Here is a 72,089-nt window from a genome sequence, read left to right on the forward strand (position 1 = left end):
ATGGAAGGGAATGTGGAATGGAATGGAATGTGGAAAAGAATGCAATGGAAAATTATGGAATGTGGAAAGGAATGGAATGGAATATGTAATGGAATGGGGAATGGAATATAGAATGGAACGTGGAATGGAATTTGGAATGGAAAGTGGAATGGAAAGTGGAATGGAATGTTGAATGCAGTGGAATGCAATGGGGAATGGAATGGAATGAAATAGTGAACGGAAAGTAATGAAATGTGGAATGGAACGGAATGCTATGGAATGTGGAAAGGAAAGGAATGGAATGGAATGGAATGTGAAATGGAATGGAATGGAAATTAGAATGGAATGGAATAGAATGTGGAATGGAATGAAATGAAATATGGAATGGAATGGAATGTGTAATGTAATGGAATGGAAGGTGGAATGGAATTTTGAATGGAATGTGGAACGGAACGTGGAATGAAATGGAATGTGTAATAGAATGGAATGGAAAAGAATGGAATGTGTAATGGAATGTGGAATGGAACGTGGAATGGAAAGAAATGGAGGGTGGAATCGAATGTGGAATGGAATGGAAAGGAACATTGAATGGAATGGAATGGAACGTGGAATGGATAGTGTAATGGAACGTGGAATGCAACGTGGAATGGAATGGAATGTGGAATGGAATGCAATGGAATGGAATGTGGAATGGGATGCAATTGAATGTGGAATGAAAAGGAATGGAGTGGAATGGAATTTCAAATGGAATGGAGTGAAATTTGGAATGTAACATGTAATGGAACGTAGAATGGAACGTGGAATCGAAAGTGGAATGGAATGGAATGGAATGTGGAAGGAAAGGAATGGAATGGAATGGAATACGGAATGGAATGAGGTATGAAACTTGGAATGGAATGGAATGTGGAATGGAATGGAAGGGAATGAGGAATGGAATGTGGAATGGAAAGTCGAATGGAATGGAAAGTGGAATGGAATAGAATTGAATGTGCAATGGAATGTGGAATGGAATGGAATGGAATTTGGAATGGAATGTGGAATGGAATGGAATGGAATGTGAAATGGAATGGAATGGAATGTGAAATGGAATGCAATAGAAACTGGGATAGAATGTGGAATGGAATGGAAGGGGATGGAGTGGAATGGGAAATGGAATTTAATGTAATGGAATGTGAAATGGAAATAGAATGGAATGTTTAATGGAATGGAATGGAATGTGGAATCGAAAGGGAAGGAATGTGGAATGGAATGGAATGGAACGTGGAATTGAATGTGGAATGTAATGGAGTGGAATGGAATTCAGAATCGAATGTAATGAAATGTAGAATGAAATGGAATGGAATGGAATGGAAAGTGGAATGTAATGGAATGGAATGTGAAATGGGATGCAATTGAATGTGGAATGGAATTGAATTTAATGGAAAGAAATATGAAATGGAATTCAATGAAATTTGGAATGGAACGTGGAATGGAACATCGAATGGAACGTAGAATGGAAGGTGGAATGGAATGGAATGGAATGTGGAAAAGTATGGAATGGAATGGAATTTAATGCGAAATGGAATATGATAAGGGATGTGAAATGAAAGGGAATGTGGAATGGAATGGAAGGGAATGAGGAGTGGAATGTGGAATGGAATGGAATGTGGAAAAGAATGCAATGGAAAGTTATGCAATGTGGAAAGGAATGGAATAGAATATGTAATGGAATGGGGAATGGAATATAGAATGGAACGTGGAATGGAATGTGGAATGGAAAGTGGAATGGATTGTGTAATGGAATGGAATGGGCTGTGGAATGTAATGTGGAATGCAGTGGAATGGAAAGGGGAATGGAATGGAATGAAATAGTGAATAGAAATTAATGAATTGTGGAATGGAATGGAATGCTATGGAATGTGGAAAGGAATGGAATAGAATGGAATGGAATGTAATGGAAATTAGAATGGAATGGAATGGAACGTGGAATGGAATGAAATGAAATATGAAATGGAATGGAATGGAATGGAACGTGGAACGGAATGGAATGGAACGGAATGGAATGTGGAACGGAATGGAATGGAATTCAGAATCGAATGTAATGAAATGTGGAATGCAATGGAATGGAATGGAACGTTTACTGGAATGGAATGGAATGTGGAATAGAATGGAATGGAATGTGGAATGGAATATTGAATACAATGGAATGGAATGTGGAATGGAATATGTTATGGAATATGGAATGGTATGGAAAGGAATGTGGAATGAAATGTGGAGGGCAAAGTCGAATGGAACGGAATGTAAAGTGGAATGGAGTGTGGAATGGAATGTGTAATGGATTGGAATGGAACGTGGAATGGAACATGGAATGGAACGTGGAATGGAATGTGGAATGGAACATGGAATGGAAAGTGGAATGGAATCTAATGGAATCGAATGGAATGTGGAATGGGAGGGAGAGCAATGTGGAATGGAATGTGGAATGCAATGGAATGCAATGGAATGTGGAAAGGAATGGAACGGAATGTGGAAGGGAAAGAATAGAAGCTGCAATGGAACGGAATGGTATGGAAAGTGGAATGGAAAGGAATGGAATGTGTAATGCAATGGAATGGAATGGAAACTGGGAAAGAGGAATGGAATGGAATGTGGAATGGAATGGAATGGAATGTGGAATTGAATGGAATGGAATGTGGATTGGAATACAATGGAATGTGGAATGGAATGGAATAGAATGTGAAATGGTATGTGGAATGGAATGTGAAACGTAATGAAAAGGAAAGTGGAATGGAATGGAATGGAACACAGAATGCAATGGAAAGGAACGTGGAATGGAACGTGGAATGGAATGTGGAAGGAATGTGTAATGGAATGGAATGGAATGTCGAATGCAATGTGGAATGGATTGTGGAATGGATCGTGGAATGGAACGAGGAAATGAATGGAATGGAACGTGTAATGGAATGTGGAAATGAATGGGGAATGGAATGTGGAATGGAATGTGGAATGGAATGGAATGGAATCGGGAATGGAATGTGGAATGGAATGTGGAATGGAATGGAATGGAATCTGGAATGGAATGTGGAGGTGAAGGGATTGGAAAGGAATGGAATGTGGAATAGAATGTGGATGGGAATGGAATGGTATGTGGAGTGGAATGCGAAGTCAAATGGACTGGAATGTGGAATGGAATGCAACGGAATGTGGAATGGAAGGGAATGGAATATGGAAGGGATTGCTGATTGGAATGTGGAATGGAATGTGGAATGGAATGGAATGGAATGTGGAATGAAATGGAATGGAATGAAATGCGAAATGCAATGAGAAATGGAATGTGAAGTGGAATGTGGAATGGAATGTGGAATTGAAACAAACGGAACGTGGAATGCAAAGGAGTGGAACGTGGAATGGAATGGAATGGAACGTCAAATGGAAAGTGGAATGGAACGTGGAATGGAATGTGGAATGGAACGTGGAATGGAATATGGAATGGAATGTAATGGAAAGTGGAATGGAATGTGGAAGTGTGTGCAATGGAATGGAATAGAATGGAAAGAGGAATGGAAAGGAAGGGAATGTGCAATGGAATGCGGAATGGAATGGAATGGAATGTTGAATGGAGAGGAATGGAATGTGGAACGAATGGAACGGAATGGAATGGAATCCGAAATGGAATCCGAAGTGGAATTTGGAATGGAATGTGGAATGGAACGTGGAAAAGAATGAAACGTAACGTGCAATTGAATGGAATGGAACGTGGAATGGTATGGAATGGAATGTGGAAAGGAACGTGGAATGGAATGTGGAATTGAATGTGGAATGGAATGCAATGGAAGGTGGAATGGAATGGAATGGAATGTGGAATGGAATGTGGAATGGAATGGAATTGAATGTTGAATGGAACGTGGAATGGAATGTGGAATTGAACAGAATGGAATAGGGAATGGAATGTGGAATGGTATGTGGAATGGGACATGGAATGGGACGCGGAATGGAACCTGGAAAGGAACGAAATGGAACGTGGAGTGTCATGTGGAATGGAATGGAATGGAATGAGAAATGGAATGTGCAATGTAATGTGAAATGGAACGTGGAAAGGAATGTGGAATTGAATAAAATGGAATGTGGAATGTAATGCAATGGAAGTTATTGGAACCTGGAATGGAAATTGGAATGGAATTCCGAATGGAATGGAATGGAATATGGAACGGAATGTGGAACGTATTGGAATGGTATGTAAAATGGAATGCAATGGAATGTGGAATGGAATGGAATGGAATGTGGAATGGACTGTGGAATGGAATGTGGAATGGAATGGAATAGAATGGAATGGAATATGGAATGGAATATGGAATGGAATTTGGAATGGAATATGGAATGGAATGGAATAGAATGTGGAATGGAATGTGGAATGGAATGTGGAATGGAATGGAATGGAATGTGGTATGGAATGGAGCGGAATGTGGAATTGTAAGTATAATGGAATGGAATGGAATGTGGAATGCAAAGTGGAATGGAATGTGCAATGTAATGTTGAACGGATTGTAGAATGGAATGCAGTGGAATGTTGAATGGAACGTGGAATATGATGTACTGGAATCTGGAATGGAAAGTGGAATGGAAAGCGGAATGGAACGTGGAATGGAAAGTGGAATGGAACGTGGAATGGACAGTGCAATGGAAAGTAGAATGGAACGTGGAATGGAATGAAATGGAACATGGAATGGAACATGGAATAGATTATGGAATGGAATCTGGAATGGAATGCGGAATGGAATGTGCAATGGAATGTGGAGTGGAACGTAGAATGGAATGTAATGGAACGTGCAATGGAACGTGGAATTGAATGGAATGGAACTTGGAACGGAACGTTGAATGCAATGTAGTATGGAATGTGGAACGGCAAGTGGAATGCAATGGAACAGAACTTGGAATGAAACGTGGAATGGAATGGAATGGAACGTGGAACGGAATGTGAAATGGAATGTGGAATGTAAAGTGGAATGCAACGTGGAATGGAATAGAATGGAAAGTCGAATGGAATGGAATGGAATTTGGAAAGGAATGTGGAATGGAAAGTTTAATGGAAAGTGGAATCAAATGTGGAATGGAAAGGAATGGAATATGGAATAGAAAGGAATGGAATTTGGAATGGAAAGGAAGAGAATGTGGAATAGAATGGAATAGAATGTGGAATGGAATGGAATGCAATGTGGAATAGACTGGAATGGAATTGTATGGAATGTGGAAAGGAATAGAATGCAATATGTATTGGAATGTAGAATGGAACATAAAATGGAACGTGGAATGGACAGTGGAATGGAATGGAAAGGGATGTGGAATGGAAAGTGGAATGCAATGGAAAGGAATGGGGAATGGAATGCAGAACAGAAAGTAATGAAATGTGGAATGGAATGGAATGGAATGCTATGGAATGTGGGAAGGAATGGAATGGAATGGAATGTGGAAAGGAATGGAATGGAACTTGGAATGGAATGGAATGGAATGTGGAATGGAATGGAATGCAATGGAATGGAACGCGGAATGGAATGGAATGAAATGTGGAATAAAATGGAATGGAATGGAACGTGGAATTGAATGGAATGGAAAATGGTATAGATTGGAATGGAATGTGGAATGGAATGTGGCATGCAATGGAATGGAATATGGAATGGAATATGAAATGGAATGTGGAATGGAATGGAATGGAATGTAGTAAGGAATGGAATGGAAAGAGGAAGGGAATGTGGAATGTAATGGAATGTGGAATGGAATGGAATGGAATGGAATGTGGAATGGAATGAAATATGGAATGGAATAGAATGTGGAATGGAAAGTGGAATGCAATGGAAAGGAATGGGGAATGGAATGCAGAACAGAAAGTAATGAAATGTGGAATGGAATGGAATGGAATGCTATGGAATGTGGGAAGGAATGGAATGGAATGGAATGTGGAAAGGAATGGAATGGAACTTGGAATGGAATGGAATGGAATGTGGAATGGAATGGAATGCAATGGAATGGAACGCGGAATGGAATGGAATGAAATGTGGAATAAAATGGAATGGAATGGAACGTGGAATTGAATGGAATGGAAAATGGTATAGATTGGAATGGAATGTGGAATGGAATGTGGCATGCAATGGAATGGAATATGGAATGGAATATGAAATGGAATGTGGAATGGAATGGAATGGAATGTAGTAAGGAATGGAATGGAAAGAGGAAGGGAATGTGGAATGTAATGGAATGTGGAATGGAATGGAATGGAATGGAATGTGGAATGGAATGAAATATGGAATGGAATAGAATGTGGAATGGAAAGTGGAATTAAATGTAATGGAACGTGGAATGGAATGGAACGTGGAAAGGATTGGAACATGGAATGGAAAGGAATGCGGAATGGAATGGAATCGGGAATGGAATGGAATGGAATGGAATGTTGAAAGAAGTGGAATAGAGTGGAAAGTTCAATGGAATGGAATGTGGAATGGATTGGAAAGGAATGGAATGGAATGGAACGTGGAATGGAATGGAATGGAACTTGGAAATTAATGAAATGGAACGTGGAATGGAATGGAATGGAAGGTGGAATGGAAGGGAATGGAACGTTTAAAGGAATGGGATGGAATGGAATGTCGAATGGAATGGAAAGTGGAATGGAATGGAATGGAACGTGGAATGGAATGAAATGGAACTTGAAATTGAATTGAATGGCAGGTGGAATGGAATGAAATGCAATGGAATGGAATGTGCAATGGAACGTGGAATGCAACGTGGAAAGGAATGGAATGGAAAGCAATGGAATATAGAATGGAATGGAATGGAAAGGAATGTGAAATTGAATGGAATGTAGTATGGAATGGAATGCAATGCAATGGATTGGAATGTGGAACGAAACGGAATTGAATGTGGAATGGAATGGAATTGAATGTGGAATAGAATGGAATGAAATGCAATGTGGAATGTAATGGAATACAACTTGGAATAAATGAAATGGAATGTGGAATGTAATGGAGTGAAATGGAAGGTGGAATGAAATCGAGTTGAATGTGGAATGGAATTTAAAGGAATGTGGAATGGAATGGAATGGAATGTGGAATGGAATTTGGATTTGAATGGAAAGGAAAGGAGGGGAATGTGGAATAGAATGGAATGTGGAATCTAATGGAATGTGGAATGGAATGAAATGGAATGGAATGTGGATTTGAATGGAATGGAATGTGGAATGGAATGGAACAGAATGTGAAATGGAATGGAATGGAATTTGGAATGGAATTTGGACTGGAATGGAATGCAAAGTGGAATAGAATACAATTGAACAGTATGTAATGTGGAACGGAATGGAAGGAAATATGCAATGCAATGTGGAATGGAACGTGGAATGGAACGTGGAATGAAATGTGGAATGGAATGGAAAGGGATGGTGAATGGAATGTGGAATGCAATGGAATGGAATGCGGAATGGAATGGAATGGAATGGAATGCAGTGCAACGTGAAAAGGAATGGAATGGAATGCATTGTGGAATTGAATGGAATGGAATGTGGAAAGGAATGGAATGCAATGTGGAATGGAATGGAATGGAAAGCGGAATGGATTGAGGAATGGAATGGAATGTAATGGAAAGGAATGGAATGTGGAATGGAAAGGAATTCAATGTGGAATGTAATGGAATGGAAAGTGGAATGGATTGGAATGGAATGCAATTAGGAATGGAATAGTTTGCACTGTGGAATGGAATGGAATGCAATGGGGAATGAAATGGAATGGAGTGGGGAATGGAATGGAATTGAATGTGGAGTGGAATGGACTGGAATGTGGAAAAGAAAGTGGAATGGAATGGAAAGGAATGGAATGGAATGTGGAATTGAATGGAACGGAATATAGAATGGAATGGAATTGAATGAGGAATGGAATGGAAATTAATGGAATGATATGTGGAATGGAATGCAGTGGAATGTGGAATGGAATGTGGAACGGAATGGAATTGAATGTGGAATGGAATGTGGAATGGAATGGAATTAAATGTGGAAAGGAATGTGGAATGCAATGGAAATGACTATGGAATGGAATGTGGAATGAAATGGAATGGAATTCAGTGGAATGGAGTGGAATTTGGAATGGAATGGAAAGGAATGCAAAGGAATGTGGAATGGAAAGGAATGCAAAGGAATGTGGAATGGAATGGAAAGTGGAATGGAATGTAAAGGAATGTGGAATGGAATGTGGAATGGAATGGAATGTGGAGTGGAATGGAAAGTGGAATGGAATGTAAAGGAATGTGCCTTGGAATGTGGAATGGATCATGGAATGGAATGTGCCAAGCAATGTGAAATGGAACGTGGAATAGAATGGAATGGAAAGTGGAATGGAACGTGGAATGCAATGGAATGGAACGCGGTATTGAATGTGGAATGGAAAGTGGAATGCAATGGAATGGATCATGGAATGGAACGTGGAATGGAATGGAAAGGAACCTAGAATGGAATGTGGAATGGAAAGTTTAATGGAACGTGGAATGGAATGTGGAATGTAATGGAACAGAACGTAGTATGGAATGTGGAATGCAACGTGGAATGGAATGTGGAATGGAATGTGGAAAGGAAATTTATGGAATGTGAAATGGAATGGAATGGAATGGAATGTGGAATGGAATTTAATGGAATGCAGAATGGAATGTCGAATGGAATGGCATGGAATGTGGAGTGGAATTGAATGGAATGTGGAGTGGAATGTTGAATTAAATGTGGAATGCAATGTGGAATGGAACGTGGAATAGAATGTGGAACGGAAGAGAATGGAATGTGGAATGGAATGGAATGGAATTGAATGGAACGGAATATGGAATGGAATGGGGTGGAATGTGGAAAGGAATGGAATGTAATGTGGAATGGATTATAATAGAATGTGGAATGGAATGTGGAATGTAACGTGGAACGGAATTGAATGGAACGTGGAATGTTACGTGGAATGGAATGGAATGCAACGTGGAATGGAAAGTGGAATGGAATGGAATGCGGAATGGAATGTGTAATGGAATGTGGAATGGAATGGAATGGAATGTGGAATGCAATGTGGAATGGAATGTGGAATGGAATGGAATAGAATGTGGAAGGGAGTGGAATGCAATGTGGAATGGAACGGAATAGAATGGAACGTGGAGTGGAATGGAATGGAACCGGGAATGCAACGTGGAATGTAATGTGGAGTGGAATGTGGAATGGAATGTGGAATAGAATGAAATGGAATGAAATGGAGTGTGGAATGGAATGGAATGTGGAATGGAATGGAATGGAATGTGGAATGGACTGGAATGTGGAATGAAAAGCAATGTAATGTGGAATGGAATGGAATGCAATGTGGAATGGAATGTGAAATGGAATGTATAATGGAATGTGGAATGGAATGAAATGGAAAGTGGAATGCAATGGAATGGAACGTGGAATGGAAAGGAATGGGATTTCGAATGGAATGTAGAATGGGACGTGGAATGGAATGTGCAATGTTATGCGGAATGGAAAGTGGAATGGAATGGAATGGATCGTGGAATGGATAGTGGAAAGGAATGGGATGTAACATGTGTTGGAATGAGGCTTGGAATGTGGAATGGAACATGGAATGGACCGTGGAATGGAATGGAATGGAACGTGGAATGGAAAGTGGAATGGAACGTGGACAGGAACGTGGAATGTAACGTAGAATGGAATGCAATGGAATGTGTAATGACATGGAATGGAATGTGGAATGGAATGTGGAACGGAATGTGGAACGGAATGTGGAACGGAATGTGGAATGGAAAGTAGAATGGAATGTGGAAAGGAATGTGGAATGGAATGGAATGGAATGTGAAATGGAATGGAATGGAATGTGGAATGAAATGTGGAATGGAAAGTGAAATAGAATGTGGAACAGAATGTGAAATGCAAGGTGGAATGGAATGTGGAACGGAGTGAATTGGAACGTGGAATGGAATGGAATGGAATGGAACGTGGAATGGAACGTAGAAGGGAACATGGAATCAAACGTGGAATGGAATGTTGTATGAAATGTGGAATGGAATGGAATGGAATGTGGAATGGAATGTGGAAGGTAGTGGAATGGAATGTGGAATGGAATGCAATGGAATGAGAGCGGAATGTGGAATGGAATGGAATGAAATGAGGAATGAAATGTTGAAAGGAATGTGGAATGGAATGTGGAATGCAAAGTGGAATGGAACAGAATGGAATGAGGAATGGAATGTGGAACGGAATGTGGAATAGAACATGGAATGGAATCGGGAATGGAATCTAGAGTGGAATGGAATGGAATGTCATATGAAATGGAATGGAATTGAATGTGATATGGAATGGCATGGAATGTAGAATGGAATGTGCACTGGAATGTGAAATAGAATGGAATGGAATGTGGAATGGAATGGAATGTGGAATGGAATGGAATGGAATGTGGAATGGAATGTGGAATGGAATGTGGAACGGAATGCAATGGAAAGTGGAATGGAATGTGATGTCGAAAGAAATGGAGTGGAATGTGGCATGGAATGGAATGGAATGAGGAATGGAAGGTGGAGTGGAATAAAATGGAATGTGGATTGGAATATGGAATGGAATGGAGTGAAATGGAATGTGGAATGAAATGCAATGGAACATGGAATGGATTGGAATGGAATGTTCAATGGAATGGAAAGGAATGAGGAATGGAATGAAAAGGAATGTGGAGTGCAATGGAATGGAATGTGGAATGGAATGGAATGGAATGCGGAATGGAATGGGATGGAATGGAATGGAATGTGGAATGAAATGTGGAATTGATGGAATGGAATGTGAAATGGAATGGAAAGGAATGCAGAATTTAATGTGCAATGGAATGGAATGTGGAATGAAATGTGGAATTGATGGAATGGAAAGTGAAATGTAATGGAATGGAATGTGGAATGGAGTGTGCAATGGAATTGAATGGACTGGAATGTGGAATGGAATGTGGAATGGAATGGAATAGAACGTGGAATGGAATGGAATAGAACGTGGAATGGAATGTGTAATGCAATGTGGAATGGATGGTGGAATGGAATGGAATGTGATGGTATGTGGAAAGGAATGTTGAATTCAATGGAATCAAATGTGGAATAGAATGTTGAATAGAGTCAAATGGAATGTGGAATGGAATGGAATGGAATGTGGAATCTATTTAATGGAATGTGGAAGGGAATGTGGAATGGAATGGAATGGAACGTGGATTGGAATGTGGAATGGAATGTGGAATGGAATGGTATGTGGAATTGAATGTAATAGAATGCAAAAAATGAAAGTAATCGAATGTGGAATGGAACGAAATAGAAAGTGGAATGAAGTGCATTAGAATGGAATGTGGACTGGAATGCAATGGAATGCAGTGGAATGGAATTTGGAATGGAATGGAATGTGGAATGGAATAGAACGTGGAATGGAAAGAAATGGAATGGAATAGTATGTGGATTGGAATGACATGGAATGGAATGAAATGGAATGGAATATGGAAAGGAATTTAAAGGAATGTGGAATGGAATGGAATGGAATGTGAAATGGAATTGAATGGAAAGTGGAATGGAATAGAATGTGGAATGGAATGGAATGGAATGGAATGGAATTGAATGTAGAAAGCAATGGAATGGAATGTGGAATGGAATACAATGTGGAATGGAATGAAGTGGAATGAAATGTGGAATGAAGTGGAATGGAAAGTGGAACGGAATGGAATGGAATATGGAATGGAATGGAATGGAATATGGAATGGAATGGAATGGAAAGGAATGTGGAATTCAATGTGGAATGGAATGGAATGGAATGGAATGGAAAGTGGTATGCACTGGAATATAATGTGGACTGGATTATGGAATGGAATGTGGACTGCTATTTGGAATGGAATGGATTGGAATGTGTAATATAATGGGATGGAATGTGGATTGGAAATTGGAATGGAATGGAAAGGCATGTGAAATGGTATGTGAAACGGAAAGTGGAATGGAACGTGGAATGGAAAGTGGAAATCAAAGTGGAATGGATTAGAATGGAACGTGGAATGCAATGGAATGAAAAGTGGAATGGAATGCAATGGAATGTCCAAAGGAATGTGGAATGGAATGGAATTGAATGCGGAATGGAATGTGGAATGGAATGGAAAGGAATGTGAAATGGAAAGAAATGGAATGTGGAATGGAATGTGGAATGGAATGGAATGGAATTGAATGTGAAGTGGAATGAAATGTGCAATGAAATGGAATGGAGTGGAATGTAGATTGGAATGGGGAAGGGAATGGAATGGAATTTTGAATGGAATGGAAAGGGATGTGGAATGGAATGGAATGTGGAATGGAATGGAATGGAATGTGAAATGGAATGGAATGGAATGTAGAATGGAATTAAATGGAACGTGAAATTCAATGGAAAGGAATGGAATGGAACGTAGATTTGAACGGAATTGAACGGGGAATGGAATGTGGAATGGAATGCGGAATGGAATAGAAAGGAATGTGGAATGGAATGGAATGGAAAGTGGAATAGAATGGAATGGAAGGGAATGTGGAATGGAATGCGGAACAGAATATGGAATGGAATGGACTGGCATGTGGAATGGAATTGAACTTGGAATGGAAATTAATGGAATGTGGATTGGAATCGAATGGAATGGAATGTGGAATGGAATGCAATGGAATGGAACGTGGAATGGAATGGAATGGAATGGAATGGAATGTGGAATGGAATGGAATGGAATAGGGAATGCAATGGAGTGGAATGGAAGGTGGAATTAAATGGAATGTAATGGAATGTGGAATGCAATGGAATGGAATGGAACGTGGAATTGAATGGAATGGAATGGAAACTTGAATGCAATGGAATGGCATGTTGAATGCAAGGGAATGGAATAGAACATGGAATTGAAAGGGACTCAATGGGAAATGGATTGTGGAATGGAATGTTGAATGGAATGCAATGGAATGTGGAAAGAAATATAATCGAAAGTGGAATTGAATGTGGAATGGAATGGATTGGAATGTGGAATGCAATATGGAATGGAATGGAATAGAATGTGTAAGGGAGTGTGGAAAGGAATGTGGAATGGAATGGAATGGAATGGAATGTGGAGTGGTACATGGAGTGGAATGGAATGGAATGTGGAATGGAAAGTGGAATGGAATGGAATGTGGAAGGCAATGTGGAATGGAATGAGGAATGGAATGGAAAGGAATGTGGAAGGGAATGTGGAATGGATTGTGGAATGGAAAGTGGAATGGAACGGAATGGAATGCCGAATGAAATGTGGAAGGGAATGTGGAATGGAATGTGGAATCTAATGTGGAACGGAATGGAATGGAATGTGGAATGGAATGTGGAATGGAATGTGGAATGGAACGGATTGGAAGGTGGAACACAATGTGGAATGGAGTGTGGAATGGAACTTGGAATGGAATGCAAACAAATGTGGAATGGAACATGGAGTGGAATGGAATGGAACATGGAATGGAATGTAGAATGGAATGCGGAATGGAAAGGAATGCAATTAGGAAGGGAATGTGGAATGGAATGGGGAGTGCAATGTGGAATGGAATGTGGAATGGAACGGATTGGAAAGTGGAATGGAATGTGGAATGGAGTGTGGAATGGTACTTGGAATGTAATGCAATCTAATGTGGAATGGAACGTGGAGTGGAATGGAATGGAACGTGTAATGGAATGTGGAATGGAATGCGGAATGGAAAGGAATGCAATTAGGAAGGGAATGTGGAATTGAATGTGGAATGCAATGTGGAATGGAATGTGGAATAGATCGGATTGGAAAGTGGAATCGAATGTGGAATGGAGTGTGGAATGGAACTTGGAATGAAATGCAATCGAATGTGGAATGGAACGTGGAATGGAATGGAATGGAATGTGGAATGGAATGTGGAATGGAACTTGGAATGGAATGGAAAGGAAAGAGGAATGGAACTTGGAAAGAATGGAAGAGGACGTGGATTGGAACGTGGACTGGAATGTGGAAGGGAACGTGGAATGGAACGTGGAAAGGAGTGGAATGGAAAGTTGAATGGAATGGAATGGAACTTGGAATGCCATGTGGAATGGAAAGTGCAATGGAATGTGGTATGGAATGGAATGGAACTTTGAATGGAATGGAATGGAGTGGAATATGGAATGGAATGGAATGAAATGGAATGGAATGCGGAGTGCAATGCAATAATAGGTGGAATGAAATGGAATGGAATGGAATGGAATGTTTAATGGAATGGAATGGAATGCAATGGAATGTGGAATTGAATAGAATGGAATGTGGAATGGAATGGATGGGAATGTGGAATGGAAATGAATGGAACGTGGAGTGGAATGACGAATGGAATGTGGAATGAATTTTGTAATGGAATGGAATGGAACGTAGAACAGCATGGAAAGGAATGGAATGTGGAATGGAATGGAATGGAATGTGGAAGAGAATCTGGAAAGGAATGCAAAGGAATGAGAATGGAATGTGGAATGGAATGGAATGAAATGTTTAATGCAATATTGAATGGAATGTGGAATGGAATGTGGAATGCAATGTGGAATGGAACGTAATGGAATGAGGAATGGAATGTGGAAGGGAATGTGGAATGGAATGTGGAGTGGAAAGGAATGGATTGGAATGGAATATGAAATGGAATGGAATGGAATGTGAAATGGAATGGCATGGAACGTGAAATGGAATGTGGACTGGAATGTGAAATGGAATGGCATGGAATGTGGACTGGAATGGAATGGAATGTGGAATGAAATGTGGAATGGAATGGAATGGAAATAGGAATGGACTGTGTTATCGAACGGAATGGAGTGCAATGTGGAATGGAATGGAATGTAAAGATGAATGGAATAAAATGGAATGTGGAATGGAATTTGGAATGGAATGGAATGCAATGTGGAAAGGAATGGAATGGAATGGAATGTGGAATGGGATGGAAAGGAATGTGGAGTGCAATAGAATGGAATGTGGAAAGGAATGGATTGGAATGTGGAATGGAATGGAATGGAATGGAATGTGGAATGGAATGTGGAATGGAATGTGGAATTGATGGACTGGAATGTGAAATGGAATGGAATGGAATGTGGAATGGAATGGAATGGAATGGAATGCGGAACGGAATGGAATGGAATAGAAAGTGAAATGGAATTTGGAATTCAATGTGGAATGGAATGAAAAGGAATGTGGGATGGAATAGAGTGCTATGTGGTATGGAGAGTGGAACGGAGTGGTACATGGAATGGAATTTGAAATGGAATGTGTATTGGAATGTGGAACAGAATGTGTAATGGAATGTTGAATGGAATGTGGAAAGGAATGTTGAATGGAATCTGGAATGAAATGTACTATGGAATGTGGAATGGAACGGCACGGAATGTAGAATGTAATGTAATGGAATGTGGAATGGAATGTGGAATTCAACGTACAAAGGAAAGTGGAAGGGAATGTAATGCAATGTGGAATGGAATCAGGAATGGAACGGAATGGAATGAAGAATGGAATAGAATAGAACATGGAATGGTAAGTGGAATTAAACATGGAATGGAAAGTGGAATGCAATGTGTCATGGAATGTGGAATGGAATGGAATGGAATGTGAAATTGAATGGAATGGAATGTGGAATGGAATGTGGAATGGAATGGAATGGAATGTGGAATGGAATGTGGAATGGAAAGTGGAATGGAATGTGGAATGGAATGTTGAGTGGAGTGTGGAATGTAATGCGAAATGGATCACAATGGAAAGTCGAATGGAATGTGAAATGGAAAGTGGAATGGAACTTGAAATGGAATGCAATGGAATGTGGAATGGAAGGTGGAATGGAATGGAATGGAACATGGAATGTTACATGGAATGCCACGTGGATTTTAAAGGAATGCAACGTGGTAGGTAATGTAGAATGGAATGTAGAAAGGAATGGAATGTGGAATGGAATGGAATGGCATGTGGAATGGAATGGAAGGGAATGGTAAGTGAAATGGAATGTGGAATGGAATGTGGATTGGAATGGAATGGAACTTTTAATGGAATGGAATGGAACATGGAATGGAATGTGGAATGCCAAGTAGAATGGAAGGTCAAATGGAACGTCGAATGTAATGGAATGGAATGTGCAATGGAATGGAATGTGCAATGGAATGGAATGGAATGTGGAATGTAATGTGGAATGATATGGAAAGGAATGCGGAATGGAATGTGGAATGGAAAGTGCAATGCAATGTGGAATGGAAAGAAGAATGGAATGGAGTGAAATGTCGAATGGAATGTGGAATGGAATGGAATGAAATGAGGAATGCAATGTGGAATGGAAAGGAATGTAATGTTGAATGGATTGAAAGGGAATGTGGAATGGAAGGTGGAATGGAATGAGGAATAGAATGCTATGACATGTGGAATGGAAAGGAATGTAATGTTGCATGGATTGAAAGGGAATGTGGAATGGAAGGTGGAATGGAATGAGGAATAGAATGCTATGACATGTGGAATGGAATGATAAGGAATGTGAATGAAATGGTATGGAAGGTGGAATAGAATGTGGAATGGAATGTGCAATAGAATGCGGAACGGAATGTGGAATGAAATGGAATGGAAAACGGAAAGGAAAGTGAAACAGAATTGAATGGAATGACGAAGGAATGGAATGTCGAATGGAATGGAATGGAATGTGGAATGGGATGTGGAATGGAATGGAATGTGGAATGGAATGGAATATGAATTGGAATGAAATGAAATGTGGAATGGAATGGAATGGAATGGAATGTGGAATGCAATGGCATGGCATGTGGAAAGGAACGTGGAAAGGAATGGAATTTAATGTTGAATGGAACGTGGAATGGAAAGTGGTATGGAAGGTGGAATGAAAGGGATTGTGGAATGGAATGTGGAATGGAACGCGGAATGGAACGGAAAGTGGAATAAATTGTGGAAAAGAATGGAATGGAATGGAAAGGAATGTAGAATGGAATGGAATGGAATGTGGAATGAAATATGGAATAGAATGGGTTGCATTGTGGAATTTAATGTGGTATAGAATGGAACGGAATCTGCAGTGGAATGCAATGGAATGGAATGTGGAATGGAATGCGGAATGATATGGAATTGAAAGTGGAATGGAAAGTGAAACGGAATTGAATGGAATGTGGAATAGAATAGAATGGAATGTGGAATGGAATGCAATGGAATCTGGAATGGAATGTGGAATGGAATGCGGAATCTAATGGAACGCAATTTGGAATGGAAGGGGGAATGGAATACGGAATGGAATGGAATGGAACGTGGAATGGAATGGAATGGATTGTGGAATGGAATGCAGAATGGAATGGAACGGAATGTGGAATGCAACATGGAATGGAATATGGAATGGAATGCAATGGAAAGTTGAATGGAATGCAAAGGTAAGTGAAATGGAATGGAAAGGAATGTGAAATGGAATGGGGAATGGAATGGAATGGAACGTTGAATGGAATGGAATGGAATGTGGATTGGAATGGACTGGAATGTGGAAGGGAATGTGGAGTGGAATGGAATGGAATGTGGAATAGAAAGTGGAATCCAATGGAATGGAATGTGGATTGGAATGGAATGGAAGGTGGAATTGAATGGGGAAGCGAATGGCATGGAATGTGGAAAGGAATGCGGAATAGAATGGAATGGAATGTGGAATGGAATTCGGAGTGGAATTGAATGGAATGTGGAATGGAATGGGGAATACAATGGAATGGAAAGTGGAAGGGAATGGAATGGAATGTGGAATGGAATGCGGAACGGAATGTAATCAAGAATAGACTATGGAATGGAAAGAGAAATGGAACTGAATGTAATGTGGAATGGAATGGGGAATGGAATGGAGTGGAATGAGGAACGGAATGGAATGGAATGTCGAAAGGAATGTGGAATGTAATGGAATGTGCAACGGAATGCGGAATGTTATGGAATTGAATGTTGAATGAAATGGATTGTGGAAAGGAATGCGGAATGGAATGGAAAGGAAAGTGGAAAGAACAGGGAATGAAAAGGAATGGAATTTGGAATTTAATGCGGAATGGAATGCAATGGAAAGAGGAATGGAATGTGGAATGAAGTGTAATGGAATGTAGAATGGAATGGTGAATGGATTGGATTGGAATGTGGAATGGAATGGAATGGAATGGGATGTGGAATGCAATGGAATGGAATGAAATGTGGAATCGAATGGATCGCAATGTGGAATGGAATGTAATGGAAGGCAGAATGGAATGGAATGTGGAACGGAAAATAGATTTGAACATGAAATAGAATGGAATGTGGAATCGATTGTGAAATGGAATGGAATGGAATGGAATGTGGAATGGAATGGAATGCAATGTGGAATGGCATGGAATGGAATGTGGAATGGAATACAATGGAATGTGGAATGGACTGGAGAATGGAATGGAGTGAATGGAAGGGAATGTGCAATGGAATGGAATGTAATATGGAATTTAATTTGGAATGCAATGGAATGGAACATGCAATGGAAAGTGGAATGGAACGTGGCTTGGAACGTGCAATGGTACGTGGAATTCAATGGAATGCAACATGGAATGGAACGCGGAATGGAATGTAATGGAATGTGGAATGGAACGTGGCATTCAACGTTTAATGGAACGTGGAATGGTATGCAATGGAATGTGGAATTGAATGGATGGCAATGTGGAATGGAATGGAACGGAATCTAGAATGGAATGCAATGGAAGCTGGAATGGAATGGAAATCAATTGAATGTCGACTGGAATGGAAAGGAATGGAATGGAAGGTGGATTGGAAAGGAATGGAATGCGCAATAGAATGTGCAATGGAATGGAATAGAATGTGGAATGACGTGGAATAGAATGTGGAATGTAAAGGAATGGAATGTGGAATGGAATGTCAAATGAAATTGAACAGAATCTGGACTGGAATGGAATGGAATGCGGATTGGCATGGAATGGAAAGTGGAATGGAATGGAACGGAATGTGGAATGGAATGTGGAATGGAACTGAATGAAATGTGGATTAGAATCGAATGGAATGTGGAATGGAACCGAATGGAATGTGAAATGGAATGGAATGCAATGTGGAATGAATGGAATGTTGAATGGCATGGAATGGAAAGTGGAATAGAATGGAATGTGGAATGGCATGTTATGGAATGTGGAATGGATGGGAATGGAATATGGAAAGGAATGAGGAATGGAATGCAATTAAATGTGCAATGAAATGGAAGGGAATATGGAATTTAAATAGAAATGCATTGAAATGCACCTTGGAAAGGAACATGGAATGTAACGTGGCATGGAACGTTGAACAGTAAGGGGAATGGATGGAATGCAACATGGAATGTAATGTGGACTGGAATGGAATGGAATGTGGAATGCAAGGTGGAATGGCATGGAATGGAATGTTTAATTCAATGGAATGTGGAATGGAAGGGAAAGCAGTGTGGACTGAAATGGAATGGATTGTGGAATGGAATGTGGAATGGAATGGAACGGAATGTGGAATGGAATGTGGAATAGAATGGAATGGATTTGGAATAGAATGGAATTTAATGTGGAATGGAATGGAATTTAATGCAGAAAGGAATGGAATGGAATGCAACGTGGAATTTAATGGAATCTGGATTGGAATGGAATGGAATGGAATGTGGAATGGAATGGAATGAAAACTGGAATGGAACGTGGAATGGAATGGAATGGAAGGTGGAATGGAATGGAAAGAAATGGAATGTTTAACGGAATGTGGAAAGGAAAGGAAAGTAGAGTGGAATGTGGAATGGTATGGAATGGAATGTGGAATGGGAAGTGGAATGGGAAGTGGAATGGAAGGTGGAATGGAATGGAATGCAAGGTGGAATGGAATGGAATGGAATGTGGAATGGAATGAAACGGAAAGCAGAATCGAATTTAAAGGAATGGAATGGAAAGGAATGTGGATTGGAATGGAATGGAATGTGGATTGGAATGCAATGGAATGTGGAATGGAATGGAATCGAATCTGGAATGGAATGAAATGGATTGTGGATTGGAATGCAATGGAATAAGGAATGGAATGGAATGGAATGTGCATTGGAATGGAATGGAATGTGGAATGTGGAATGGAAGGTGGAATGGTATGGAATGCAATGTGGTATGGAATGTGAAATGGAATGGAATTTGGAATGGAATGGAAAGGAATGTGGAATGGAATGGAATGGAATGTGGAATGGAATGGAATGGAATGTGGAATTGAATGGAATGGAATGTGGAATGGAATACAATGGAATTTAGAATGGAATGAGGAAGGGAATGGAATGGAATGGAATGTGAATGGAATGAGGAATGGAATGTGGAATAGAATGAAATGGAATGGAATGGAATGTGTAATGGAATGCAATTGAATATGGAAAGGAATTTAAAATGGAATGGAATTGGATGGAATGGAATTTGGAATGCAATGCAATGCAATGTAGAATGGAGTGTAATGCAATCTGGAATGGAATGGAATGGAGTGTGGAATGGTATGTGGCAAGGAATGGAATGCAATGTGGAATGGAACGTGGAACGGGTTGGAATGGAATGTGGAATAAAACGTGGAATGGAATGTGGAACGGAAAGTAAAATGGAATGGAATGGAACCTGGAATAGATTGTAATGCAATGTGGAATGGAATGGAATGGAATGTGGAATGGAATGTGGAATGGAACGTGGAATGGAATGTGGAATGGAATATGGAAAGGAAAGTTGGATTGAATGGAATGTAGAATTGAATAGGGAATGGAATGGAACAGAATGCAACGCGGAATGGAATGGAATGGAAGGTGGAATGGAATGGAATGTGAAATGAAATTTGGAATGGAATGGAATAGAATGCAATGTGGAATGTAACGGAATGGAATGTGTAATGGAATGGAATGGAATGTTTAGTGGAATGCAATGGAATGGAATGGAAGACAATGTGAAATGGATTGAAATTGAAGGTGGGATGGAATGTGAAATGGAATGGAATGGAATGTGGAATGAAATGTGGAATGCAAAGGAAAGGTATGTGGAACGGAAAGTGAAATGGAACTGAATGGAAAGTGGAATGGAACATATAATATAATGGAATGGACTCTGGAATGAATAGAACGGAATTTTAAATGGAATGTGGAATAGAATGGAATGCAATGTGGAATGTAGTGAAATGGATTGTGGAATGGAATGGAATGGAATATGAATTGGAATGGAATGGAATGTGTACAGGAATGGAATGGAATGTGGAATGGAATGCAATGGAATGTGGAATGGAATATGGAATTGAATCGAATGGAATCGAATGGAATATGTAATGGAATGGAATGGAAAGTGGAATGGAATGGAATGGAATGTGGGATGGAATGAAATGGAATATGGATTGGAATGGAATGGAATTGAATGTGGATTTGAATGGAATGGAATGTGGATCAGAATGGAAAGTAATGTGGAATGGAATGGAAACTGGAATGGAATGAAATAGAATGTGAAATGGAATGGAATGGAATGTGGAATGGAATGGAATGGAAGGTGGAATGGAATGAAATGGAATGTTGTATGGCATGGAATGGAATGTGGAATGGAACGTGGATTGGAAAGGAATGCAATGTCGAATGGAATGTGGAATGGAAAATGGAATGGAATGGAATGGTATGTGGAATGGAATTGAAAGGAATGTGGAATGGAAAGGAATGGAATGTGGAATGGAATGTGGAATGTACGTAATGCAAAGTGGAATGCAATGTGGAATGGAATGTGGAATGAAATGGAATGGAATGGAATGTGGAATGGAATGGAATGGAATGTGGAACGGAATGGAATGGAATGTGGATTGGAATGGAATGGAAAGTGGTATGGAATGGAATGGAATTTATAATGGAATGCTGATTGCTATGAAATGCAATGTGGAATGGAATGGAATGGGGAATGGAATGGAATGGAATGTGGAATGGAATGGAAAGGAAATGAATGTGGAATGGAATGTGGAATGGAATGGAATGGAAAGTGGAATGGAACGTGGAATGGAATGGAATGGAAGGTGGAATGGAATGGAATGAAATGGACGGTTTAACGGAATGTGGAATGGAATGGAATGTAGAGTGGAATGTGGAATGCTTTGGAATGGAATGTGGAATGGGAAGAGGAATGGAACGTGGAATGGAATGGAAGGTGGAATGGAATGGAATGGAGTGTGGAATGGAATGTTTAATGGAATGAAACGGAATGTAGAATGAAATTTAATGGAATGGAATGGAATGGAATTTAGAGTGGAATGTGAATGCTTTGGAATGGAATGTGGAATGGGAAGAGGAATGGAACAAGGAATGGAATGGAAGGTGGAATGGAATGGAATGGAGAGTGGAATGGAATGTGGAATGGAATGAAACGGAATGTAGAATGGAATTTAATGGAATGGAATGGAATGGAATGTGGAATGGAATGCAATGGAATGTGAGATGGAATGGAATGGAATCTGGAATGGAATGAAATGTATTGTGGATTGGAATGCAATTGAATGTGGAATGGAATGGAATGGAAGGTGCATTAGAATGTAATTGAATGTGGTAAAGAAAGGACTGGAATGTGAAACAAAAGGTGGAATGGAATGGAATGCAATGTGGAATGGAATATGAAATGGAATGGAATTTCGAATGGAATCGAAAGGAATGTGGAATAGAATGGAATGGAATATGGAATGGAATGGAATAGAATGTGGAATGGAATACAATGGAATGTGGAATGAAATACAATGGAATTTGGAATGGAATGTGGAATGGAATGAAGTGGAATGTCATGTGGAATGGAATCAGGAATAGAATGTGGAATAGAATGAAATGGAATGGAATGGAATGGAATGTGTAATACAATGCAATTGAATATGGAAAGGAATTTAGAATGGAATGGAATAGGATGGAATGGAATTTGGAATGCAATGTAATGGAATGTAGAATGGAGTGTAATGCAATGTGGAATGGAATGGAATGGAGTCTGGAATGGTATGTGGAAAGGAATGGAATGCAATGTGGAATGGAACGTGGAATAGGATGGAATGGAAAGTGGAATGGAATGGAATGGAATGTGGAATGCAATGTAAAATGGAATGGAATGGAACGTGGAATAGATAGTAACGCAATGTGGAATGGAATGGAATGGAATGTGGAATGGAATGTGGAATGGAACGTGGAATGGAATGTGGAATGGAAAGTGGAATGGAATGGAATGTGGAATTGAATATGGAACGGAATGGAATGGAATGGAATGCAACATGGAATGGAATGGAGTGGAATGTGGAATGGAATGGAATGTGGAATAGAATTTGGAATGGAATGGAATAGAAAGCATTGTGGAACGTAACGGAATGGAATGTGGAATGGAAAGGAATGGAATGTTTAATGGAATGGAATGGAATGCAAGGCAATGTGGAATGGACTGAAATTGAAGGTGGAATGGAATGTGAAATGGAATGGAATGGAATGCAAGGCAATGTGGAATGGAATGAAATTGAAGGTGGAATGGAATGTGAAATGGAATGGAATGGAATGTGGAATGGAATGTGGAATACAAAGGAAAGGAATGTGGAACGGAATATGGAATGGAACTGAATAGAAAGTCGAATGGAACATATAATGGAATGGAATGGACTCTGGAATGAATAGAACGGAATATTGAATGGAATGTGGAATAGAATGGAATGCAATGTGGAATGGAGTGGAAAGGAATGTGGACTGGAATGGAATGGAATATGAAATGGAATGGAATGGAATGTGTATTGGAATGGAATAGAATGTGGAATGGAATGCAATGGAATGTGGAATGGAATGTGGAATTGAATAGAATGGAATCGAAATGAATATGTAATGGAATGGAATGGAATGGAATGTGAAATGGAATGGAATGGAATGTTGAATGGAATGAAATGGAATATGGATTGGAATGGAATGGAATTGAATGCGGATTTGAATGGAATGGAATGTGGGTTGGAATGGAAAATAATGTGGAATGGAATGGAATGCAATGTGGAATGGAATGAAATGTAATGCTGTATGGCACGAAATGGAATGTGGAATGGAATGTGGACTGGAATGGAATGCAATGTCGAAGGGAATGTGGAATGGAATGTGGAAGGAATTGAATGGTATGAGGAATGGAATTGAAAGGAAATTGGAATGGAAAGGAATGGAATGTGGAATGGAATGTGGAATGTATGTAATGCAATGTGGAATGCAATGTGAAATGGAATGTGGAATGGAATGGAATGGAATGTGGAATGGAATGGAATGGAACGTGGAATGGAATGGAATGGAATGTGGAATGGAATGGAATGCAATGTGGATTGGAATGGAAAGAAATGTGGTATGGAATGGAATGGAATGTGGAATGGAATGTTGATTGCTATGCAATGCAATGTGTAATGGAATGTGTTATGGAATGGAATGTGGAGTGGAATGTAATGGAATGTGGAATGGAATGTAATGGAAATGAATGTGCAAAGGAATGTGGAATGGAATGGAATGGAAAGTGAAATGGAATGGAATTTGAATTGGAACGTTTAATTGAGTTGAATCCAAATGGAAGGGAATATGGAATTTAAATTGGAATGCAATGAAATGCAACGCGGAAAGGAACATGGAATGTAACGTGGCATGGAACGTTGAATGGTATGGTGAATGTAATGGAATGCAACATGGAATGGAATGTGGACCGGAATGGAAAGGAATGTGGAATGGAAGGTGGAATGGCATGGAATGGAAGGTGGAATTCAATAGAACGTGGAATGGAATGGAATGCAATGTGGAATGAAAGGTGATGGATTGTGGAATGGAATGTGGAATGGAATGGAACAGAAATTGGAATGGAATGTGGAATAGAATGGAATGGATTTGGAATGGAATGGATTTAAATGTGGAATGGAATGCAATGGAATGTGCAATGGAATGGAATGTGGAATAGAAAGGAATGGATTTGGAATGGAATGGATTTAAATGTGGAATGGAATGCAATGGAATGTGGAATGGAATGGAATGGAATTTGAAATGGAATGGAATGGAATGTGGAATGGAATTTAATGGAATGTGGATTGGAATGGAATGGAATGGAATGTGGAATGGAATGGAATGGAAAGTGGAATGGAACGTGGAATGGAATGGAAGGGAAGGTGGAATAGAATGGAATGAAATGGACGGTTTAACGGAATGTGGAATGGAATGGAATGTAGAGTGGAATGTGGAATGCTGTGGAATGGAATGTGGAATGGGAAGAGGAATTCAACGTGGAATGGAATGGAATGGAATGGAATTTAGATTGGAATGTGGAATGCTATGGAATGGAATGTGGAATGGGAAGAGGAATGGAACGTGGAATGGAATGGAAGGTGGAATGGAATGGAATGGAGTGTGGAATGGAATGTGGAATGGAATGAAATGGAATGTAGAATGGAATTTAATGGAAGGGAATGGAATGGAATGTGGATTGGAATGGAATGGAATGTGGAATGGAATGCAATGGAATGTGAGATGGAATGGAATGGAATCTGGAATGGAATGAAATGTATTGTGCATTGGAATGCAATGGAATGTGGAGTGGAATGGAATGGAATGTGCATTGGAATGGAATGGAATGTGGTAAAGAAAGGAATGGAATGTGGAACGGAAGGTGTAATGGAATGGAATGCAATGTGGAATGGAATGTGAAATGGAATGGAATTTCGACTTGAATCGAATGGAATAAGGAATGGAATGGAATGGAATATGGAATGGAATGGAATGGAATATGGAATGGAATGGAATGGAATGTGGAATTGAATGGAATGGAATGTGGAATGGAATTCAATGGAATGTGGAATGGAATACAATGGAATTTGGAATGGAATGTGGAATGGAATGAAATGGAATGGAATGTGGAATGGAATGAGGAATGGAATGTGGAATAGAATGAAATGCAATGGAATGGAATGGAATATCTAATGGAATGCAAATTAAAATGGAAAGGAATTTATAATGGAATGGAATTGGATGGAATGGAATTTGGAATGCAATGTAATGGAATGTAGAATGGAGTGTAATGCAATGTGGAATGGAATGGAATGGATTGTGGTATGGTATGTGGAAAGCAATGGAATGCAATGTGTAATGGAACGTGGAATAGGATGGAATGGGATGTGGAATGAAACTTGGAATGGAATGTGGAATGGAATGTAAAATGGAATGGAATGGAACGTGGAATAGATTGTAATGCAATGTGGAATGGAATGGAATGGAATGTGGCATGGAATGTAATGGAATGTGGAATGGAATGGAATGGAAATGAATGTTTAATGGAATGTGGAATGGAATGGAAAGGAAAGTGAAATGGAATGGAATGTGAACTGGAACGTGGAATTGAGTGGAATCCAATGTGGAATGGAATGTGGAATGAAATAGAATGGAATTGAATGGAATGGAGTGGAATGGAATGGATTTGAAAAGAAATGGAACGGAATGTGGAATGGAATCGAATGGAATGTGGAATTGAATTTGGAATGGAATGTGGAATGCAATGGAATGGAAAGCAATGTGGAATGGAATGGAATTTAATGTGGATTGGAATGGAATGGAATGTGGAATATGATGGAATGGAATGTGGATTGGAATGGAATGGAATGTGGTATGGAATGGAATGGAATGTGTAAAGGAATGTGGAATGGAATGGAATGGAATGTGGAATCGAATTTAATGAAATGTGGAATGGAATATGGAATGGAATGGATTGTGGAATGGAATGGAATGAAATGTGTAATGGAATGTGGAATGGAATGGAATGGAATATGGAATGGAATGGAATGTGGAATGGAATGTGGAAAGAACTGAAATCGAATGTGGAAAGGAAAGTGGAATGGAATGCAATGGAATGGAATGTGAATAGGAATGTATAATGGAATGGAATGGAATGTGGAATGGAACGTGGAATGGAATGGAAGGGAATGTGGAGTGGAACGTGGAATGCAATGCAATGGAACGTGGAATGGAACGTGGAATGGAACGTGGAGTGGAACGTGGAATGGAACGTGGAATGGAACGTGGCATGGAACACGGAATGGAACATGGAATGGAATGTGGAATGGAACGTGGAATGGAACGAAATGGATTGTGGAATGGAAAGGAATAGAATGTGGAAGGCAATGTGGAATGGAATGAGGAAGGGAACATTTAATGGAAATTGCAAACATATGTGTAATTTAATGGAATGGAATGTACAATAGAATGGAATGGAAAGTGGAATGGATTGGAATGGAATGTGGAATGGAATTCAATGGAATGGAAAGTGGAATGGAATAAAATGGAACGTGGAATGGAATGCAATGGAATGTGGAATGGAATGGAATGGAATGCAAAGTGGAAAGGAATGGAATGTGGAATGGAATGGAATGTGGATTGGAATGGAATGGACTATGGCAGGGAATGAGTAATAGTATGGAAAGGAATGTGGAATGGAAAGGATTACAATGTGGAATGGAATGTGCAATGGAATGTGCAATGGAATGAAATGGAACGTGGAATTGAATGGAATGGAATGTGGAATGAAAGGAAACAGAAATTGGAATCGATTGGAAAGGAATGGAATGTGAAAAAGAATGCAATGGAATGTGAATTGGAATGTGGTATTGGATGTGTAATGGAATGGAATGGAATGTGGAATGGAACTTGGAATGGAATGGAATGAAATGGGGAATGTATCATGGAATTTAGTAGAATGAAATGTGGAAAGGAAATTAATACAAGGTGGAATGGAATGTGGAATTGAATGCAATGGAATGTGAAATGCAATGTGGAATGAAATGTGCAATGGAATGTTGAATGGAAAGGTGAATGGAAAGTGTAATGCAGTGGAATGAAATGTGGAATGGAACATAGATTGGAAAGTGTAATGGAACGTGGAATGGAATAAAATGTGGAATGGAAGGTGGAATGGAATGGAATGTGGAACGGAATGAAAATTAAAATGAAATGGATTGGAATGGAATGCCGAATGGAATTTTATGGAATGAGGAATGGAATGGAATGGAATGGAATGTGGAATGGAATGGAATGGATAGTGCAATGGAATGGAATGGAATGGAATGTGTAATGGAATGGAATGGAATGTGGAATGTAAGGGAATGGAATGTGGAAGGGAAGGCAATGGAATGGAAAGTGGAATGGAATGCTGAATGGAATGGAATGGAATCCTGAATGAATTGAAATGGACTGGAGTTTGGAATGGAATGGAATGGAAAGGAAAGTGGAATGGAATGGAATGTAATGCAATGAAAGTGGAATGGAATTTATGGGAATGTGGAATGTAATGAAATGCAATGGAATGTGTAATGGAATGGAATGTGTAATGGAATGGAAATGAATGTGCAATGGAAAGGAATAGAATGGAATGTGGAATGGAATGCAATGGAATGTGGAAAGGAATGCAATGGAATGTGGAATGGAATGTAGAATGGAATGTGGAATGTAATAGAATGGAATGGAATGGAATGCGGAATGGAAAGGAATGGAATCTGTAATGGAATGGAATTGAATGTGGAATGGAATTTGGAATGGAATAGAATGGAATGGAACGGAACGTGGACTGATATGGAATGGAATGTGTAATGGAATGGAATGCAATTTGGAACGGAATGGAATGGAATATGGAATGGAACGGAATCGAATATGGAATGGAATGGAATGGAATGTGGAATGGAATGGAATGAGGAATGGGATTGAATGTAATATGGAATGGAATGTGGAATGCAATGGGATGGAATGTGGAATGGAATGAAATGGAAAGGAATGAAATGCGGAATCAAACATGTAATGGAAAGTGGAATGGAATCTGGAATGGAAGGTAGAATGGAACGAGGAATGGAATGGGAATTTAATGTGGAATGGAATGGAATGTAATTTAATAGAATTTGAAATGGAGTGTAAATGCATGTGGATTGGATTGTGGAATGGAACGGAATTTAATGTGGAATGGAATGTGGAATGGAATGGAATGGAAAGAAATCGAATGTGGAATTTAATGTGGAAAGGAATGGATTGGAATGTGTAATGGAATCTGAAATGGAATTCGTAATGGAATGTGGAATGGAATGGAATGGAATGGGTAATTCAATGCTGAATGAAATGCAATGGAACGTGGAATGGAAGGGAATGGAATCTGGAATGGATTGTGTAATGGAATGTGGAATGAAATGTGGAATGGAATGGAATGGAATGATTAATTCAACGTGGAGTGGAAAGGAATGGAATGGAATGTGGAATGGAAAGTGGAATGGAACTTGTAATGGAACATGTAATGGACTGGAATGTGGAATGAAATGTGGAATGGAATGTGGAATGCAACATGGAATGGGTTGGAATGTGGAATGGAATGAGGAAAGAGATGGAATGGAATGTGGAATGGAATGGAAAGGAATGTGGAATGGAACGTGAAATGGAGTGGAATGGAATGTGGAATGCAATGGGGAATGGAAAGTGGAATGGAACGTGTAATGTAGTGAAATGGAACGGAAAGTGGAATGGAATATGGAGTGGCATGTGGAATGCAGCGTGGAATGGAAGAGAATGTGAAATGGAATGTGGATTGCAACGCGGAATGGAAGTGAATGTGGAAAGGATTGTGGAATGGAATGTGGAATGGAATGGAAGGGAATGTGGAATGGATAGTGGAAAGGAATGGAAAGGAATGTGTAATGGATTGGAATGGAACGGAATGTGGATTGGAATGGAATGGGATGCAATGCAATGGATTGGAATGGAATGGAATGGAACGTGGAATGGAACGTGGAATGGAACATGGAATGGAAAGTGGAATGGAACGGAATGGAAAGTGGAATGGAACTTTGAATGGAAGGTGGAATGGAACATGGAATGTAACGTGGAATGGAACGTGGAATGGAACCCAATGGAAAATGCAATGGAATGGAATGGAACATGGAATGGAAAGGAATGGAACGTGCAGTGGAAAATGAAATCGAATGGAATGGAACTAAGAATGGAACACGGAAAGGAACATGGAATGGATCCGAATGGAATGTGGAATGTACCCAAATGGAACGTAGAATGGAACGGAATGTAACGTGGAATGGAAAAAAATGGAAATTGGAGAGGAACGTGGAATGGAGTGGAACGGAATGCAGAATGGAAAGTGGAATAGAACGTGGAAAGAAACGTGGAATGGAACGGAATGGAATATGGCATGGAACGGAATGGAAAGTGGAATGGAATGGAATGGAATGTATAATGGAATGGAATGGAAAGGACTGGAATGTGGAATGCAGTGCAATGGAATGTGAAATGGAATAGAATGGAACGTAGAAAGGAACGTGGAATGGAACGTGGAATGGAACGTGGAATAGAAAGGAATGGAACGTGGAATAGAAAGGAATGGAACGTGGAATAGAAAGGAATGGAACGTGGACTGGTATGGAATGGAAGGTGGAATGGAATGGAATGGAACGGGACGGAATGTGGAATGGAATGGAATGAAATGTGAAATGGAATGGAATGGAATTTGGAATGGAAGGTGGAATGGAATGGAATGGAAAGAGGAATGGAATGCGGAATGGAATGTAATGGAATGTGGTTTGGAACATGGAATGTAATGGAATGGAATGTGGAATGAAATGTGGAATGGAACGTGGAATGGAATACAGTGGAATGTGTAATGGAATGTAGAATGGAACGTGGAATGGATTGGAATGTACGATGGAAGGGAATGGAAAGGAATGTGGAAAGGTATGTGGAATAGAATTGAATGGTATGTGCAATGGAATGGAATGTGGAATGGAAAGTGCAATGCAATGGAGTGGAAAGTGTAATGGAACGGAATGGAATGCAGAACGGAGGAATGGAATGCAATGGAATGTGGAATGGAATGAAAGGGAATGGAATGTTCAATGGAATGGAATGCAATGTAGAATGGAATGGAATGGAATGTGGAATGGGATTGAATGGAATTTAGAATGGAATGGAAAGGAATGGAAAGTGGAACAGAATGTGTTTTGGAATTTGGAATGGAATGTGGAATGGAATGTTTTTTAATTTGGAAAGGAATGCAATGGAATGTGGAATGGAAAGGAATGAAGTGCGCAATTGAATGTGGACTGGAAAGTGGAATGGAATGGAATGGAATGTGGAGTGGAATGGAATGGAATGTGGAATGGAATGGAAACGAATCTGAAATGGAATGGAATGGAATGTGGACTGGAGGAATGGAATGGAATGGAATGAAAGGAAATGGAATGTGGAATGGAATGGAAGGGAATGGTATGTGGAATGGAAAGGAAGGTAAAGGAATGTGGAAAGGAATGAGGAATGGAATGTGGAATGGAATGGAATGGAATGTGGAATGGAATGCAATGTGGAATAGAATGGAAGGCAATGGAATGTGGAATGGAAAGGAATGGAAAGTGGAATGGAATGGAATGGAATATGGAATGAAATGTGGAATACAATAGAATGGAATGTGACATGGCATGTGAAACGGAATGTGAAATTGACTGTGCAATGGAATGGAAAACATAGTGGAATGGAATTGAATGGAATGTGCTATGGAATGGAATGCAATGTGTAATGCTATTTGGAATGAATGGAATGGAATGTGGAATGCAATGAAATGGAATGTAGAAAGGAATGTGAATTGGAATGGAACGGAATGTGGAATGGAACGTGGAATGGAAAGCAATGGATTTTGGAATGGAATGGAATGGAATGTGGAATGGAATGTGTAATAGAATGGAATGGAATGTGGAATTGAAAGTGGAATGGAATGGAATGTGAAATCGAATAGAAAGGAATCTGGAAAGGAATGTGAAATGGAATGGAATGCAATGTGGAATGTAATTGAAGGGAATGTGGAATGGAAATTGGAATGCAATAGAAGAGAATGTGGAATACAATGGAATGGAAATGAATGGAATGCAAATTGTAATGGATTGCAAAGGAATGTGGAATGGAATGGAATGGAATGTGGAATGTAATGGAATGGAATGTGGACTCGAATGGAATGGAATGGAATGGAACGCGAAATGGAATGGAATGGAATGCGGAACGGAATTCAATGGAATTCGAAATGGAATGGAATGGAATGTGGAATTGAATGGAAAGGAATGTGGAATGGAAAGCAGAATGGAATGGAATGTGGAATTGAATGGAGTGGATTCTGGAATGTAAAGGAATGGAATGGAATATGGAACAGCATGGAATGTAAAGGAATGGAATGGAATGTTTAATGGAGTGCAATGGAAAGTGGAATGGAATGGAATGGAAAATGGAATGGAAGGGAATGGAATGGAAAGAGCCATGGAATGGAAAGGAAAGGAATGGAAAGTGGAATGGAATGGATGGCAATATGGAATGGAATATAGAATGGAACGGAATGGAATATGGAATGGTAAGGAATAGAATGTGAATGGAATTGAATGAAATATGGCATGGAATGGAATGGAATGGATTGGGGAAAGGAAAGGAATGGAATGGAAAATGGAAAGCAAAGTAATGGAATGGAATGGAATGGAATGGAATGTGGAATGGAATGAAATGTAATATGGAATGGAATGGAATTGAATGTGTAATGGAATGGCGTGGGATATGGAACGTAATGGAATGGAAAGAAATGGAATGTGGAATGGAAAGGAAGGGAATGTGAAATGGAATGTGGAATAGAATGGAATGGAATGGAATGCGGAATGAAATGGAAGGGAATTTGGAACGGAAGGGAATGGAAATTGGAATGGAATGAAATGGAATTTGGAATGTAATGGAATGGAATGTGTAATGGAATGGAATGGAATGGAAAGTGGAATGGAATGGATTATGGAATGGAATGGAACGGAATGGAAAGGAATGGAATGTTGAATTTAATGGAAGGGAATTTGGAATGGACTGTGGAATGGAATGGAATTGAATGGGGAAAGGAATGGAATGGAATGTGGAATGGAATGTAATGTAATGTGGAGTGGAATCTAATGGAATGTGAAGTTTATAGTAATGGAATGTGGAATGCAATGCAATGGAATGGAATGGAATGTGGATTTGAATGTGGAATGGATTGGAATTGAATGTGGAATGGAAGGTGAAATGGAACCGAATGGAATGTGGAATGGAATGGAATGGAATGTGGATTGGAAAGGAAAGGAGTGAAATGTGGAATGGAATGAAATGGAATGCATGTAGAAATGAATGGAATGGAATGTAATGTGGAATGGAATGGAACGGAATGTGGAATTGAATGGAATGGAACGTGGAATGGAACGTGCAATTGAACGTGGAAAAGAACGTGTAATGGAATGTGGAATGGAATGAGGAATTGAATGGAATTAAAAGTGAAATGGAATGGAAAGGAACGTGGAATGGAATGTGGAATGCAATGGAATGGAATGTGGAATGCAATGGAATGGAATGTGGAATGGAATGGGGTGGAATGTGGAATAGAAAGGAATGTAATGCGGACTGTAATGAGGAATGCAATGGAATGAAATGTGGAAAGGAATGTGAAATGCAATGGTATGGAATGGACTGCGGACTGGAATGAAATGGAATGTAATTGAATATGGAATGGAATGGAACGCAATGTGGAATGGAATGTAGAATGTAATGGAATGGATTGCAGAATGGAATGGAGTTTGCACTGGAATGCAATGGAATGGAATTGAATGTGGAATGGAATGGAATGGAAAGTGGAATGGAATGTAGAATGGAATGGAAAGGATTGAGGAATGGAATGCGGAATGGAATGTGGAAAGGTAAGTGGAAAGGAATGGAAAGTGGAAAGAAATGGAATGGAATGGAATATGGAATGGAATGGAATGGCATGTAGAATGGAATGTAGAATACAATGGAACGTGGAATGTAATGTGTAATGGAACGTGGAGTGGAACGTGGAATGGAACGTGGAATGGAGCGGAATGGAAAGTGGAATGGAATCGAATGCAATGTGGAAAACTACGGAATGGAATGTGGAATTCAAAGTGGAATGGAATGTAATGTAATGTGGATTGGAATGGAATGGAATGTGGAATGGAATGGAATGGAATGTGGAATGGAATGGAATGGAATGTGGAATGGAATGGAATGGAATGGAATCCGGAATGGAAGGGAATGGAATGGAATGGAATGTGGAATGGAATGGAATGGAATGGAATGTGGAATGGAATGTGGAATGGAATGGAAAAGGAATGGAATGGAATGGAATGGAAAGGAACGGAATCAGGAATGGAATGGAAGGGAATGTGGAATGGAATGTGGAATGGAATGGAATGGAAAGGAATGGAATGTTGAATTTAATGGAAGAGAATTTGGAATGGAATGTGGAATGGAATGGAATAGAATGGGGAAATGAATTGAATGGAATGTGGAATGGAATGGAATGTAATGTGGAAAGGAATGGAATGGAATGTGAAATTGATAGGAATGGAATGTGGAATGCAATGGAATGGAATGTAATGGAATGTGGAATGGAATGTGGAATGGAATGGAATGGAATGTTGAATGGAATGGAATTGAATGTGGAATGGAAGCTAAAATGGAACCGAAAGGAATGTGGAATGGAATGGATTGGAATGTGGATTGGAATGGAATGGAGTGGTATGTGGAATGGAATGAAATGGAATGCATGTGGAAATGAATGGAATGGAATGGAATGTGGAAAGGAATGGAATGGAAAGTGGAATGCAATGGTATGGAACGTGGTATGGAACGTGGAATGGAACGTGGAAAAGAACGTGTAATGCAATGTGGAATGGAATGAGGAATTCAATGGAATGGAATGTGGAATGGAACGGAAAGGAACGTGGAATGGAATGTGGAATGCAATGGAATGGAATGTGGAATGCAATGGAATGGAATGTGGAATGCAATGGAATGGAAAGTGGAATGGAATGGAGTGGAATCTGGAATTGTAAGGAATGGAATGCGGAATTTAATGAGGAATGGAATGGAATGAAATGTGGATAGGAATGTGGAATGCAATGGTGTGGAACGGAGTGCGGACTGGAATGAAATGGAATTTAATTGAATGTGGAATGGAATGGAAAGGAAAGTGGAATGGAATGTAGAATGGAATGGAATGGATTGTGGAATGGAATGGAGTATGGACTGGAATGCAATGGCATGGAGTTGAATGTGGAATGGAATGGAATGGAAAGTGGAATGGAATGTAGAATGGAATGGAATGGATTGTGGAATGGAATGCGGAATGCGGAATGGAATGTGGAATACAATGGAATGCAATGGAACGTGGAATGTAATGTGGAATGGAACGTAGAATGGAACGGAATGGAAAGTGGAATGTAATGGAATGGAATTTGGAAAGCAATGGAATGGAATGTGAAATGCAAAGTGGAATGTAATGTAATGTAATGAGGAATGGAATGGAATGGAATGTGGAATGGAATGGAATGGATTTTGGAACGGAAAGTGAAATGCAATTAGGAATGGAAAGTGGAATGGAATGGAATTGAACATGGAATGGAATGAAATGGAATGTGTAATGGACTTTGGAATGGAATGAGTAACGGAAAGGAAAGTGGAATGGAATGGATTGTTATGTCGAAAGGAATGTTGAATGGAATGTAAGGGAATGTGGAATGAAAGGCAATGGAATGGAATGGATTGCGGAATAGAATATTAAATGGAATGGAAAGGAACGTGGAATGGAACGTGGAATGGAACGTGGAATGCAATGGAATATAATGCAGAATGGTATATTAAATGGAATGGAATGGAACGTGGAATGGAACGTGGAATGGAAAGTGGAATGGGATGTTTAATGGAATGGAATTGAACGTGAAATGGAATGGAGCGGAATGTGGAATGGAATGGAATGCAATGTGGAATGGAATGGAATTGATTGTGGAATGGAAAGGAAAGGAAAGTGGAATGTAATGTGGAATGGAATGGAATGGAATGTGGAATGGATTGTGGAAAGGAATTTGGAATCGAATGGAATCTATTGTGGAAAGGAAAGAGGAATGGATCATGGAATCAAACGTGGAATGGAAAGTGGAATGGAATGGAATGCAACGTGGAATGCCATGGAATGGAACGCGTAATGGAATGAAATGGAACGTTGAATGAAAAGGAATGTAATGTGGAATGGAATGTTGAATGGAAAGGAATGGAATATGGAAAGGAAGGTGGAATGGTATGTGGAATGGAATAGAGTGAAATGTGGAATAGAATGTGGAATAGAAATTAATGTTGAATGGAATGTGGAACGGAATGGAATGGAATGGAAAGGAAAGGAATGGAATGCGGAATGGAATGGAATGGAATGTGGAAAGCAATGGAATGGAATGTGGAATGGAAAGTGGAATAGAAGGGAATGTGGAATGGAATGGAATATGGAATGGAATGGAATGGAATGCGGAATGGAATGCAATGGAATGCAGCATGGAATGGAATGGAATGTGGAAAGGAATGGAATGGAATTTGGAATGGCAAGCAATTGAATGTGCAATGCAATGGAATGGAATGTGGAATGGGATGTGAAGTGGAATTGAATGGAAGGCGGAATAGAATGAGGAATGGAAAGGAATGGAATTTGGAATGGAATATGGAATGGAATGTGGTATTGAACGTGGAATGGAATGGAATGCAATGTGGAATGGCATGTGGAATTGTATGTGCAACGGAATGGAATGTGGAACGGAATATAATTGAATGTGGACTGGAATGGAATGGAATGCAATGTGGAATGGCATGTGGAATTGTATGTGCAACGGAATGAAATGTGGCACGGAATATAATTGAATGTAGACTGGAATGGAATGTAGTGGAATGGAACGTGGAATGGAATTGAATGGAATGTGAAATGGAATGGAATGGAATGTAGAAAGGAATGTGGAATGGAGTGGAATGGAAAGTGGAATGGAATGTGGTATGGAATGGAATGGAATGTGGAATGGAATGGAATGGATTGTGGAATGGAATGGAACGGAATGTGAAATGGAAAAGAATGTGGAATGCAATGGAATGGAATGGAATGGAAGGGATGCAGAATGGAATATGGAATGGAATGGAACGTAATGGAATGGATTACAGAATGGAATGCGGAATGGAATGGAGTGTGTAATGGAAGCGAATGGAATGGAATGGAGTGTGTAATGGAATGTAATGGAATGTGGAACGGAATGGAATGGAATGCAATATGGAATGGAATGTGTAATGGAATGTGAAATGGAATGGATTGGAATGGAATGTGGAATGGAATCGAATAGAAAGTGGAATGGAATGGAATGGAATATGGAATGGAATAGAATGGAATATGGAATGGAATGGAATGTGGAATGGAATGTGTAATGGAATGGAATGGAAAGAAATGTGGAATGAAATGTAACGGAATGCAATGTGGAAAGGTAAGAATGTAATGGAATGGAGGGTGCAATGAAATGGAATGGAATTGGGACTGGAATGGAGAGGAATGGGGTGGAATAGATTGTGGAATGGAATAAAATGGATTGTAATGGGGAATGGAAAGGAATGGAATGGAATGAGGAATGAAATGGAATGGAATTTGGAATGGAATGGAATGTGGAATGGAATGCAATGGAATGGGGAATGGAATGGAATGTGGAATGGAATGGAATGGAATGGAATGTGGAATGGAATGGAATGGAAAGGAATGGAAATTGAAATGGAATGGAATGGAATGTGGAATGGAATGGAATGGAATATCGAATGGCATGTTGAATGAAACAGAATGGAACGTGGAATAGAATGTAATGCAATGTGGAATGGAATGGAATGAAATGGAAAGTGGAATGGAACGGAATGGAATGTGGAATGCAATGGAAGGCAATGGAATGTGGAATGGAATGGAATGGAATGTGGAATGGAATGAAAAGGAATGGAATCTGCAATAGAATGCAATAGAATGGAATGCAATGCAACGTGGAATGGATTGGAATGGAATGTGGAATGGAATTTGGATGAGAATGGAATGGAATGTGGAATGGAATGTGGAATGCAATGAAATGGAATGTGGAATGGATCTTGGAATGGAACGCAGAACGGAATGTGAAATGGAACGTGGAATGGACAGTGGAATGGAACGTGGAATGGAATGTGGAATGGAATGGAATGCAATGTGGAATGGAATGCAGTGGAATGTAGAATCTAATGTGGAATGGAATGGAATGGAAAGTGGAAAGGAATGTGGAATGGAATGGAATAGAATTTGGAATGCAATGTGGAATAGAATGGAATGGAATATGGAATGGAATGGAATGGAATGTGGAATAGAATGGAAAGAATTATGGAATGAAAAGGAATGGAATGGAATGTGGAATGGAGTGGAAAGGAATGGAATTTGGAATGGAATGGAATGGAATGAGGAATGGAATGGAATGTATTGTTGAATGAAAGGAATGGAATGTGGAATGGAATGGATTGGAATGGAATGTGGAATGGAATAGAATGGAATGCCGAATGGAATGGAATGGAATGTGGAATGGAATGGAATGGAATGGAATGTGCAATGGAATGGAATTGAAAGTGGAATGGAATGGAATGGAATGTGGAATGGAAAGGAATCGAATGTGGAATGGAATGAAATGGATCGTGGAATTTAACGTGGAATGCAACGAGGAATGGAACCTGGAAAGGAACGTGGAATGGAAAGTGGAATGAAATGGCACAGAATGTGGAAGTGAATGCATTGGAGTCTGGTATGGAATGTGGAATGGAATGCAATGGAATGTGGAATTGAATGGGGAATCTAATGGAATGGAATGTAGAATGGAATGGAATGGGGTGGAATGTGAAATGGAATGGAATGGAAAGTAGAATGTAGTGGAATGGACTGTGGAATAGAATGTTGAATGAAACGGAATGGAAAGTGGAATGGAATTTAATGGGGTTGAAGGCGAAATGGAATGGAATGGAATGTGGAATGGAATTTAATGGAATATGGAATGGAATGTGGAAAGAAACGGAATGGAAAGTGGAATGGAATATAGTGGAATGTGGAATGGAAATTGCAAATGGAATGGAACGAAATATGCAATGGAAAATTGAATCAAAAGATGAATGGAAAGAGGAATGCAATGGAATGAAACATGGAATGGAACGTGGATTGGAAAGTGTAATGGAACGTGGAATGGAATAAAATGTGGAATGGAATGAGGAATGGAACGTGGAATGGAATGGAATGTGGAATGCATTGTGAAAAAGAATGGAGTGGAATGGAATGTGGAATGGAATGGAAAGGAACGTACAATGGAACGGAATGGAATGCCGAATGGAATGGAATGGAATGTGGACTGGAATGGAATGGAATGGAATTTGGAATGGAATGTGGAATGGAATGGAATGGAATCCTGAATGAATTTGAATGGAATGTGGAACGGAATGGAATGGAATGGAATGGAATGTGGAATGCAATGTGGAGTGTAATGGAATGGAATCCCGATTGAAATGTAATGGAATTTGGAATGGAATGGAACGTGGAATGGAATGGAATGGAATGTGCAATGGAATGGAATGGAATGGAATGGGAAATGGAATGCCTCGGAATGTGGAATGGAATGTACAATGGAATGTAGAATGTAATAGAATGGAATGGAATGGAGTGTGGAATGCAAAGGAATGGAATGTGTAATGGAATGGAATTGAATGTGGAATGGAATTTGGAATGTAATAAAAAGGAAAGCAATGGAATGTGGACTGGAACAGAATGCAATTTGGAATGGACTGGAATGGAATATGGAATGGAATGGAATGTGGAACAAAATGGAATGGAGTGGAATGTATAGTGGAATGGAATGGAATGTGGAATGGAATGGAATGGAATGTGAAATGGGATTGAAAGGAATATGGGATGGAATGTGGAATGCAATGGAATGGAATGTGGAATGGAATAAGAAATGTAAAGGAATGAAATGTGGAATCGAACTTGTAATGGAACGTGGAATGGAACCAGAAATAGAAGGTGGAATGGAACGAGGAATGGAATGGGAATTTAATGTGGAATGGAGAGGAATGGAATTTAATGGAAAGTGAAATGAAGTGGAATGGCATGTGGAATGCAATGTGGAGAAGAACGGAATGGAATGTGGAATGGAATGTGGAATGGAATGGAATGTGGAATGAATGTGGAATGCAATGGAAAGGAATTATGGAATGGAGAGTAATGTGGAATGTAACGTGGAATGAAATGGAATGGATTGTGGAATGCTACGTGGAAAGGAATGCAATGGAATGTGGAATGGAATGTGGAATGGAACGTGGAATGTAACTTGGAATGGGACATGGAATGTAAAGTGGAATGGAATGCGAATGGAATGTGGAAAGGAAAGGAATGGAATTTAATGGACTGTGAAATGGAGTGGAAAGGCATGTGGAATGGAATGTGGAATGGAATAGAATGGAATGAAATGTGGAATGGAATTTGGAATGGAACGTGGAATGGAATGTGGAATGGAACGTGGAATGGAATGTGGAATGGAACGTGGAATGGAATGTGGATTGGAATGGTAATGGAATGTGGAATGGAATGGAATGGAATTTAATCCAATGCGAAGTGAAGTGGAATGGTATCTGAAATGGAATGTGGAATGGAATGCAATGGAATGTGGAATGGAATGTGCAATGGATTGGAATAGAATGGAATGGAATGGAATGTGGAATACAATGGAATGGAATGGAATGTGAAATGGAATGGAGAGGAAGGCGGAATGGGAAGCTGTATGGAAGCTAAAGGAATGTGGAATGGAACGTGGAATGGAATGGATTGGAATGTGGAATGGAACATGGAATGGAATGTGGAATGCAACATGGAATGCAATGGAATGTGGCATGGAATGTGAAATGTAACGTGGAATGCAATGGAATCTGGAATGGATTATGGAATGGAATGTGGAATGCAACGTAGAATGGAATGGAATGGAACATGCAATGGAATGTGGAATGAAATTGAATGGAATGTGCAATGGAACATGGAATGGAATGGAATGGAATGTGGAATGGAACGTGAAATGGAAACTGGAATGGAACGCGGAATGGAATGGAATGTGTAATGGAATGTGGAAAGTAAAGTGGAATGTAATGGAAAATGGAATAGATTTTGGAATGGAATTGAAAGGAATGTCGAATGGAATGGAATGGAATGTGGAATGGAATGGAATAGAATGTGGAATAGAATGGAAGGAAATGAGGAATGGAGTGCAACGGACTGTAATGTGGAATGGAGTGTGGAATGGAATGGAATGGAATGTGGAATCGAAATTGGAATGCAATCAAATGGAATGTGGATTGGAAAGTGGAATGGAATAAAATGGAATGTGGAAGGGAACGGAATGGAAAATTGAGTGGAATGCAACGGCATGGAAAATGGAATGGAATGGAATGGAATGTGGAATGGAATGGAATGGAATGGAATGTGGAATTGAATGTGGAATGGAATGGAATGGAATGAGGTATGTAATGGAAAGCAATGTGGAATGGAAAGTGGAATGGAATTGAATGTAATTGGGAATGGAATATGAAATGGAATGGAATGAAATGTGGAATGGAAGGCGAAATGGAAAGTGGAACGGAACGTGGAATGGAATTAGAAAGGAATGTGGAATTGAATGGAATGGAATTTAATGGAGTGTGAAATGGAGAGGAATGGCATGTGGAATGGAATGTGGAATGGAATGGAATGGAATGTGGAATGGAAGAGAATGGAATGGAAAGTGAAATGGACTGGAAGGGAATGTGGAATGGAAAGTAGAAAGGAATGAAAAGGAAGGTGGAAAGGACTGTGCAATGGAATGGAATGGAATGTGGAATGGGACGGAATGGAACATGGAATGGAACGGAAGGCAATGTGGAATGGAACGGTAACGAATGTGGAATAGAACGTTTAATAGAATGGAATGGAATGTGGATTGGAACGTGTAACGGGATGGAATGTGGAATGGAAAGTGTAATGAAACGTGGAATGGAATGGATTGGAATGTGGAATGGAAAGTGGAATGGAAATTGGAATGGAATGGAATGCGGAATAGAATGTTGAATGGAAGGTGGAATGGAATGGAATGTGGAATGGATGGTGGAACGGAAAGTAATGGAATGGAATGTGGAATGGAAAGGAATGGGATTTGGAATGGAATGGAATGGAATGTGGAATGGACTGTTGATTGGAATGGAAAGTAATGGAATGTGGAATGGAATGAAAATGAATGTGGAATAGAATGGAACGGAATGTGGAATGGAAAGGAATTGCATGGGGAATGGAACGTGGAATGTAATGGAATGGAATGCTGAATGGAACGTGTAATGGAAAGTGGAATGGAACGTGGAATGGAATGGAATGTGGAGTGTAATGGAATGGAATGTGGAATGGAATGTTTAATGTTAAGGAATGAAATGTGGAATGGAATGCAATGAACTGGAATGTGGAATGGAGTGTGCAGTGGTTTGGAATGGAATGTGGAATCGAAAGTGCAATGCAATGGAATGGAATGTGGAATGGAAAGTGGAAGGGAACGGAGTGGAATGTGGAATGGAGTGGAATGGAATATGGAATGGAATGGAATGGATTGTGGAATGTAATGGAATGGAATGGAATGCGGAAATGAATGGAATGGAATGTGGAACGGAATGTGGAATGAAATGTGGAATCGAACGTGGAATTGAACGTGGAATGGAAGGTGTTATGTAATGGGAATGGAATGCTGAATGGAATGCAGTGGAATTTAATGGAATGTGAAATGGAGTGGAATGGCAAGTGGAATGGAAGGTGGAATGGAATGGAATGGAATGTGGAATGTGGAATGGAATGGAATGGAAAGAAATGGAATGTGGAATGGAATGGAATGGAATGGAATATGAAATGAAATGGAGGGAAATGTGGAATGGAATGTGGAATGGAATGGAATGGAATGGACTGGAAGAAATCTGAAATGCAATGGAGGGGAATGTGAAATGGAAAGTGGAATGGAATGGAATGGAATGTGGAAAGGAATGTGGACTTCAATGGAATGGAATGTGGAATGGAATGCAATGGAATGTGGAATGGAACGTGGAATGGAATGAATTGGAATTTGGAATTGAATGGAAAGGAATGTGGAATTGAACGTGGAATGGAATGGAATGGAATGAGTAATGGAATGTGTAATGGGATGCAATGTGGAATTGAATGTGAAATGAAACGTGGAATGGAATGGAATGGTGCCTGGAATGGAAAGTGGAATGGAATGTGGAATGGAATGGAATGTGGAATGGAACGTGGAATGGAAATTTGAATGGAAGGTGTAACGGGGAATTATGTGGAATGGAACAATGAATGGAATGCAAAGAATGTGGAATAGAACTTGGAATCGAAAGTGGAATGGAATGGAATGTGGAATGGATTGTGAAATGTATGGAATGTGGACGGCAATGGAATGGAATGTGGAAAGCAATGGAATGGAACGTGGAATGGAACATATAATGGAATGTGGAATGGAATAGAATGGAACGTGGAATGGAACGTAGAATTGAAGGTGGAATGGAATGGAATGGAATGTGGAATGGAATGGAATGGACTGGAAGAAATGTGAAATGCAATGGAGGGGAATGTGAAATGGAAAGGGGAATGCAATGGAATGGAATGTGGAATGGAATGTGGACTTCAATGGAATGGAATGTGGAATGGAATGGACTGGAATATGGTATGGAAAGTGGAATGGAATGGAATTGAATATGGTATGGAATGTGGAATGGAATAGAATGGAATGTGGAATGGCATGTGAAATGGAATGTGAAATTGAATGTGCAATGGAATGGAATATAAAGCGGATTGGAAATGAATGCAATGTGCTATGGAATTGAATGGAATGTGGAATGCAATGTGGAATGGAATGGAATGGAATGTGGAATGGAATGGAATGGAATGTAGAATGGAATGTGGAATGGAATGGAATGGAACATGGAATGGACCGTGGAATGGAAAGCAATGGATTGTGGAATGCAATGGAATGGAATGTGGAATGGAATGTGTAATAGAATGGAATGGAATGTGGAATGGAAAGTGGAAGGAATGGAAGGTGAAATGGAATAGAAAGTAATCTGGAAAGGAATGTGAAATGGAATGGAATGCAATGTGGAATGGAACGTGGAATGGAATGCAACGGAATGTGGAATGGAATGTGAAATGAATGGAAAGTGGAATTGAATGGAATAGAAGGTGGAATGTAATGTGAAATGGAGTGGAATGGAATGGAATGTGCAGTGGAATGGAATGGAATGGGTAATGGAATATGGAATGCTATGTGGAATAGAAGAAGGAATGGAATGTAATGCAATTTAGAACGGAATTTGCAATGGAATGGAATGGAACGTGGAATAGGTCTTGGAACAGAATGTCTAATGGAACGTGGAATGGAACTTGGAATGGAATGTAGAATGGAATGTGTAATTAAATGGAATTGAAAGTGGAATGGAATGGAATGGTATGTAGAATGGAAAGTAAAAAGGAATGGAATGGAATGTAGAATGGAATGGAAAGGAAAGTGGAATGGAATGGAAAGGAATGTCGAATGGAATGTGGAAAGTAATGGAATGGTATTGAATGGAATGTGGAATGGAATGGGAATGGAAGGAGGAATGGAATGGTATTGAATGGAATGTGGAATGGAATGGGAATGGAAGGAGGAATGGAATGGAATGGATTTTGGAATGGAATGTGGAATGGATTTTGGAATGGAATGTGAAATGCAAGGGAATGGTATCTGGAATGAATGTGGAATGGAATTTGGAATGGAATGTGGAATGGAATGGAATGGAATTTGGAATGGAATGGAATGGAATGGAAACTGGAATGGAATGGAATGAAATGGAAAGGAAGGTGGAATGAAAAGTGGAGTGGAATGGAATGGAATGGAATGGAATGTGGAATGGATCATGGATTGGAACGTGGAATGGAATGCGGAATGAAATGGAATGTAGTGGAATGTGGAATGGAATGGAATGGAATGTGGAATGGAATGGAATGGAATGTGGAATGGAATGGAATGGAGTGGAATGCGGAATGGAATGTTAAATGGAATGGAGTGGAAAGTGTAATGCAATGGAAAGGCCTGTGGAATTGAATGTGGAATAGAATGTGGAGTGTAATGAGGAATGGAGTGGAATGGAATGTGGAATGGAAAGTGGAATGGAAAGTGGAATGGAACGTGCAATGGAACATTGAAGGGAACGTGGATTGAAAAGTGGAATGGAATGTGCAATGGAACGTGGAATGGAAAGTGGAATGGAATGGAATGGAACGTGGAGTGGAAAGTGTAATGGAATGGAATGAAATGTGGAATGGAATGTGGAATAGAAAGGTATGTGGAATGGAATATGGAATGGAATGGAATGGATCGTGGAATGGAATGGAAACTGGAATGGAATGGAATGATATGGAAAGGAAGGTGGAATGAAATGTGGAGTGGAATGGAATGGAATGGAATGGAATGTGGAATGGATCATGGATTGGAACGTGGAATGGAATGCAGAATGAAATGGAATGTAGTGGAATGTGGAATGAAATGGAATGGAATGTGCAATGGAATGGAATGGAATGTGGAATGGAATGGAATGGAGTGGAATGCGGAACGGAATGTTGAATGGAATGGAGTGGAAAGTGTAATGCAATGGAAAGGCGTGTGGAATTGAATGTGGAATAGAATGTGGAGTGTAATGAGGAATGGAGTGGAATGGAATGTGGAATGGAAGGTGGAATGGAATGGAATGGAACGTGGAATGGATCGTGGAATGGAATGCGCAATGGAATGTAGAATCGAATTGAATGAAACGTAGAATGAATGTGGAATGGAATATGGAAAGGAACGTGCAATGTAACCTGAAATGGATCGTAGAATAGAATGTGGAATGGAACGTGGAATGGAATGGAATGGAATGTGGAATGGAAAGTGGAATGGAACGTGCAATGGAACATTGAAGGGAACGTGGATTGAAAAGTGGAATGGAACGTGCAATGGAACGTGGAATGGAAATTGGAATGGAATGGAATGGAACGTGGAGTGGAAAGTGCAATGGAATGGAATGAAATGTGGAATGGAATGTGGAATAGAAAGGTATGTGGAATGGAATATGGAATGGAATGGAATGGAATGTGGAATGGAACGTGGAATGGAATGTGAAATGGAACGGAATGGAACGTGGAATGGAATGGAATGGAAAGTGGAATGGAATGGAATGGAATGTGGAATGGAATGTGGAATGGAACATGAAATGTAATGGAATGGAATGAGGAATAGATTGGAATGGAATGTGGAATGGAACTTGGAAAGCAATGTAAAGGAAGGTGGAATTTAACGTGGAATGGAATGGGGAATGGAATGGAATGCAACGTGGAATGGAACTTGGAATGGAATGGAAAGGAAGGTGGAATGGAACATTGAATGGAATGGAATGGAATGTGGAATGCAACTTGGAATGGAATGGAAAGGAAGGTGGAATGGAACGTTGAATGGAATGGAATGGAATGTGGAATGGAATGGAAAGGAATGAGCAATGGAACGTGAAATGGAATGGAATGGAAGGTGGAATGAAATGGAATGGAATTTGGAAGGCAAAGTGGAATGGAATGGAATGTGAAATGGAAGGGAATGGAGTGGAATGGAACGTGGAATGGAATGAAATGCAATTTGGAATGGAAGGGTAAGGAATTGAATGGAATGTGGAAAGGAAAGGTAGGTAGTATGCCATGGAATGTGCAATGGAATGGAATGGAAATTGGAATGGAATGAAAAGAGGAATGCAATGGAATGTGGAATGCAAAGTGTTATGGAATGGAATGGAATGTGGAATGGAATGTAAGTTGGAATGGAAAGATATGGAACGTGGAATGGAATGTTGAAAGGAAAGTGGAAAACAATGTAATGGAATGTGGAATCTACAGTAATGGAATGTGGAATGGAACTTGGAATGGAAAGTGAAATGCAACCTGGAATAGAATGGAAGGGAACGTGGAATGGAATGGATTGGAACGTGGAATAGAATGGAATGGAATGTAGAATGTAATGGAAGGCAATGGAATCTGGAATGTAATGGAATGGAATGTGGAATGGAGTGAAATGGAATTTGGAATGGAATGTGGAATGGAATGGATTGGAACGTGGAATGGAAAGGAAAGGAAGGGGGAATGGAATGGAATGTAAAGGGGAATGAAATGGAATGGAATGGAATGTGGAACGCAATGCAGTGGAATGTGGAAAGGAACTTGGAATGGAATGGAAAGGAAGGTGGAATGGAACACGGAATATAATGTGGAATGGAATGGAAAGGAATGTGGAATGAAACTTGGAATGGAATGGAAAGGAAGGTGGAATGGAACGTTGAATGGAATGGAATGGAAAGTGGAATGGAATCTAAAGGAATGTTCAATGGAAAGTGGAACAGAATGGAATAGAAGGTGGAATGAAAAGGAATGGAATTTGGAAGGCGAAGTGGAATGGAATGGAATGTGAAATGGAAGGGAACGGAGTGGAATGGAACGTGGAATGGAATGAAATGGAATGTGGAATGGAAGGGTAAGGAATTGAATGCAATGTGGAAAGGAAAGGTAGGTAGTATGCCACGGAATGTGGAATGGAATGGAATGGAAATTGTAATGGAATGGAATGAAAGGTGGAATGCAATGGAATGTGGAATGGAAAGTGTTATGGAATGGAATGGAATGTGGAATGGAATGTAAGGGGGAATGGAATGATATGGAATAAGGAATGGAATGTTGAAAGGAACGTGGAAAGCAATGTAATGGAATGTGGAATTTGGATGAATGGAATGTGGAATGGAACATGGAATGGAATGTGAAATGCAACGTGGAATGGAATGGAAGGGAACAAGGAATGGAATGGATTGGAACGTGGAATGGAATTGAATGGAGTTTAGAATGGAATGGAAGGCAATGGAATCTGGAATGTAATGGAATGTAATGTGGAATGGAGTGAAATGGAATGTGGAATGGAATGTGGAATGGAATGGAATGGAACGTGGAATGGAAAGGAAAGGAACGGGGAATGGAATGGAATGGAAAGTGGAAAGGAATGCAATGGAATGTGGAATGGAATGTGAGGGAATATCGAAGGGAATGTGGAATGGAATGGAATGTAAAATGGAAGAAAATGTAATTGAATGGATCGTGGAATGGAATGGAGTGATATGTGGAATGGAATGTGGAATGGAAGGGAATTGAAAGTGGAATGGAAAGGAATGCAGTGTGGATTGGAACGTGGAATGGAATGTAATGTACTGTGGAATGGAATGGAATGGAAGTTGGAATGGAACGTGGAATGGAATGGAAAAGAACGTTGAATGCAAAGGAAAGGAACATGGAATGGAATGGAATGGAAAGTGGAATGCAATGGAAAGGACTGTGGAATGGAATGTGGAATGTAATGCGGAATTGAATAGAATGAAATGAGGAATGGAACAGGGAATGGAATGGAATGTGGAATGGAATTTGGAAAGTAATGGAAAGCAACTGAATGTGGACTTGAATGGACTGGAAAGGAATGGAATGTGGAATTGAATGGAATGGAATGTGGAATGGAAAGTGGAATGGAATGTGGAATGGAGTGGAATGGAATGGAGAATGCAATGCAAAGGAATTTGGAATGGAATGCGGAATGGAATGGAATGGAATGGGGAATGGAATGGAATGGAATGCAGAAAGCAATGGAATGGAATGTGGAATGGAATTGAATGGAAAGTGGAATGGAATTGAAAGAAATGTGGAATGGAATGGAATGGAATGCAATGTGGAGTGGAATGCAATGGAATGGAACGTGGAATGGAATGGAATGGAATTTGTAATGGAATATAATGGAATGTGGAATGGAATGGGGAATGGAACGCGGAATGGAATGGAATGGAATGTGGAATGGAATGGAATGGAATGTGGAATGGAATGTGGAATGAATTGGACTACAACGGGTAATGGAATGGAATGGAACGTGGAATGGAATGGAATGTGAAATGGAATGGAATGGAATGGAATGTCGAATGAAATGGAATGGAATTTGGAATGGAATGGAATGGTATGGAATGGAATGTGGAATGGAATGGAATGTGGAATGAAATGTGGAATGGAATGGAACGTGAAATAGAATGTGGAAAGCAATTGATTGGAATGTGGAATGGAATGTGGAATGGGATGCAATGGAATTTCGATTAGAATGTGGAAAGAAATGGAATGGAAAGTGGAATGGAATGGAATGGAATGAGGAAAGGACTGGAATGGTATCTGGAATGGAAAGTGGAATGGAATGGAATGTGGAATGGAACGTGGAAAGGAATGGATTGGAATGCGCAATGGAACAGAATGGAATGGAATGTGGAATGGAATGGAATGGAATGCGGAATAGAATGGAAAGGAATGTGGAATGGAATGTGGAATGGAATGGAATGGAATGAGGAATGGAATGGAAAGAAATGTAAAATGGAATGTGGAATGGAATGGAAGGGAGTGTGGAATGGAATGTGTTATGGAATGTGGAATGGAATGTGGAATGGAAAGTGGAATGGAATGAGGAACGGAATGTGGAATGGCATGGAATGGAATGTGGAATGGAATGGAATGTGGAATGGAAGGGAATGGAATTGAATGGAATCTGGAATGGAAGTGATCGTAATTGTATGGAATGTGGAATGGAATGGAATGGATTATGGCATGCAAAGTAGAATGGAATGGAATTGAAAGTGGAATGGCATGGAATGGTATGTGGAATGGAACGTGAAATGGAATGGAATAAAATGAGAAATCGAATTGAATGGAATGTGGAATGGAACTTGGAATGTAATGGAATGAAATATGTAATGGAAAGGAACGTTAAGTGGAATGGAATGGAATGAAATGTGGAATGAAACATGAAATGGAATGGAATGTGTAATGGAAAGGATTGGAAAGTGGAATGGAATGGACTGGAATGTTGAATGCAACATGGAATGGAATGGAATGGAACGGCAAATGGAACTGATTGGAACGAGGAATTGAATGGAATGGAACCTGGAATGGAATGGAATGTGCAATGGAAAGGAATGGAATGGAATTTAATGGAATGTGGAATGGAATGGAATGGAATGGAATGTGGAATAGAATGTGTAGTTCAAAGTGGAATGGAATGGAATGGAATGGGGAATGGAATGGAACGGAATGCAATATGGAATGCAATGTGGAATGGAATTGAATGGAATATGGGATCGAATGGAATGGAATGTGGAATGGAATGGAATGGAATGTGGAATGGAACGTGGAATGGAATAGAATAGAATGTTGAAAGGAATGGAATGGAATGTGGAATGGACCGTAGAATAGAAAGCAATGGAACGTTGAATGGAATGGAATGGAACGTGGAATGGAATGGAATTGAAAGTGGAATGGGATGGAATGGAATGTGGAATGGAATTTGGAATGGATGGAGGTATATAATGGAATCGAATGTGGAATGGAATGGAATGGAATGTGGAAAGGAACTTGGAATGGAATGGAATGGAAGGTGGAATGGAAAGGAATAGAATATGGAAAGGAATGGAATGGAATATGGAATGCAACGTGGAATGGAACGGAACGGAACTGGGAATGGAATGGACGGGAAAGTGGAATGGAATGGAATGGAATGTGGAATGGAATGCAAGGGAATGTGGAATGGAATGGAAAGAAATGGAATGTGGAAAGGAATGTGGAATGGAATGTGGGATGGAATGTGTAACAGAACGGAATGGAATGTGGAATGGAATGGAATGGAACGTGGAATGGAATGGAATGGAATGGAACGTGGAATGGAGTGGAATGGAATTTGGAATGGAATGGAATGCAATGTGGAACAGAATGTGGAATGGAATGGAGTGGAATGTGGAAAGGAATGGAATGGAAGTGGAATGGAATGGAATGGAATCTAGTAGAAAATGGAATGAAATGGAATGCAATGGAGTTTGGAATGGAATGGAGTGGAATGTGGAATGGAATGTGGAACGGAATAGAATGGAATGTGGAATGGAATGTGGAATGGATCGTGGAATGGATTGGAATGGATTGTGGAATGGAAAGGAATGGAAGGAAATAGAATGGAATGGAATGGAATGTGGAATGGAATGGAATGGAATGTCGAATGGAATGAATTGGAATGGAATGGAATGGAATGTGGAATGGAATGTGGAATGGAATGGAATGGAAATTGGAATGCAATGGAATGAAACCTGGAATGGAATGGAATGGAATGTGGAATGGAATGGAATGGATTGGAAAGTGGAATGTAGTGGAATGGAATTTGGAATGGAATGCAATGAAAAGTGCAACGGAATGTGGAATGGAATGGAAAGTGGAATGGAATGGAATGGAATGTGGAATGCTATGGAACGCAATGTGGAATGGAACGGAATGCAAATTGGAATGGAATGGAATTGAACGAGGAATGGATTGGAATGGAAAGTGGAATGGAATGGAATGGAGTGGAATGTGGCATGGAATGGAATGGAATGGAGTTTGGAATGGAACGGAATGAAATGTGTAATGTAATGTGGAATGGAATGGAATGGAAGGTGGAATGGATTGCAATCGAAAGTGGAATGGAATGTGGAATGGAATGTGGAATGGAATGGTATGGAAGATGGAATGGAATGGAATGGAAGATGGAATGGAATGTGTAATGGATCGTGGAATTGAATCTAATGGATTGTGGAATGGAATGGAATGTAAGGGAATAGAATGGAATGGAAAGGAATGTGGCATGTATTGGAATGGAATGTGGAATGGAATCGAATGGAATGGAATTTGGAATGGAATGAATTGTAATGAAATGGAATGTGGAATGGAATCGAGGACAATGGAGGGGAAAGGAGGGGAATGTGGAATGGGGAATGGAATGCAAAGCAAAGTGGAAAGAAATTGAAAGGAATGGAATGTGTAATAGAATGGAAAGAATGGAATGGAATGGATTGGAATGGAATGGAATGTGCAATGAAATGTAATGGAATGTGGAATGGAGTGTGAAATGCAATGGAATGGGAATTGGAATGGAATGTGGAATGGAATGCAACGGAATGTGGAATGCAATGGAATGGGAAGTGGAATGGAATGTGGAATGGAATGCAATGGAACGTGGAATGGAACGAGGAATGAAATGTGGAAGGGAACGTTTAATCGAATGTAATGCAATGTGGAATGGAATGGAAAGTGGAATGGAATGGAAAGGAATGTGGAATGGAATGCAATAGAATGGAATGTGGAATGTAATGCAATGGAAGGAAATGGAATGTGATGTTGAATGGAATGGAATGGAACGTGTAATGGAACGTGGAATTGGATGCAATGGAACGTAGAATAGAATAGAATGGAATGTAGAATGGAATGGAATGGAATGTGGATTGGAATGGAATGGAAAGTAATGGAATGGAATGGAATGTGGAATGGAATGTGGAAAGGAAGTGGAAAGAAATGGAGTGGAATGTGGAATGGAAAGTGGAATGGACTAGAAATGAAAGTGGAATGAAACATGGAATGGAATGTGGAATGAAATGTGGAATGGAACGGAAGTAATGTGGAATGAAAAGTGAAATAGAATGTGGAAAGAAAAGTGGAATGGAATGTGCAATTAAATGAGGAATGGAATAGAATGGAATGTGGAATGGAATGTGGAATGGAATTGAATGGAATGTGGAATGGAAAGTGGAATGGAATGTAATGGCATTTGGAATGGAATGTGGAATGGAATGGAATGGAATGTGGAATGGAATCTGGAATGGAATGAAATGGAATGGAATGGAATTTGGAATGGAATGGAATGGAATGTGTAATGGAATGGAATGGAATGCAATATCAAATGGACTGGAATGGAATGTGGAATGGAATGGAATGGAATGAAATGTGAAATTTAGTGTTGAATGGAATGTGAAATGGAATGTGGAACAGAACATGAAACTACATGACATGGAACGTGGAATCCAGTGGAATGGAAAGTGGAATGGAAAGGAATAGAACATGGAATGGAATGGAATGGAACGTGGAATGGAGTGTGGAATGGAATCGAATGGAATGTGGAGCGTAATGTGGAATGCAATGTTGAATGGAATGTAAAGGAATGTGGAATGGAATAGAATGTATTGTGAAATGGAATGTGGATTGGATTGGAATGGAATGTGGAAAGGAATGTGGAAAGGAACGGAATGGAATGAGGAATGCAATGTGGAATGGAATATGGAATGGAAAGGAATTGAAATTCGAATGGAATGTGGAAGGGAATGTGGAATGGAATGGAATGAAATGGAGTGTGGAATGTAATGTGGAATGGAATGGAACGAAATGTGGAAGGAAATGTGGAATACAACTTAAGGGAATGTGGCATGGAATGTGGAACTGATTGTTGAATGGAATGTAGAATGGAATGAAGCGGAATGTGTAATTCAATGTGGAATGGAATGTGGAATGAAATGTGTAATGGACTGTGGAATGGAATGTGGAATGTTATGTAGAATGGAACGTTTAATGGAATGGAATTGAATGAGCAATTGCACGTGGAATGGAATGGGAAGTGGAATGGAATGGAATGGAACGTGAAATGGAATGTGGAATGGAATGTGGAAAGGAATGGAATGCAATGTGTAATGGAATGTGCAATGGAATGGAATGGAATGGGTAACGGACTGGAATGGAATGAGAAATGGTATGTGGAATGGAATGTGAAACGTATCGTGTAATGGAAAGTGCAATGGCATGAAATGGAACGTGGAATGGAATGGAAAGGAAAATGGAATGGAATGGAATGTAAAGTGGAAAGGAACGTGTAATGGAATGTGGAATGGAATGGCATGGAATGTGGAATGGAATGTGGAATTGAATGGAATGGAATGTGGAATGGAATGGAATGGAATGCGGAATGGAATGGAATGGAACGTGTAATGGAATGTGGAATGGAATGGAATGAAATGTTAAGTGGAATGGAATGGAATGTGGAGCAGAATGGAATGGAATGCAATGTGGAATGGAATGTGGAATTTAATGGAATCAAATGTGGAATGCAATGGAATGGAATGTGTAACGGAATGGAATGGATTTTGGAATGGAATGGAACGTGAAATGGAATGGAATGGAATGTGGATCGGAATGGGATGGAATGTGGAATGGAATGGTATGGAAAGGAATGCGAAATAGAATGTGGAATGGAATGTGAAATGGAACGAGGAATGGCCTGAAATGGAACTTGGAATGGCATGGAATGGAACATGGAATGGAATGGAATGGAAATGAACGTGGAATGCAATGGAATGGAATGGAATGTCACATGGATTGTGGAATGGGACGTGGAATGGAATAGAATGGAATCGAATGGAATGTGGAATGGAATGGAATATAATGGAATCTGGAATGGAATCGCATAGAATATAATGTGGAATGGAATGGAATGTGAAATGGAATGGAATCGATTGCGGAATGGAATATGGAATGGAACGTGGAATGGAATGGAATGGTTGGAATGTGGAAAGTATTGTGGAATAGGACGTGGAATGAAATGGAATGCAATGGATTTGGATGTGTAATGGAATGGAGTGGAATGGAATCTGGAATGGGATGCAATGGTATGGAACGTGGAATGGAATGCAAAAGAATGGAATGGAATGTAGAATGGAATGTGGAATGAAATGGAATGGAATGAGGAATGGAATGTGAACGTAATGGAATGGAATGTGGAATGGAAAGGAATGGATCGTGGAATGGAAGGTGGAATGGAATGTGGAATGGAAGCGAATGGAATGTGGAATGGAATGAGGAATGAAACGTGAAACGGAATGGAATAGAACGTGGAATGGAACGTGGAATGGAACGTGGAATGGAACGTGGAGTGGAACATGGAATAGAACGTGGAATCAAATGGAATGTAAAGTGGAATGGATTGAACGTGGAATGTAATGGAATGGAACATGGAATGGAATGGAATGGAACGAGGAATGGATTGGAATGGAAAGTGGAATGAAATGGAACGTGGAATGGAATGGAATGGAACGTGGAATGGAATGGAAAGTGGAATGGATTGGAATGGAATGTCGAATGGAATGGAATGGGATGTGGAGTAGAATGGAATGGAATTGAAAGGAATGTGGATTGGAATGCAATTTGGAATGGATTGGAATGGAGTGTGGAATGTAATGGAAAGGAATGTGGAATGGAATGGAATGGAATGTGGAATAGAATGGAATGGAACATGAAATACAATGGAATGCAATGCAATTGAATGTGGAATGAAATGGAATGGAATATGGAATGGTATGGTAGGTGATGTGGAAAGGAATGGATTGGAATGTGGAATGGATTGTTGAATGGAATGGAAAGCAATGTGGAATGGAATATGGAATAAAACGCAATGGAATTGAATGGAATGTGGAATGGAATTGAATGGAATGTGGAATGGAATGGAATGGAATATGAAATGAAATGGAATGGAATGTGGAATGGAATGGAATGGAATGTGAAATGGAATGGAATGGAATGTGGAATGGAATGTGGAATGGAATGGAATGGAATGCGGAATGGAATGGAATTTGGAATGGAATGGAATGGAATAGAATGTGGAATGGAATGAAATGGAATGTGGAAAGGAATGAAATGAAATGTGGAATGGAATGGAATGGAATGTGGAATGGAAAGGAATGTGGAATGGAAGGTGGAATGGAATGTGGAATGCAATGAAATGGAATTGAATGGATTGTGGAATGGAAAGAAAGGAATGTGGAAGGGTATGAAATGGAATGGAATAGAATGTGGAATGGAATGTTGACTGGAATGTGGTATAGAATGCAGAATGGCAAGTGGAATGGAATGGAAAGGAATGTGGAGTGGAATGAGGAATGGAAAGTGGAATGGAATATAATGGAATGTGGAATGGAATGGAATGGAATTTGGAATGGAAGGGAATTGAATGGAATGGAATGTGGAATGGAATGCAATGGAATGTGGAATGGAAGAGAATGGAATGGAATGATATCTGGAATGGAAAGGAATGGAATATTTTATGGATTGTGGACAGGAATGGAATGGTACATGGAATGGAATGTGCAATGGAATGGAATGGAATGGAATGTGGAATGTAATGGAATGGAATGGAATGTGGAATGGAATGGAACAGAATGTGTAATGGAATGGAATAGAATGGAATGGAATGTGGAATGCAGTGGAATGGAATGTGGAATAGAAAGGAATTGAACGTAGATTGGAATGTGGAAATGAAGGTGGAACGGAATGGAATGTAATTTGGAATGAAATGAGGAATGGAAAGTGGAATGTAATGGAATGGAATGTGGAGTGCAATGTGGAATGGAATGGAATGGATTGTTTAATGTAATGTGGAATGGAATCTGGAATGGAATGCAACTGAATGTGGAATGGAATGTGGAATGCAATGGAATGGAATATGGAATGGAATGTGCAATGCAATGTGGAATGAACAGCAATGCCGTGGAATGGAATGTGGAATGGAATGGAATGGAATGTGGAATGGAATGTGTTGGAATGTGGAATGAAATGAAGTATAATGAGGAATGGAATGTCGAATGGAATGGAATGCAATCGAACGGAAATTGGAATTTAATGGAATTGAAGTTGGATTGGAATGCGATGGAAGTTGGAATAGAATGGAATATAATGTGGAATGGAATGTGGAATGCAATTGAACAGAATGTGGAAAGGAATGTGGAATAGAATGGAATGGAATGTAGAATGGAATGTGTAATGGAATGGAATGGAATGTGCAATGGAACGTGGAATGGAATAGAGTGGAACATCGAATTTAAAGTGGGATGGAATGGAATGGTATGTGGAAACTTTTGTGGAATGTAATGTGGAATGGAACATATAATGTAATGGAATGTGGAATGGAACATATAATGGAATGGAATGTGGAATGGAACGTATAATGGAATGCAATGTGGAACGGAATGTGGAATGGAATGGAACATGGAATGGAATCTGGAATGGTACGTTGAATGGAATGGAAAGTTTAATGGATTGTGCAATGGGATCTGGAATGGAATGTGGAATGGAATGGAATGGATTGTTGAATGGAAGGTGCAATTGAGTGGAATGGAATGAGGAATGGAACATGGAATGGAATGGAATGGAATGGAATGTGGAATGGAATGGAATGGAATGGAGTGTGGAATGGAATGGAATGGAATGGAATGTGGAATTGAACGTGGAATGGAATGTGGAACAGAATGAGGAATACAACTTGGAATGGAATGTGGAGTGCAATGTGGAATGCAAAGTGGAGTGGAATGTGGAATGGAACAGGGAATTTAATGGAAAGTGGAATGAAATGTGGAATGGAATGTTGAATGGAATGGAATATGGAATAGATAGTGGAATGGAATGTGGAATGTAATCTGTAAAGGAATCGAATAGAAAGTGGAATGGAATGTGGAATGTAATCTAATGGAATGTGGAATGGAATTGAATGGAATGCGGAATGGAATGTGGAACAGAATTGAAAGGAATATGGAATGGAACGTGGAATGGAATGTGGAATGGAATTGAATGGAATGATGAATGTAATGTGGAATGGAACGTGGAATGGAAAGTGGAATGCAATGTGGAATGCAACGTTTAATGGAACGGAATGTGGAGTGGAATGGAAAGGCACGCAAAGTGGAATGGAATAGAATTTAATGTGGAATGGAATGGAATGTGGAATGGAATTGAATGGAATGTGGAATGGAATGGAATGAAATGAGAAATGGAATGGAATGGAATCGAATGGAAAGTGAAATGGAATGGAACAGAATGTGGAATGGAAAGCAACAGAATGTGGAATGGAATGGAATACAGTGTGGAATGTAATGGAATGTGGAATGCTAAGGAGTGGAATGTGGAATGGAATGGAATGTGGAATGGAATGTGAATAGAATGTGGAATGGGATGGAATGTTGAATGGAACATGGAATGGAATGGGGAAAGTAACAGAATGGAATGTGGAATTAAATGGAATGGAATAGACTGTGGAATGAAATGGAATCGAAAGCGGAATGGAAAGGAATAGAATTGAATGAGAAAGGGAATGGAGTGGAATGGAATGGAATTTTAAACGGAATTGAATGGAATGTGAAATGGAATGGAACGGAAGGTGGAATGGAATGTGGAATGGAATTATATGGAATTTGGAACGGAATGGAATGCACTGTGGAATGAAATGTAATAGAATGTGGAAATGAATGCAATGGAAAGAGAAATGGAATGGAATGGAATGGAATGTGGAATGTAATGGAATGGAATGTGCAATGCAACGTATAATGGAATGGAAAGTGGAATGGAAAGTGGAATGGAATGGAATGTGGAATGGAATCTGGAATGGAACGTTGAATGGAATGGAATGTGTAATGGATTGTGCAATGCAATCTTTAACGGTGTGATGAATGCAACGGAATGGAATGTTGAATGGAAGGTGGAATGGAACGTGGAATGGAATGTGGAATGGAACGTGGAATGGAATGTGGAATAGAATGTGGAATGCAACCTGGAATGGAAAGTGGAATGGAAAGTGGAATGGAAGGTGGAACGGAATGTGGAATATAACTTTGAATGGAATGGAATGTGGAATGGATTCTGGAATGGTATGTGGAATGTAGTGTGCAATGGAATGGAAGGGAAAGTGGAATGGAAACTGAAAAGTAATGGAATGGAAAGTTGAATGGAATTGAATGGAATGTGGAATGGAATGTGGAGTGGAATGGAATGGAATATGGAATGGAACGTGGAGTGGAATGTGGAATGGAATTGAATGGAATGTGGAATGATATGTGTAATGGATTGGAATGGAATGTGCAACGGAAAGTGGAATGGAAGGTGGAAGGGAATGTGGAAGGGAACGTGGAATGGAATGCAATGGAATGGAATTGAATGTGGAACGGAATTCAATGGAATATGGAATGCAATGGAATGCAGTGTTGAATAGAATGGAATGGAATGAGGAATGGAATGGAATGGAATGCGGAATGGAATGCAATCTGGAATGGAATGTGGAATTGAATGTGCCATGGAATGCAATGGAATGTTGAATGGAACGTGGAATGGAAAGTGGAATGTAATGGAATAGAATGTGGAATGAAATGGAATGGAATGGACTGTGGAATCGAATGGAATGGATTGTGGAATGGAATGGAATGGAATGGAATGGAATGGAATTTGAAATGGAATGGAATGGAATGTGTAATGGAATGGAATGGAAAGTGGGATGGAATGTGGAATGGAATTGAATGAAATGTGGAACAGAATGTGGGAAGAAATGGGATGGAATGTGAAATAGAATGGAATGGAATGTGGAATGATATGTAATGGAATGGATTGTGGAATTGAATGGAATGTAAGGGGGAATGGAATGGAATGGAATGCAATGGATTGGAATTTGAAGTGGAGTGGAATGGAATGTGAAATGGAATGGAACGGAAAGTGAAAGGGAATGCGGAATGGAATTGAATGCAATCTGGAAAGGAACGAGGAAAGAAATCTAATGGAATGTGAAATGGAATAGAACGGAATGTGGAATGTAATGGAATGGAATGGAATTTGGAAAGGAATGGAATGCAGTGTATAATGGAATGGAATGGAATGTGGAATGGAATGCAATGGAAAGTGGAACGGAATGAAACGGAATGGAATGTAGAATGGAAAGGAATGGAATGTAGAATGGAATGGAATGGAATGTGGAATGCAATGTGGAATGGAACGTGGAATGGAATGGAATGTGGAATGGAATTCAATGGAATGTGGAATGGAATGCAATGGAATGTGGAATGAAATAGAATGGAATGTGCAATGGAATGGAATGCGGAATCGAATGTGGAATGGAATGGAATGGAAAGTGGAACGGATTGGAAGGGAATGGAATGTGGAATGGAATGGAATGGAATATCGAACAGAATGGAATGGAATGTGGATTTGAAGAGAATGGAATGTGGAATGGAATGTGGAGTGGAATGGAATGGAATGCAATGGAATTTGGAATGGAAACTAATGGAATGGAATGGAATGCAATTGAATGTGGAAAGGAAAGGAATGGAATGGAATGGAATGCGTAATGGAAAGGAATCGAATGGGGAATTGAATGGAATGCAATGTGGAATGGAAAGGAATGGAACGTGGAATGGACTGTGTAATGGAATGGAATGGAATGTGGTATAAAATGTGAAAAGGAATGAAATGGAAAGCGGAGTGGAATGTGGAATGGAACGTGGAATGGAATGTGGAATGGAATGGAATGGAATGTGGAATGGGATGTGGATTGGAATGTGGAATGGAAAGTGGAACGTAATGTGGAAAGGAATGTGTAATGCAATGGAATGGAATGTGCAATTTAATGGAATGGATTGTCGAATGGGATGTGGATTGTAATGGAATGGAATGTTGAACGGAAAGTGGAATGGAATGTGGAAAGCAAAGTGGAAAAGAACGGAAAGGAATGTGGAATTGAATGTTGTATGGATTGTGGAATGGAATGTTGAATGGTATGCGGAATGAAATAGAATGGAACGTGGAAAGGAATGTGGAAGTGAATGAGGAATGGAAAGGAATGGAATGGAGTGCGGAATGAAATGTGGAACGGAATGGAAGGGAATGTGGAATGGAATGTGGAATGGAGTGTGGAAAGGAATGTAGAATGGAACAGAGTGGAATGTGTAATTGAATGTGGAATGAAAAGTGGAATGCTATATGAAATGGAGTGTGGAAAGGAATGTGGAATGAAAAGGAAACGAATGTGGAATGGAATGTAGAATAGAAAGTGCAATGGAATGGAATTGAATGTGGAAATGAAGGTGGAATGGAATGGAATAGGACGTGGTACAGAACGTGGAATGGAAAGTGGAATTGAATGGAATGGAACGTGAAATGGAATGTGGAATGGAATGTGGAAAAGAATAGAATGGAATGTGGAATGGAATGGAATATAACCTGGAATGGAATTTGGAATGGAATGTGGAATTGAATGGAATGGAATGTGGAATGGAAAGTGGAATGGAATGTCGAATCGAATGTGGAATGGAATGTGGAATGGAATGAAATATAATGTGGAATGGAATGTGGAATTGAATGGAATGGAATGTGGAAGGGACTGTGAAATGAAAAGTGGAATGGAATTGAATGGAATGTGGAGTGGAATGTGGAATGGAATGCAATGGAATGTGGAACGGAATGTAAGGTGTAGTGAAATATGGAATGGAATGGAATGGAATGTGGAATGGAATGTGGAATGAAAGGTGGAATTTAATGGAATTGAATGTGGAATGGAATGAGGAATGGAATGCAATAGAATGTACGATGGAATGGAATGGAATACAATGGAATTTGGAATGGAATGGAAAGGAATGTGCAAAGGAACGTGGAATGGAATGGAATGGAAGGTGGAATGAAATGGAATGGAATTTGGAATGCAATGTCGAATGGAATGGAATGTGAAATGGAAGGGAATGGAGTGGAAAGGAACGTGAAATTGAATGGAATGGAATATGGAATGGAAGGGTAAGGAATTGAATGGAATGTGGAAAGGAATGGTAGGTAGTATGCAATGGAATGTGGAATTGAATGGAATGGAAATTGCAATGGAATGGAATGAAAGGTGGAATGAAATGGAATGAGAGATGGAAAGTGGAATGGAAAGTGTTATGGAATGGAATGGAATGTGGAATGGAATGGAATGTGGAATGGAATGATATGCAATGTGGAATGGAATGTTGAAAGGAACATGGAAAGGAATGCAATGGAATGTGGAATCTAGAGGAATGGAATGTGCAATGGAATGGAAAATAATGTGGAATGGAATGGAATGGAATGTGGAATGCAATGAAATTAAATGTAGAATGGAATGGAATGGAGTGTGGAATGGAATGTGGAATGGAATGTGGAATGGAAAGGAAAGAAATGTGGAAAGGAATGGAATAGAGTAGAATGTGAAATGGAATTGAATGAAATGTGGAATGGAATGTAAAAAAGAAATGGAATGGAATGTGAAATGGAATGGAATGGAATGTGGAAAGGAATGGAATGGAATGGACTGTGGAATTCAATGGAATGGAATGAGGACTGGAATTTAATGGAATGGAATGGATTGGAATATGAAGTGGAAATGAATGGAATATGAAATGGAAAGGAATGGAAAGTGGGATGGAATGTGTAACGGAATTGAATGGAATGTAGAATGTAATGTGGAAAGAAATGGAATGGATTGTGGAATGGAATAAAGTGGAACGTGGAATGGAATGGAATGGAACGGAATTTGGAAAGTCATAAAATGCGGTGTGAAATTGAATGGAATGTGGAATGGAAAGCAACGGAAAGTGAAACGGAATGAAACGGAATGGAATGTGGAATGCAATGGAATGGAATATAGAATGGAATGGAATGGTATGTGGAATTCAATGTGTAATGGAAAGTGGAATGGAATGTGGAATGGGATGCAATGGAATGTGGAATGAAATAGAATGGAATGTGCAATGGAATGGAATGCAGAATGGAATCTGGAATGGAATGGAATGGAAATTGGAATGGATTGTAAGGGAATGGAATGTGGAATGGAATGGAATTGAATATGAAATAGAATGCAATAGAATGTGGATTGGAAGGGAATGGAATGTGGTATGGAATGAGGAATGGAATGGAATGGAATGCAATGGGATGTGGAATGGAAAGGAATGTAATGGAATGGAATGCATAATGGAATATAAAGTAATGTGAAATGGAATGGTATGCAATGTGGAATGGGACGGAATGGAACGTGGAATGGAATGTGTAATGGAATGGAATGGAATGTGCTATACAATGTGAAAAGGAATGGACTGGAATGTGTAATGGAATTGAATGGAATGTGAAATGGAATGATGAGTGGGATGGAATGGTGTGCATAATTGAATGTAACGGAATATGGATTGCAAAGGAATGTGGAATGGAAAGTGGAATGAAATGTAATGGAATGTGGAATGGAATGGAATGGAATGTGGAATGCAATGGAATGGAACGGAATGGAAAGGAATGTCGAAGGAATGTGGAAAGAATGTTGAATGGAATGTAGAATAGAATGTGGAATTGAAGGTAATGTGATGTGGAATGCAGTGTGGAATTGAATGGAATGGAAGGGAATGTGGACTGGAATGGAATGGAATGCAATGGAATGTGGAATGGAAAGTGGAATGAAAAGGAATGGAATGTGAAATAGAATGTAGAATTGAATGATATGGAATGTGGAATGGAATGGAAATGAATGTGGAAGGGAATGTGGAATGGAATGGAAAGGAATGTGGAATGGAAGGAATGAAACCTGGAATAGAAAGGAAAGGAACGTGGAATGGAATGGAATGGAATGTGAAGTTGAAAGGAATGGAATGGAATGGAATGGAATGGAAAGGAATGTGAAATGGAATGGAACAGAATGTGGAATGGAATCGAATTGAATGTGGAATGGAATGTGGAATGGAATGTGGAATGCAATAGAATGAAATGCAATGTGGAATGGAATGAAATGGAATGTAGAATGGAATGGAATGGAATGTGGAATGGAAAGGAATGGAATATGCAATGGAATGGAACGCTATGTGGAATGGAATGTGGAATGGAATGGAATGTGGAATGGAAAGGAATGGAATATACAATGGAATGGAATGCTATGTGGAATGGAATGTGGAATGGAATGGAATGTGGAATGGATCGTGGGATGGAAAGTGGAATGGAATGGACTGGAATGTGAAATGGAATGTGGAATGGAATGGAATGGAACGTGGAATGGAACGTGGAATGGAAAGTGGAATGGAAAGGAATGGAATGTGGAATGGAACGTGGAATGGAACGTGGAAAGGAACGTGGAATGGAATGCAATGGAAAGTGGAATGGAATGGAATGGAACGTGGAATGGAATGTAATGAAATGCAGAATTGAATGGAATGGATTGGAATGTGGAAAGGAATATGTAATGGAACGGAATGTGGAATGGAATGTGGAATGCAATGTGGAATGGAATGGAATGGAAGGTGGACTGGAATGGAATGGAATGGATTTGAATGTAGAATGGAATCTGGAACGGAAAGGAATGTGGAACGGAATGAGGAATGGAATGTGGAATGGAATGGAATGGAATGTGGAATGGAATGGAGTGGAATGTGGAATGGGATGGAATGGTATGGAACATGGACTTGAATGCAATGATATGGAATATGCAATTGAATTTGGAATGGAATGAAACGCAGTGGAATGTGGAATGGAATGTGGAATGGAATGGAATGGAATGTGGAAAGGAATGTGGAATGGAATGGAATGGAATGTGGAAAGGAATGTGGAATGGAATGGAATGGAATGTGGAAAGGAATGTGGAATGGAATGGAATGGGATTTGTAAATGAATGGAATGGAAAGTGAAAGGGAATTCAATGGAATGTGGGGTGGAATGTGGCATGGAATTGAATGGAATGGAACGTGGAATGGAATGGAATGGAATGTGGAATGTGATGGAATTGAATGTGAATTGAAATGGAATGAAATGTGGAATGGAACCTGGAATGGAATGGAATGGAAAATGGAATGGAATGGTATCTGGAATGCAATGAGCAATGTAATGGAATGGAAAGAGGAGTAAAATGGAATGGAATGTGGATTGGAATGGAATGCAATGTGGAATGGAATGGAATGGAATGTGGAAAGCAATGGAATGGAATGACGAATGGAATGGAATATGGAATGGACTTTAATGGAATGGAACATGGAATTGACTGGAATGTGGAGTGTAATGGAATGGAATGTGGAATGGAATGGAATGGAATTTGGAATGGATTGGAATGGAATGTGGAATGGAATGTAATGGAAAGTGGAATGGAATGGAATGGAATGTGGAATGCAATGCAGGAATGAAATGGAATTCTGAATGAAATGGAATGGAATGTGTCATGTAAAGGAATGGAAATAATGTGGAATGGAGTGAAATGTTATGTGGAATTGAATGTGGAATGGAATGTATTGGAATGTTGAATGTAACGGAGTTGAATGTGGAAAGGAATGGAAAGAATGTGGAATGGAATGGAATGGAATGTGGAAAGGAATGGAATGGAATGTGGAAATGAATGGAATGGAAAGTGGAATGGAATGGAATGGAATGTGGAATGCAATGCTGGAATGGAATGGAATTCTGAATGAAATGGAATGGATTGTGTAATGTAAAGGAATGGAATGAATGTGGAATGCAGTGAAATGTTATGTGGAATTGAATGTGGAATGGAAAGAATTGGAATGTGGAATGTAACGGAATCGAATTTGGAATGGAATGGAAAGGAATATGGATTGAAATGGAATGGAAATTGGAATGGAATGTGAAATGGAATGGAACAGAATGTGGAATGGAATGGAATGGAACGTGGGTTGGAATGGGGTGGAATGTGGAAAGCTATGGAATGGAATTGAATGGAAAGTGAAAGAGAATGTGGAATGTAAGGTGGCATAGAACTTAGAATGGAAAGTGGAATGGAATGGAATGGAAGGGAATGTGGAAAGAATGGAATGGAACATGGATGGAATGGAATGGAAAGTGGAATGGAATGGAATGGAATGTAGAATGGGGTGGAATGGAATGTGAAATGGACTGCAATGGAATTGAATGTGTACTTGAATGGAAAGGAATGGAATGGAATGTGGATTGGAATGGAATGGAAAGGGGAATGCAGCGCAATGGAATGTGGAATGTAAAGGAATGGAATGGACCGTGGAATGAATTGGAATGGAATGGAATGGAATGCAATGGAATGGAATGTGGACTCAAATGGAATGGAATGTGGAACGAAACGAGGAATGGCATGGAGTAGAATGTGGAATGAAATAGAATGTAAACTGGAATGCAATGGAATGGAATGTGGATTGGAAAAGAACAGAATGCAATGTGGAATGGAATAAAATGGTATGTTGTGTGGACTGGAATGGATTGGAATGGAATGGAATGTGTAATGGAATGCAGAAAGGAATGGAATGTAATGTGGAATGGAATGTGGAATGGAATGGTTTCGAAAGTGGAATAGAATGCTGTGGAATGTGGAATGGAATGGAATGGAATGTGGAATGCAATTGAGTGCAATGTGGAATGGAAAGTAGAATGCAATGAAATGTGAGTTGGAATGTAAATATATGAGCAATGGATTCATAAGAAATGGAATGTGGAAAGTAAAGTGGAATGGAATGGAATGGAATGTGGAATGGAATGGAAGGTGGAATGGAATGTGGAATGGAATGGAATGTGCAATGGAATGTGGAATGCAATGGAATGTAATGTGGAAAGGAAAGGAATGGAATGTGTAATGCAATGTTGAATGGAATGGAACAGAATGTGGAGTGGAAAGAATGGAACGTGGAATGGAAAGAGGAAAGGAATGGAATGTATAATGCAATGTTGAATGGAATGGAACAGAATGTGGAGTGGAAAGAATGGAACGTGGAATGGAAAGTGGAATGGAATGGAATGCAATGTTTAGTGGAATGTTGAATGGAAGGGAAAGTGAAATGGAATTGAAAGGAATGTGGAATGGAATGCAATGTGGAATGGAATGGAATGCAAAAAGCAAAGGAAAGGAATGTGTAATGGAATGTGGAGTGGAATGTGTAATGGAATGGAAAGTGGAATGGAAAGGAATGGAATTTGGAAGGGAATGTAATGTGTAATGGAATGGAATGGAATGTGAAAAGGAATGGAAAGGAAAGTGGAATGATATGGAAAGGATTGCGGAATGGAATGTGGAATGGAAAGGAAAGGAATGTGGAATGGAATGTTTAATGGAATGGAAAGGAATGTGGAATGGAATGGAATGGAATGCGGAATGGAACGGAATGGAATCGAATGTTTAATGGAATAGAATGTGGAATGAAATCGGATGGAATGTGGAAGGGAATGGGATGGAATGTGGAATGCAATGCGACGGAATTTGGAATGGAATGGAATGAGATGGAATGTGGAATGGAATGGGAAGGAATGTGGAATGGAAAGAGGAATGGAATTGAATGTAATATGGAATGGAATGTGGAATGCAATGATGAATGGAATGTGTACAGGAATTGAATGGAAAGGAACGTGGAATGGAATGGAATGTGTATTGAAAGGGAATGGAATAGAACGTAATGTGGAATTGAATGGAATGGATTGGAATGTGGAATGGAATGGAACGGAATGAAATGTGGAATAGAATGGAACCGAAAGAAATGCAATGCAATGGAATGGAATGGAATGGAATGCAATGGAATAGAGTGTGGAAAGGAATGGAGTGGTAATTGGAATGGAATGGAAAGGAATGGAATGTGGAATGTAATGGAAAGAAATGTGGAATGGAATGTGGAATGTGGATTGGAATGGAATGTGGAATGGAATGGAATGGAATGTGGAATGGAATGGAATGCAATGTGGAATGGAATGGAATAGAATGTGGAATGGAATGGACTGCATTGTGGAATGGAATGGTATGGAATGCGGAGTGGAATGGAATGGAATGGAATATGACTGGAATGGAATGGAATGGAATGGAATGTGCAATGAAATGTGGAATGGAATGGAATGGAATGGAATTTGGAATGGAATGTGGAATGGATTGGAATGTGGAATGGAATGGAATGCAATGTGGAATGGAATGTGGTATGGAAAGGAATGGAATGTTGAATGGAATGGAATGTGGAATGGAACGTGGAATGGAATGTAATGTGGAAAGGAATGCAATGGAATATAGAATGGAATGTAATGAAATGGAATGTGGAATGTAATGGAAGGGAATTTAGAATGGAATGTGGGAAGGAATGCAATGGAATGGAATGTGGAATGGAATGTGGAATGGAATGGAAAGGTACGTAGAATGGAATTTGGAATGAAGTGGAATGGAAAGTGGAATGCAACGGAATGGAATGGAACGGGTAATGGAACTTGGAATGGAACGTGGAATAGAAAGTGGAATGGAATGTGGAATGGAACATGGAATAGATCGTGGAATGGAACGTGGAATGGAAAGTGGAATGTAATGGAATGGAAAGTGGAAAGGAATGCAATAGAATGTGGAGTGCCATGGAATGGAACGAGGAATGGAATTGAATTGAATGCAACATTGAATGGAATGGAAGGGAATAGAACGGAACGAGGAATGGAATGGAATGGAATGTGGAATGCAACGGAATTGAATGTGGAATGATTGGAATGGAATGGAAAGTGGAATGGAATGGAATGGAATGGAATGTGGAATGCAACGGAATGGAATGTGGAATGATTGGAATGGAACGGAAAGTGGAATGGAATGGAATGGAATGGAATGGAATGGAATGGAATGTGGACTGAAATGGAACGGAATGTGGAACGAAACGTGGAATGGCATGGAACAGAATGTGGAATGAAATAGAATGGAAACTGGAATTGAATGGAATGCAATGTGGATTGGAAAGGAACAGAATGCAATGTGAAATGGAATGAAATGGCATGGTATGTGGACTGGAATGGATTGGAACGGAATGAAATGTGTGATGGAATGTGGAATGGAACGGAATGTAATGTGGAATGGAATGTGGAATGGAATGGTTTCGAACGTGGAATAGAATGGTATGGAGTATGGAATGGAATGGAATGGAATGTGGAATGGAATTGAGTGCAATGTGGAATGGAAAGTAGAATGCAATGAAATGTGAGTTTGAATGTAAATATATGCGGAATGGATTGATATGGAATGGAATGTGGAATGGAAAGTGGAATGGAATGGAATGGAATGAGGAATGGAAAGGAATGTGGAATGGAATGTGGAATGGAAGGTGGAATGCAATGGAATGTAATGTGGAATGGAAAGGAATGGAATGTGGAATGGAATGTGGAATGGAAGGTGGAATGCAATGGAATGTAATGTGGAATGGAAAGGAATGGAATGTGGAATGGAATGTTGAATGGAATGGAAAGGAATGTGGAGTGGAAAGAATGGAACGTGGAATGGAAAGTGGAATGGAAGGGAATGACATGTTTAGTGGAATTTGGAATGTAATGGAATGTGGAATGGAATGAAATGGAATGTGGAATGGAATGCAAAGTGGAATGGAATGGAATGGAATGCGAAATGGAATAGAATGGAATGTGGAATGGAATGTGGGGTGGAATGTGGAATGGAATGGAAAGTGGAATGGAATGGAATTTGGAAGGGAATGCAATGTGGAATGAAATGGAATGGAATGTGAAATGGAATGGAATGGAATATGGAATGGTATGGAATGCATTGTGGAATGGAAAGGAAAGGAATGCAGAATGGAATGGAACGGAAGGTGGACTGGAACAGAATGGAATGTGGAATGGAATTCAATGGAATGGAATGTGGACTAGAATGTAATGGAATGGAATGGAATGTGGATTGGAGTGGAATTTAATGTGCAATGGAATGTGGAATGGAATGCAACCGAAAGTGGAATGCAATGTTGAGTGGAATGCAATGTGGATTGGAATGGAATGGAATGTGGAATTGAATGGAGTGGAATGTGGAAAAGAATGGAATTGAATTTGGAATGGAATGTGGAATGGAAGAGAATAGAAGGTGGAAAGGAATGTGAAAGTCATGGAATGGAATGTGGAATGGAATGGAATGGAAATTAGAATGGAATGCAATGGAATGTGGAATGCAATGGAACGGAATGTGGAACGGAATGTTTAATGGAATGGAATGGAATGGAATGTGGAATGGAACGTCGATTGGAAAGTGGAATGGAACGTGGAATGGAACGTCGAATGGAACGTGTAACAGAATGTGGAATGGAATGTGGAATGGAACGGAAAGGAATGTGAAATGGAATGGAATGGAATGTGGAATTGAATGGATTGGATTGCGTAATGGAATGTGGAATGGAATGTGGAAAGGAATGGAATATAATGTGGAATGGATTGGAATGGAATGGAATGGAATATGAAATGCAATTCAATGGAATGTGTAATGTAATGGAATGGAAAATGGAAATGAAACGATTGGATCATGAAATAGAAAGGAATGGAATGCGGAATGGAATAAAATGGAATGTGGAAAGGAATGGAATGGATTTTGGAATGGAATGGAATGGAATGTGGAATGGAAACAATGGAATGTGGAAAGGAATGGAATGGAATTTGCAATGGAATGCAATGGAATGGAATTTGGACTGTAATAGAATGGAATGGAATGGAACGTGGAATGGAATGTGGAATGGAATGGAATGCAAAGGAGAATGGCATGTGGAATGGAATGGAATGGAATGTGGAATGGAATGTGAAAGGCATGGAAAGGAAAGTGGAATGGAATGGAATGCAATATGGAAAGCAATGGAATGGACTGTGAAATGGAACGTGGAATGGAGTGGAATGGAATTTGGAATGGAATGGAAAGGAAAGTGGAATGGAACGTGGAATGGAATGGAATGGAATGTGTATTGGAATGTAATGTGGAAAGGATCGGAACTGAATGTGGAATGGAATGGAAAAGAATGGAATGTGGAATGGTATGGAACGAAATGAAATGGAATGTGGAATGGAATGGAATGGAATGGTGAATTGAATGGAATGGAATGTGGAATGGAATGTGGAATGAAATGGGATGAAATGTGGAATGCAATCTGGTATTTAATGGAATGGAATGGAACGTGGAATGGAATGGAATGGAGTGGAATTGATGGTTGAACGGAATGGAATGGAATGTGGAACGGAGTGTAATGGAAAGTGGAATGGAATGGAATCTGAAATCGAATGTGGAATGGAATGGAATGGAAAGTTGATTGGAATGTGAAATGGAATGGGATGGAATATGGAATGGAATGTGGAATGCGATCGAATTGAAAGGACAGTGGAATGGAATGGAATGGAATGGAAACTGGAATGGAATGTAATGGAATGTGGAACGGAATAGAATGGAATGTGGAAAGGAATGTAGATGGTATTGTAATGGCATTTGGAACAGAAACGAATTGAATGTGGAACGGAATTGAGTGGAATTTGAAATGGAATGTAGACGGTATTAAAATGGAATGTGAAATGGAATGTGGAATGGAATGGAATGGAATGAGGAATTGAATGGAAAGGAACGTGGAATGAAATTGAATGGACTACAATGGAATGCGGAATGGAATTGAATGGAATGTGGAATGGAATGTGGAATGGAAAGTTCAATGGAATGGAATGTGGAATGGAATGTGGAATGGAATGTGGAATGGATTGGATTGGAATGTGGAATGGAATGGAATGGAATGTGGAATGGAATGGATTGGAATGGACTGGAATGGAAAGTGGAATGTAATGGAATGGAATGTGAAATGGAATTGAATGGATTGCAATGTGGAACGGAATGGAATGTGCAATGGAATGGAATGGAATGTGGAATGGGATTGAATGGAATGGAATGTGGAAAGGAATGGAATGGAATGAAATTTGGAATGGAATGGAATGGAATGCAATGGAATGTGGAATGCAATTGAATGCAATGTGGAAAGGAATGGAATGGAATGAAATTTGGAATGGAATGGAATGGAATGCAATGGAATGTGGAATGCAATTGAATGGAATGTGGACTGGAATGTGGAATGGAATGGAATGGAACGCGGAGTGGTATCTTGAATGGAATTTAATGGAATGGAATGTGGTATGTATTGGAAGGCAACGTTGAACGGAATGGAATGGAATGTGCAAATGAATGTGGAATGGAAAGTGAATTGGAATGTGGAATGGAATGGAATGGAACGTGGAATGGAACGTGGAATGCAACATGGAATTGAATGAAATGGAATGTCGAATGGAATGGAATGGAATGGAACATGGTATGGAACGTGGAATATACTGCAATGGAACGTGGAATGGAAAGTGGAATAGAATGGAATGGAACGTGGAATGCAATGTGGCAAGTAATGGAATGGAACCTGGAATGGAACATGGAATGGAACGTGGGATGGAAAGGAATGGAATATGGAATGGAATGTGGAATGAAATGTGCAATGGAATGGAATGTAATCTGGCATGGAATTTCGAATGGAATGCAGAATAGAATGTGGAATGGAATGGAATGGAATGTGGAATGGAATGGAATGCAATGTGGAATGGAATGTGAAATGGAATGGGTAATGCAATGGAATTGATTGTGGAATGGAACAGAATGGAATGTGGAATGGAATGG

The sequence above is a fragment of the Pongo pygmaeus genome, chromosome 22 (genome assembly GCF_028885625.2).
Source record: "Pongo pygmaeus isolate AG05252 chromosome 22, NHGRI_mPonPyg2-v2.0_pri, whole genome shotgun sequence".
Taxonomy (NCBI): Eukaryota; Metazoa; Chordata; class Mammalia; order Primates; family Hominidae; genus Pongo; species Pongo pygmaeus.